The following is a 72089-nucleotide window of genomic DNA, read 5'->3' as shown; positions in this document are numbered from 1 at the left end:
TTTTCCATCCGTATGAGAAAAAGAAGTAACGTAAAAAGAACTTTATTAACCGTGTAATAAAGTTTTGCGTACAACGGGAAAGTAAAAAACCCGAATTACTTGAAGAAGTAATTGAATTGGTATAAGAAAAGTAAAATAGGTGTTTTGCTGGGAAGACTTTGAGGTGTTGAATCCTTTTTTCTTCTTGAAAACTTGTATTTATAGGCCAAACATCTCCACGACTTTGCATGCAAGAGTGTTTGCTGTCTTCTCCTCGAGTTGACAAGTGTCCCATGCCCTCTCCCAATTTGCGTTGATAGCTGATCATGGGTGGTTCTGGACGGTTAAGAGAAGTTAATTGGAAATCATGTGCTAACCCATTATCATTTTCCGTGGGCTTCTCGGATAACGAGCAGTTACATGAAATTCTTTTGCACCAAACACACCCATGTTTCATGCAATTAATTAACTCCTATAAAAGGAGTAGGATCAATTAGCCACTGATCAACCCAATTCCACGTGTTCCAAAACAGAGGTGGGCTTGACTTCCTTCGGCAATAATCCAAGTGGGAAAATTATTCAGTGTATCGCGTTTCAGTTGGGTTTTGATTAATTGAGCCTTGCTTCAATAATGAAATTAATGTGGCCCATTAATTTTTAACCCGAGAAACTCATAAATATTGGTCCAATATAATTAATATCTAATTAAATAGCCCTCCAGCGCTAGCTCAAAATTTGGTATAAAAAACAGGTGTAAATAAGATTCTGGCTCGGTCACTAACCATAGGCACGTGTCGACACACATCAACCACGCACATCCTCACGAAATCACGAGTCCCCACTCCACAGGCGTTACAAACTTACAACCATTGGATGAATTCCACACTTTTAACACACTTTCCATTTCGAGATAAGCAAACACCAGATCGACTTCATCATGTACCCTCCAAATTGGGATTTTCACTTTCCCATTTTTCCTACGGAAAAAAGCCACTTTAAATATTTTCCTTACATGTTGCATCCCATTACAAACTTATTACCCCAGCACTGCAGCTCCGTGTGGAACAAGGTTTTAGTGCATTAAGCCAGTCGTCTATCTCAACAATTAACGATTTGGATTAAAAGAATTTATTTTATAGAAGAATATTTTCTTTCTTGGAATACTTTTTCTTTGATCCGAATCATGAAAAACACTTTTGAACAGTTAAGATTATGTACTAGAACACTGTAGTGCACCCTTGCATTGCATTGTCTCCGATTCCTAACGTTGATGCTCCTGTCTTATCCTCCGTTGAATTTGCCACTTGTATCAATCTTATACTCTTTTCTCCTCTTCTTTTTTCGGGTAGAAAGCACTAGAAATACACAAATATATGCCACTACGTACCTATTGGAAACTTTCAGCGTGTTCGTAATTAGCTTGCGCACACCTTAGACTAATTCTGAAATCCTTTTCCACAACATTTTCACATGCTTAAGTATCGAACTTGAGATCTTAGGAGAAAATTGTAACAACCCGCCCTTCGACTAACTACGTGGCTTAAAAAGTTAACCTCAAGTTATACAGTATCTGGTCGGAATCACTTATAAACAAATTCCACTTTCATTTTCTTTCCGATCGATGTGGGAGTTGGACTAGCACAAAAATAAATTCTTAAGTCTCGGATCAATACCACCTTCCCAACCCCTTGGGTTTCTATGTTGGAAACTTCGTTCTATTGTTATACTATCTATATTCCTTTTTAAGTGTCCTACTTCGTAACTTTAACTTATTAAAAAGATATTATCATTATATCTTTCACATCAACTTTTTCTTTCACTTTTCCTACTTTCCCATAATCATTACATTTTTACTCCCTAACTTTTCAAAATGGAATATACTTTTAGGGACAAAATAGATAATACACTAACTTTACAAAATGGATACTTATTAAGGGACAATCCAAAATGGAATACTGGACTCTAAATAAGAGAAGTAGTATTAATGAGTCACTAAAAACTATTAATGTGAGATAGATGATTTTGAATTTAACGGTTGTAATTAAATATGGAAGTAAAATATTTTGGACTATTATACTCCTATGTGGCAAGGAGTCACTAAAAACTACCATGTGAGATGATTTTGAATAGAACGGTTGTGATTCAATATGGAAGTAAAGAATTTCGAACGCAGATGTGCGGAAGATGCATTGGATCGGAGTCTCATATGCACCGGAACCCTCTTCCATTGAATGATTTTAAAAAAACCACATCTACACGCGGGGACAATTTGTGCACATAATACTGCTCTAATTATGAAATGTGTTGGTAATCGGAGACCAACCAATTCTTTGACTTATGAACCTGATGTAACCAAGATCAGTTGAGTCTTGGGTCCCGTCATGTCCGACAAGGTCTTATTCAGTCACCATCACGATGGAGCCATCGTCCAATGCCTCTAAGGGAAGAACACCCACATGCAGGTGGAGATTGGGATTCGAACTCCTGATCTCTTAATAAGATGCAACTAGCCCCAGTTGGTTGTTCATTAGCTTTCTGTGTCCTAAATTAACAGGAACTAGTACTACTCCCTCCGTCATTTTTTAAGTGTTCTGCTTTGTAATTTCAATTTATTAAATAGACATCATCATTATACATTTCACATCAATTTTTTCCTCCATTTTTCCTATTTACCCATCAACATTACACTTTTACTCACTAACTTTTCAAAATGGAATCTACATTTAGGGACAAAATAGACAATGTACCAACTTTTATCCACTAACTTTACAAAATGAAAACTTATTAAGGGACAACCCAAAATGAGGAAGACTTACCGTGAGAGGGAAAACAGTGTGGTTGGGCCCCTCATAAGAAAAATCAGGGATGACAAAGAAAGACAGTCAGTAAACGAGAAAATCTGCGAGATGGAGATCAGAATCATACAACTTCCCATAGAACTCAGTTGCTTGCCCTACAGGAGGCACAGTCCCCGGAGGATGCAAGTCCTTGAAAAAGTATCGCAGCCAGGAGCCCCAAGATGTCTTACTAGATTTCGGAAGGGCTCGTACGTGTCCCTCTCGATCAAAGCAGGCCCCGTACTTTCCCGCCTCTGTATATGCCCTCCTCAACCGATCCACCAACCTTGCATCTGCCGAAGAAAGGTTCGAGGGGTCGAAAGCTACAGACCCCCTCTTACTCAGTTGCATCAGTACAGCCGTGTCTTGTAAAGTGGGGCCACCATCTCCCTACGAAAACACGAAAGTGTGTGTGTCCTTACTCCACCGAGAAACTATAAGATCGATATTGGCATTGTTCTTCTGAATGTTCAACTCTGCCGAAAGACGGATGGGCTCGAGGGTATGGGAAGCCCTAAGTGTATGCACCGAGTCTGGATTACTCAAAACCGACTCCACCCAGTAACTCCAGTGGACTGGCGCCTGGGAAACAGCCTTGTAGTTGACGAAACAACAAGGGATATCCCCTCTTTCCACTCGAAACCTCAAAATGGAAGAAGGAGGGATCAAATCGTCCTCCTCGTGCGGCACCTCAGGGACTAGAGAGAAAGGTTCCCTCGGGATCTCCGTCTCTAAAACAAAGGCCTCCGCCTTCTGCCAAAACGAGTCGCTCGATCCACCGAGGTACGGCGCCCGGTGCCACTCATCCGCCGAAAGTGTTCGGATGGAAGTCTACATAATGGCCTTGCTCCCCTGTTCTATGTCGTCTCTCACCATCTCAGACCAAGAAGTAGGGTTTGTGAAAATGAGGGAGAAGAGAAAGGGAGTTGTAGTCGGGAAAAGGAGGAAGAAGAAGAAAGTTGGGGGTTTTGGGTGGAGGAGAAAGAAGAGAAAGATTTAATCTTTGAAAAGTGGTGGACTGATGGCTAAGTGTGGATATTTTTATCCCGAGAAGGGTCCCCCAAATCTCAAGAAGAGGATGCTATAAATTAAAAGGGTTTGATGGTTGCAAAGATCTGAATCGTCTCGACTGTTGCACGCGCGCATGACAGCGCGTGAGTCACACGCGCGTGGGGGGCAATTGTAGGAAAGGTCAATAGGTGCGACTGTTGACTGTTTGACTATCCAATGGGCATGCGATACCTGCACTCGTCCTCGCGGGGTTGACGATTTGACCGACGAACCCTAGCTTGCCATGTGGTGCCTCAATCGCGCGACACGTGGCTCCGCGCGTGGGAGCCACGCGCTACCCATAGCTATGTTGCACCCATGTGAAGGTCGAGAGCCCAGATTCCTCCCTTAAAGAGAGAACTACATTTATTCACGTGGATGTTTGGCGCGGTCTCAATCTAATGGAGACAATAACGCGGTTTAACCAAGATGCACAAAGAACTTGCCCAGACTCTTATGTCTGCTCCGGCTTTTAGGTAGAACCCGATGGGCCCCTTGAGGCTTGGCAGAGGTATTGGCGCGACCGAGTAGGTCACGACTCTATCCTACGAGAATGAAAGGGATCTAGTGGCTTGGTGGCTGTAAAAGAAGAAGAGGTTCTCCACAAATATGAGGATACGCTTACCGTCATACTCGCAGTCATCACAAGGGTAGCGACACATCGGCGGTCAGGGTGTACAGAAGGGACACGTGTCATTTTATCAGTGCGTCACTTGGTACCCGCGCATTAGCTCGTGTGGTCTATAAATATGAACGTCTCTTCACTGAATTCCATAGAGATAGAGCTCATTGTGAACATTCCCTAGAGAGAGAGTCGGTGAGCACTGATTTCAAAGGAGGTCTTATTCTTTTTCAGGGGCTCTATTTTCTTTTCTCTTGGGGATCTCTGAGTTTAGGTCTCCACTGCCTACCCTCTCTGTTCACCTCTGCTCTTTTCTTCACCATTCTATATCACTCCTTTCATTTCTTTCCATAGACTATTCTAACCTCTCCAGCACATCTATTCCTAAGGGGTATTTGTCCACTTAGAAATCGAACCTGTTCGGCACCGAAATGGCTCAAGGACTGAGCGGGCGTGCCAAGACTTGTCGCGTCTAACGTAAAGGGTTGAGCGTCCCTGTTCTGACTTCTAGATTTGAGAGGGCGATAGTGCTGCAACCTAAGGGCTGGATTGCAGTGAAGGTTCGTGGTTTTGCCTCTTCGTGCGAGGACTTAATAATTTCCTAACTGTGTAGGAAAGAAAGTAACAACGTAGAATTACTTTACTATATCGTAATAATAAAGTAAAGGATGAAGAGAGATATGAATAACTTTATTATGTTTCGTAATAATAAAGTTGGGGTACAAGAGAGATAAAAACCTGAATTACTTGGTGAAGTAATTGAATGAGGGTGAGAAAATAGAGATAGTTGCTTCGCTGGGAAGGCTTTGGTTTTAAGCGTTGAGCTTGATTGGTGTGGGAACCCTTTTTTCTTCTTGTCTTCTAGTATTTATAGGCCAAGAGTCTTCGATTTTCTGCATGTAAAGGGCTTGTTGTCCTATTCTCATGGCGCCATGTGTCTTTTGCAACTTCCCATTCATGAGATCATGGGATAATGGGTAGTTATTGGAAGTTACAAAAGATCATGGGCAAATAGTGCACAGGTCCAGATCTGGGCCGAGTTTCCCGCCTTCGCCACGAGCTGACATGTGTCCCGCGTAGGCCTCAGATGTTGCCACGTGTCCCAAGTAACTACCCATTAACATATTTAGTGGGATAATGGGCAGTTATTGGAGGTAAATAACAATTACCCATGTGTTTATTTGATCATGGGCAATTATTGGGATAATGGGTCTATTTCTCCTCCTTCTTTTGTGGGCAGCAAAAAACCCCCAGCCATTTGACTCGGTCAAATGGCTTTCACCAGGCAACAACTTCTTTCTTTCTTTCCACTTTTCATGGGCCACTTGGGTAATTGGCCATTTAATTAAATTAAATGGCCTACTAATATATTTAGCCCATATCAACATTTGGGCCAGCCGAATTCTTTTACAAATTGGCCCAAAACCTCCAAACTCGAGCCCAAACCAAATTAAAATTAATTGGGCCCAGACAACATGGGGTTGGCCCATTAATTTTAACCCAATTCATCTCTATTTTTGGCCCAATTTAATTAAAAGATAATTAAATAGCCTTCCAACGCTTGCCCAGGACTGGGTGCCAAAAACGGGTGTAAACAATGCCCCCCCAGGCCTTGATCTTATTTAAGATCTAGGCTTGTAGTTAAGACAGAACACGGTTTTTGGCAAGCCAAACGAGTCCTTGTCCTTGGGTTTGAAAAGAAAACAAAAAGATAATTAGGCTCACTTAACCTTAAAATCCCTTAACGAAATTAAACTTAAAAGATAATTAGGCCATAATTAGGCCTAACAACTTTTTAAGTTCCAAAGTACGTCTCTTAATTGGGTTTGAACTCTCCATTTTGAATCTCAACAATTTCCGAGATAAACAACCCCCCTAGGGAGTCCTGCTAGCAGCAACAATTATCACCATTTTAGGCCTAAGGGACACGTGTCATCACCCCAGGCCTTGCATTGGCTACCATGCAGCTTTCCAAGCCGTCAGGACTCTTTGCGTCAATCAAGAGTCCAACCTTTGATTTGCCTCTTCAATCTTGATCAAAGAGATAGAGAGAAAGGGAAAAAACAACGGCATCAATTGTGCCGCCATCCACAAAGTTCCATTCTTACTTTTCATTCTCCCTCTACATCTTCTCTGCTTCCCCTCCTCTTGCACGAACGAAGTCCAGAAAAAGCCTTAAACCGCCATTCTTTCACTCAAGTCTTCTGATCTGCACCTGAGATGGCGACCCACAAAGCTAATGCTCCTCCTCCAAATCCCAATAGTCTCGCCATCCAAATCCGCAAGATTATTGACGAAGAACACATAGCGATTACCAATGACGTCTTGGTCATTGCAAACGCTGATCGAGTTGGGTTGGGGCCTGCGTTTCAATTAGGGTTTCCTTCCCAACTTGCACCGATGTACCCATTGGCTGAGGAAGTCCTTCCCTTTGAATCTCCGTCCCTTGACTAAAATTGTTTCAGCTCTGATATTCCCAATCGCCTTTGGCACAGACCTGACGCCAAGTACGTAGAGTGGCTTGATCGAATGCTTGAAGCCAAGGGTGATCTGTGGAAGCAAATAGGGATCCGAGACGCCATTCTGCTCAGTCGATCACTTATTGACATGGACAAAAATCTCTTCCTGGCTGTTTCTCAATTCTGGTCAGTTACCACGAACTCATTCCATTTTAGGGTAGGCCTCATGAGCCCCACTCTTCAGGACCTGGCTTTCCTGATAGGCCTCCGTCCCCATGGGACAGAGGCCAATTACTTTTTGTCACAAAAAACTCCTTACTTCGAGTGTAAAGAACCCTTGTCTTTTGCCCCTTTCATTAACCATTATGCCAAGAAGGGACCTGTTGAGGATAGCGAACACGTGGCCTTCCTCCTGTATTGGTTAAATAAGTTTATCTTCTGTGTTTCCGCGAACAGAGTCACCAAGGATTTTATAGACTTGGCCTGTGCCGTAGCTTCTGGGCAGAAGCTGGCACTAGGCCCTTTGGTCTTAGCCCATCTTTACCGTGGTATGAAGGAACTGATAAGCAACAAATTTATCTTTGCCCCTAGACCCCTGTGGGTCATGACCCTATGGTTATGGTCCTATTTTCCTAAACTTGCCCCACCCATGAACAAAAAGTCAGAACACACCTGCTATGGCCTTCATTACACTGATGCTCGTGGCCCTAGATACGCCTTCGGGACCTACTTCAAATTCTTCTACCATAAACTCACTGGGATGGGAAAGAACTGGCTGCCCTTTGTTAGGGACACGGTGCCCTGGTGGCTAAAACAAGAAGCCTCAGATCCGGGTGATGACTTTGATGACCATTTCGAGATCTGGAGCAGCTTTTTGATTTCTAGGGACCTCATGTATGGCATGGCCTATACTCCTACCAATTATAAGTGTGGAGTTGAGTACTATAATGCAGCCCAATTTGCCAGGCAGTTCGGCCTTTTTCAACTCACTCCATTACCTCCATACCAGTCCTTGAATGAGGACTTCACTGACAGGCCAGTGGTTCAACCGAAGGACTTAGAAAGGGTCAGGAACATTCTCCCTAAGCTTAGGAAGGCCTTTGCCCTTCATACCTATACTGAGCGCACTGACAAAGGAGCCAAATTTGATAGCTGGTGGGGAGGTTACACAAGAATGCATTTCGTCAAACCCTACCTGGAGGTCTTGGCCACACTTCTGCTGCAATCTGCTGGAGTTCCTGAGCCTGGCATTACCATGCCCTTGCAACAGATCAGTCTTTCTCCATCCTTGAACATGAAAAGAAAAGGTAAGACCCACACCTTTGCTGTTGCGAATTTCTTAAATTCTATCAATATTTGGGCTAATCTCTTCCTTGTCTCCAGGCCCAGAGAGTATCCCCGATGAGACCCCTGCTGATACTGCCCCACAAAAACCCAAAAGGACTAAAATGCTTGCTCGCAAGCAGGCGCCAGAGGTAAAACTCCTTTAGCATCTCTCTATTCCTTCCGTACATCACTTATGCCTTAAATCTCCTCACATGCCTCTTAGACCACTGTGGCTGGTAGAACAAGGAGTAATGCTAAAACCAGTTCTCCTGAGTCTGACCCTTTGGAGAAGGTTTGTACTCTTCCTGGCTCTGCCCTTGGCCTCATTGAAACATTTTGCTAAATCCCCTTCCTCTTGACAGGCCACCTCCAAGATCAAGGAAGGGCAAGCTGATTCTGCTCCTACCAAGAAGAGGTTGAGGAAGAAAAAACCTACTCCAGCTGACTCTGAAAATACCATGTCTGCCACAAAGGGCAATCCCATTGTAAGGATGTATTGTGACATGTCCTCTTCAGCATTTATGGCCCCTTACTACCATCTAATCCCTCTTGTTTTTAATCCCAAGGAAATTGATGATTACTTTGAAGAAGAGACAGAGATGGAAGACAAAGGGCTAGGTATGCCTCACCAGGAACCTGAACACGAAGCATCCTCTAGGACTCCAGAGAAGCCTAACTCTCCAGCAACCAAACCTATCCCCTCAACTGATCCTCCTGTCGAACCTGAATTTGTCATCGTAACAGAGGAAGAAGAAGAAGAAGATCTAGATACTTTGTTTCAGTCTGCTCAGGACTTGTTGAAGGCAGCCAATTCTGGTACCTCAGGTAGTGGTCTTGGATCAACTTTCCAATCTCAATTTACACCAGATGAAATTGCTGAGGCCAAAACAGCTCTTAGGATGGCCCTTCTACAGAACTTCAAGGCTATTGTCCACCCAGCTCGAGCCTCGAGTATAAAGAAGGCCATGGAAGTGCTGGTGAAGTCCCCAGGCCTTGGGTACGGAGGAGACCTCCCTTCAGTACTTCCAGAAAGAATTTCCTACCATGATTAAGTCCCATGATTCTTCCACCCACGAGCTTAACAAGGTTAATGCCAAGTTGACAGAATTGGATCTGGTTGATATCGAGCTTACCAAATTCAGTTCTGAATGGAATCAGCTGAAGGAAGATATCAAGGTCAATGAAGCAAGCATCACTGCCACCTCCAATGAAATTCAAGATCTCAAAACCCAATTGGCGCAAGCTGAAGGCCGAATGGAAGACTTTCGGAAGGAATCCAAAATCCTGGGCCAACATCATGAAGAACTGAAGGCTGGATCAAAAAGCTAGAAAATGAAGCTGAATCTCCTGGTTGAAGAAGTCCCAGGCCTTCGTGGGCAGCGGGATACACTTGAAGCTCAGCTGCCAACCTAGACACCTCGTGGGCAAACCTCAAAAGCAGTCTTGAAGGCCTTCTGTAGGTCTTGACCTCAAAAACTTTCACTTTTGAACTTTGGTTTGTAATAATTAGTTTATCTGCTTCTTGCCTGGCCTGGAACTTTCCTCTAATTGGCCAAGGCAATGGTTTGGTTTGATGATAGGCGGCCTGAACTTGAGGCCCTTATGAATTTTGCATAGTAGGAATTACGGCCTCTGTTCCGGCCTTTGCCATAAAATCTCACAATGGTTTGTTAGATTGAATTTTCCCAAAGTCTCTCATCTCCCACATAGTAGGATAGTGATGCTTTAGGTACTTTCCATTTGTTAAATGCTTAAACAGACCGCCATTTAGGTCCATAAGAAGATAGACATTACCTCTAAGGACTTGAGCAATCTGGTAAGGTCCTTCCTAGGTCGGAGACCACTTGCCATATCTTGGGTTCTTTTCCCCTAAGGGGAAGACTGCCTTCCAAACCAAGTCACCCTCAGTAAAGCTCTTTTTCCTTACACGTTTGTCATAAGATCTAGTGACTCTTCTTTTCTGAACCAACATATGATCAAGGGCTGCAAGCCTAACCTCGTCCAAGTCCTCAAGCTCCATCAGCATGACCTGAGTATAATCTGCAGGAGTGAGGCCATTTTGATATGCTATTCTTGCTGACTTTACTGCTACCTCCATTGGTAGGACTGGATCATGCCCATATACCAACATATAAGGAGTTATATTGGTGGTTTCCTTCTTTGAGGTTCTATAGGCCCATAAGGCCTCAGAAAAAAATTCATGCCAGGCCCTTGGATTGTCTTCCACCATTTTCTCTATAATGTTAACAAGAGTCCTGTTGGTAGACTTAGCTTGGCCATTTCCTTGTGCGTAATAAGGAGTAGAGTTGGAGATAATAATATGTTGCTGTGCAGCAAAGTTGACTACTTGTTCTCCCATAAATATTGTACCCCTATCTGCAACCAAGTGTTCAGGTAGTCTAAACCTATGGATGATTCTTTCCTTGATCACCTTGATTACCTCTTGTTGATCCACAGACTTTAATGGTACTGCTTCTACCCACTTGGTAAAATAGTCTGTGGCTACCAAGATGTAAGTATGATTTCTTGAAGAGGGCGGATAAATTTTTCCAATTACGTCAAGGGCCCAACCTCTAAATGGCCAAGGTTTGACCACAGCATGATAATCAGCTGCAGGAACATGCTGGATTGGGCATGAGCTTGGCATGGTTAACATCCTTTAGAAAAACAAATACAATCCTCTAAGATGGTTGGCCAATAGTATCCGTACCTTCTGATTAGCCATCTCATCTTTATTCCAGATTGATGGGCGCCACAAATTCCTTCATGGACTTCACTCATGACCCTCGTGGCCTCGGGGTGCCCTAAACACCTTAAAAGTAAATCATCCTCAAAGTTTTCTTGTATAATTCATCACCCATGAGGATATAGCTCATAGCCCTTCTCCTTACCTTCCTAGGGGTTCTGTGATAAGGCCTCTTTAGGAAGGAAATAATAGGTGTACGCCAATCATTTTCTAATTCATCATTTGATTCTTCACCTGTGAAGTCAGAAGTAAATACCTCCAGTCCTAGACCTCTCCTTCTAACAGAAGGTAACAACCTCTTTTGGACTGTGATGATCTTGTGGATTGTTTCTGGAGCTAGCTTCAGACTTGTTGAGGCCTGAGCCAAGCTGTTGGCTTCAGTGTTCATACTCCTTGCAACGTGTTTGACAGTTACATTATCAAAATCTTGAATTAATTGCACTGCTGCCATATAATAAGGAGCCAAGTCCTCACTATAGCATTTGAACGTTCCTGCCAAGTGATTGATTACAAGGTTTGAATCCCCAATAATTTTTACTTCTCTGGCCTCTAAATCTCTAAGGATCTCAAGGCCTATAACAACTGCTTCGTATTCAGCTTGGTTATTTGTACATGGGAAATCAAATTGAAAGGACAATTTAGTCCTCAGGTGTAGACACCCCAATCTGACTTCCCGATCGTTTTACTTTCTTCTTCGGTTTCTTGATTCCCCGATGATGAATCAGGTCGAAACAGTCTCGAGAACTTGGAATGGCTTGAGTTTGGCATGTGAGGAACCCATCCTTAGCCCTTAAAACCTTTAATCAGAACCTGGACCTTGGTCTGAATGTCGCGCGACAATCTAGGACCCTCGCGCGATGGTTCGTCTGCCAGGTGGTGGTCAAAGTCAAAGCTTTGACCATTGACCATCGCGGGGTTGGCTGGACCCTCGCGCGATGGTCTCACTCCATCGTGCGATGGTCAACACCTGTCATTTTCACCCAGATTGCGTGGTGGTCAGGAGGCTGCAGGCCTATGTGACCCCGTTTTCTCGGCTGAACAGCGTTCTGGGGGGGGGGGGGGGGGGGGGGGCTCCCCTTGCACCACCTCACCCCCCATTCTCCCATCACCTTTGCCACCCACTCCTCCACCAAGCATTTGTAACCAGCATTGTTGGCTGGTTACAAGGCCTTGGTTAGCCATCCACTAACCCTCTTCTCCTATAAATACCCTCCCTCATGCTTCCTTGCAAAAGGGTTACCAAGCTCTCTCTAAGAAAGAAGAAGGCAAACTCAAGCACAAGCATCTCACACCATTCACTCCCACATAATCACCCTCTAAATCTCACCATCTCATCATTCAAGCCATCTCCAAGACACTCAAGCAAAGGTATAATATCTTTCTGCTCACTGTTCGAACCCCTGAGGGGGGCTGGCAGGGTCAAGGCTGGTAATCGATACCAGTTCTGGCCCTAAAGCTGGCAGGGTTTCAAGAGCCATCACCTGGAAAACCCTCGCACGATGGTCCCATACACTCGCGCGACAATTCTGTCTGCGTGAGATTGGACCACGTGGGGAAGGGGTCCTGGTCTTTGAGTTTCTTTTTGTGTTTTTAGTCATTCCTTAAGTCTTTCAAAAAGTACTAGCTCACTGTTTTGCATGTTGAAAATCATTCTTTAGCTTAGTTAAAGCTCCTTTTGGTTTGGAATGCTCTTGGGATCCCCCTGAACATGTCTCAGAGCCCTAAGTATGCAAAGCAATTCCTGGAAGTCCAGTCTGAACAATCGCGCGGCTGTCTCAATCTGTCGCGCGATGGTTCTCTCTCTTTCAGGGACTGCCCTTGCATGAGCAACCTGGCCTTGGCCTCTGTTTAGACACCCCCACTGTTTAGGGGTTGCATTTTCATAATATTTCCATCTGTTGGCTGTAATATTGTTTACTTTCAAGTACCCATAAACTGTTTGGTTTGCACCTGGGTGAGCACTGGTCCTTCCAGAGCCCAGAAGGGGGTGAAATTCAAACTATTGGTAAAGCGTCAATACTCGCGCGAGTATATGGTTATGTCGCGCGATGGTTCGCTTGCATGCGGATGAACTCACGCATGCAAGCTGGCTGTTCGTTTGTGCCAAAATCATACACAGCGCTGTTTTGATATATGATCAACGTTTTGAACTTCATTCCATTTATTACTTGTCATCTCACTAACCCATGCCATATCTTATCACATCCTGCAAACATGTTACAGTTTTAATCCCCTTAAACTGTTCCCCCGCCCTAAATGGCTAAAAATTGATTAATAAAACAGAATCGCAAACAAATATCTTTCGCAAATGCCTAAGTAGAGACCGATCTCCGGATTGGGCGAGAGGGGTGCCATAAAACCCTTCCCCTCTCGTAACCTGACTCCCGAACCCAGATATGGTTATGACGGATCAGTTCCTTAACTTTTTCAAATCAAACAGCGCGGCAAGTGCTTCGAAATACGGTTCCTTGGGTGTCGGACCTTCAAAACCCGAGTGGCGACTCTGTATTTCGCGAGCGCTTGCTTCCCCGCTCGCGCTCCCTCGACCCGGGCCCCCTTGCCTCGTGTCTCGGAATCCGGAAATTCCGAAAACGGGCACGCATGCCCACAGTGGCGACTCTGCTGGGGAGCTTACCAATATTGGTCTATGTTTAGATTTCAATACACTTGAAGAACGATTCCACAAAAGTTTGTCAAAACGGTGAGCTTCGCGCTGCCGAAGGTTGGAATGGCGATTTAACGGGACCTCGTGTCCGGCCAATCCAATCTGGGACTTTTCCGATCATTCTCTCGTGTAGTTTCTTCTAAGCATTGATTAAATAAAGTGAGCCAAATTTGAAAAGGGTGTTTGCGAATTCGCGATTCTATTTTTATTAATCAACTTCTTTAGCATCTCCATTTGCATCGATGTGGGATAAGCCCCGTTGGATCGTTTTGGCAATCCGGCACGGTTTACCGGAGCCCGGGGACCCCGAATGACCAACAACCTTCGACGATGATGAGTCATTCTACCGTTCGATTGTTGCTCTGCGATTACGCGGGCAGTGGGAGGTATATCTTGGCTCTAGTCCGAGGAACCCGTTACAAGCCAAAACCAGCCTATGCATATACAAAGCACTAGAACTCTCCAAACTAGGACAGGTACCTGCAGGGTAAGATCTACTTGCATCTAACCCCCATATATTGTCTACGTGTTACTGCTTTCCCTATTGCATGCACTGTACATACATACCGTTTTGCGTAGGGGCATGTTTAGGGCGGCTTCTAGGTTGTCTCTCTTTCGAGTCTATCTTATGTTTATTAGGACGCTACTAGGTCCGATGAAGAGTCATGCATCTTCGCGGTGCATGTTGCTAGATTTTCAAAAGTCCTAGGATCAACAAGACTTTGGGAAATCAAAACTTTCTAAGTCCTTGGCCATATCCCGATTGAAGTCTCAAACAGAAAACAAGGAACGACGAAGAGAATGCCGTGATACTCACACCCCCCTGGTTATCGTGCACAGCACGTACACCGCTCAGGCTATGGCACTGTGCTGCCTACGTCGCCCCGGTTAAGGTGTCACGTCATTCACCCCGAGTTATTCCAAGTTCAAAGTTGAAACTTCAAGAACGGAAAAGTCAGAGGCTTAGGCTATTTTTGACATCTCTTAGTATTATTCGATTCAAACGAGGACACGCTCTCAAAAAGAAATCCGAGGATTTTGGCAGTGTCCGAACATCATGAGACAGACTCGTCTGTAGTCTTAGAGTCTAAGGGCGACACAGACGACGATGGCTGCTTTATCACTTTGAAGTCTTTTGCTTAGAGTAAGGTTGCTGCAGGGCCCTTATCGAACCTTTTCTTACAGCAAAGCAAGGCAAAGTAGGATTCTGAACCATTGCGCCGCCAAGGAAAGTATCGAGGCAGAAAGCCAAACCCACTTGGGAACGTCTGCATCAGAATTCCGTTCAAAGGCTAGTCAGGTTGCAAGCTCAGTCAGTCACAACGGAAGACTCTCCGTGTTCCCTTTTGGCCGCTTTACGATCAGGATCACCGTCAATTCTCCAGGAAATTGAATCTCCGGCGTCACCAACCTCCCCATCCTCGTCAAGCTCATCCGGGACCCCCATTATGGCAGATCATCCGCAACCACTGAGTCTCGAAACCATGCTCATGAACATCCAGAACAGCATCACCACCATGCAGCAAAGGGGTGCTCAGACCGATGCAAATCTCACTAGGCTCAATGACCTTATCAACACTCGTCTTCCGCCAGCTGCAGAAGTGGGAGGTGAGGTCGATGAGGACGACCATGCGGAACCGGTCTTTGTTGAAGACCCTAACCATGCGGGGCGGATCATAGTTCAGCCCAACCCGAGAGAGGCTCACCCGGAGGCTGCGAATCTGAATCTCGCTGTGGCAAGACCCGTTCTGGATCCTAACATGACTGCTCTCATGGCAAAGATCGTCAAGCTGGAGGAATCTGTGTCCAAGTCTGAAAAGATCAGCGCCGGGGGAATTGATTTAGATCGCCTTTGCTTGTATCCTAATGCTAAGCTCCCCGACAAGTTCAAAATGCCCGATCTCGCCAAGTTTGATGGGAATGGCGACCCGAAGACTCATCTCTATGGCTACCATGCCGCCATGAAACTCTTGGCTGTTGAACCCGAGGCCATGTCCCAGCTGTTCCCTCAGACTCTCTCAGGACCCGCATTTCACTGGTTTTTGTCGCTCGACATCGCTAAAAGGAGGACGTGGGAGGATATCGGTGCTGCGTTTATTTCGCAGTATAGTTACAACTCCCAACTCAAAATGACAACCCGAGAGCTTGAGTCCACGAAAATGGAAGCTAAGGAATCCTTTGCGGATTTTGTCAAAAGATGGAGGACGAAGGCTGCTCAGATGACCGATCGCCCGAGTGAGAGAGATCAGCTCCGAATCATCTCTCGCAATCTTCAGCCTGATTATGCTAGGCATTTAGTTCTCGTCCAAGCTTCCTCCAACTTCGATACTTTCTTCGAATCTGGGTTGGCCATTGAGGATGCGCTACAAAGCGGGATCCTGTCAAGAGGGGAGTCTTCTAATCCTTCGAAACCAAAGCCTCGGGTCTACTCAGGAAACACCAATGCGTTGTTTGGCAGTGGGACATCTTCCAACACGGCAACTAGCGGCGCTAATGCTTCCTCTTCCAATACAACCAATCGCGTCGCTGAGATTAACCAGGTGCAAACCCCACAAAATAACCGGCCCCGCGGTCAGTCCCGCAGTTTCTCTGCGTTTGAAGCTCCACTGTCATCTGTCATGGAAAAGTTAATCCAGTCAGGGCATCCGAAACCCCTTGACCCGACTCCTCTGCCTAAGAACCCTTCACCCAACTTCAAAGCTAACCTTTATTGTGCCTACCACCAAGGGGTTGGACATCTTACGGACTTCTGTTTCCGCCTCCGACATGCGATCCAGGATCTCATAGATGAAGGAACTCTCCATGCTCCACCTCCACCAACCCAAAAACCAAACATCCTTTCCAACTCCCTGCCAAAGCACAATGCTGCTCCCCGCATCAACCAAATATCCATCAGCTCCACTCATATCAACCCTAGCTCCACTATATTCAACCCCACTGACCATATAACCTCAACAAACCAACCCAGGCCGGTCGTGCCTATCCCTTCTCAGCCCGAAGCCGAGATTTCCTACATCCATCTTGAAGAAGGACAGTCGTCCAATCCCGATGTGCCTCTCGCACGCCTGCAAAATGGAACGTTCGTGTTCAATGCCTCCATCAGCGAACTGTTTCACCAGTCCATTCCTTCCGTGCAGCTCAACTCTGCTTCTTCCTTAGACAGCCCGTATTTTGATGTGACGGATCCAAACTCCTCTCCAAATTTGATAAGCCGCTTTAGGTCTGCTATCCCTTTTCTACCGGAACGGCAGGTTGATATGCAAGCAGTAGGATGGGCTATAGCCGATAATGATGATTATGCAGCCCCCATAATCAATGAGTGGACGGAGCTAGAGATGGACGGTTTCCCCCAGAACCCCGAATATGTCCCATTTAACCATGCTTGGTATGACGCCTGGATGGCTAATTATGAGGCAGGCATGCTGGACCCTTTGGATGGATTCTCTTTGAACATGCTTTTTCAACAGCCTGAGCCCGTTCTGCCTGAGGAGGAGTACTATTGGGATCCCGAGCCCGCGTGGCAGTTTCCATTAGAATTCGACCTTAATCCTCCGCAAGGGTATGCTCTGCCCGATCACGAGATTCAATTCATAGAAGAGGGTCTCGTTCAGGAGGAAACTCGCGTCTTGGGGGAATGCTTTCTCCCTTCTACGCTTGACAGGCTAGTTGGCTCTGTAACTAACACTGGGTACGATCCTACATTCTATATCATTAGCGAGGAACTCTCGCGCCCCGCACCGCCTTATCCGACCGAGGAGGATCACAGCATTATGGTTACGGGCCTTGTTCCGCCAGTAGATCTCTAGGATGTTGATGATGTGGTAAATATCCAAGTTGGGTCCGAGGTTTGGACTGTCAACCACTCTCTTGCCGATGGGGGACTCTGGGATGTCACGTTTATTGCTAACACGAAACTTGTTGAGGAGGCTGTAGTTGTTGAGGATCCAGATTTCTGGGAGTCGCTGCTATGGAATGATTTAGCTGAAGACCTCGATCTAAGTATGGAAGTACCCGTGGTTCCACCGGCAGTTGACAAAGGGAAACGCAAATTGGGGGAAGTCCCTGCTAATCTTTGGGATGACCGTCAAGACCTTCAAACGGTACCCTCTTTAGAGAACGTTCACAACGTTACGAGGAGTGGACGAATTTTTCAGCCTTCCAATCTTCAGGCTGGGAGCTCGTCCAATTCTTCTAACAAAAGGAACGAACCTTCTGCATTCTCAAGGTCTGCACCGTTTGAGGCACCTCCTAGCTCCCCGAATGATGACATGATTCAGAGGTAGCTGGAGCAGATTCCTGCTGCTATATCACTTTGGGGACTAATCTGTTCCTCCCGCGAGCATCGTCAAAAATTTTGCCATACTCTTTCTCGCCTTGAAATCCAACCCGATGTCACGCCTGAAGCCATGATATCCATAATTCTCCCGCCTACTTCGAAGCACACCGTGGTCTTCACTGACAAGGACCTACCGATCGAAGGGGTTGATCACAATCGCCCTTTGCACATCACTGTCAAGTGTAAGGGACTCTGGATTCCAACTGTTTTGATCGACAACGGATTGGCGATCAATGTTTGCCCGTTGAGGGTGGCTTACCGCTTGGGACTAGCCAAGAAAGACTTTGCACCTTCCAATCTGGCTGTTAAGGCATACGACAGCACTCGTCGCGTGGTCGAAGGCACGCTCGTGCTCAAACTTGACGCTGAAGGATTTGAGATGGATGTTGAGTTCCATGTGGTCGACATCCCCGCCACCTTTAATCTTCTGCTGGGAAGGCCGTGGCTTCACCGATCTGACATCATGGCTGTACCGTCTACTCTTCACCAAAAGGTTATGTTGGGACTGCCTACTGGAACTTTGACTATTTGCGGGGACTCGGGCATTCGCCCGCTTAAGGAAGATGGCACGCCTGTTTTGGGGATTGCACACGGCGAGGAAGACGTTGATCTCGGGGGTTTCTCTTTCGACACTTCTGGTTCGATTTTGACTATCAACGTGGATGGGGACTTCATCATAAGCTCTGTCGCCTTGGACATCATGAGGAGGATGTCCTATTTACCTGGTCTTGGCCTTGGGATTCACCAACAAGGGATCCCTGAGTTCCCTGCCTTTCCTTCCTGTGAGGGCCGCTTTGGTTTGGGGTACTCTTCCCCTACCAAGGATGCCAAAAGAAGGAAATGCACGGGAAAACCTCGATCTCTCTATGGTGAACCCGACAGCTACTTTGTGCGCGAAGTGGGGAATGACGTCTACACCGGACAGCCTGAGCCTTTTATCGATTCAGTCACTGGGGATTTGCTGCCTGGGTTTGAGGTTTTCGCTGATGACACTTGGTCCTCTAGTGATGAAGAGCCAGCAAGGGCGGAGTTCAAAAGGAAGCTTAGCCAACCTAAGCTAAAGACTGATTGGCTGATGTCTTTTGATCAAGGGAGCTTGGAGCAGCTATTTTATGAGTTCTCCCAGGTGGGTTTGGCCAAGGAAGCTGAAGAGGCCGAGGTGTTCATGCTCGGTTCCGACGACCTCGAGGACCCTCTCTCCCTCATCACAGAAGCAAAGGGTAGCCTTAAAAATTGCATTTTCAAACCACGCCTTACTTGCATTGATGATGTATCAGAGTCTGACACTGAGTCTGTTGAGTCCTTTGAGTCTAAGTCTAGCTCTGAGTCGGAGTTTGTGCCTCTTGGCCCTCCACGTCATGGCTTTTACTTTGAGTTTGATTCCCTTGTACTTGGCGACCCTGCAGGGTCTTATAAAATGAAGGAATCCTCTTCTGACTACTTGAATGATCTTTATATAAACTGTGTCGACCCCGACGATGAAGGGATAGATTTCGATGGGGACATTCCCAAGGAAATCCGTGCCCTCATCGAGAGGGAAGACGAAAGGCATGCTCAACCGTTAAAAGAAGAAATAGTCTTAATAAACTTGAAAGACGAGAATGATCCCCGAATGGTTCAAGTGGGCTCCACTTTATCTCCAGAGGAACATCACGATTTCAAAGAGCTGCTCTCAGAATTCAGTGACATCTTCTCGTGGTCTCATCAAGACATGCCCGGCATCGACCCAGAAATTGTGGAGCATCGAATCCCCTTACTACCAAATGCCAAACCTGTGAAGCAGAAGTTGAGGCGGATGAGGCCAGATTGGGTGCAGAGGATCAAGGAAGAGGTCACTAAGCAGATCGATGCCGGTTTTCTCATGGTTTCTCAATACCCTACGTGGGTTGCCAACATTGTTCCAGTTCCTAAAAAGAATGGGCAAATTCGAGTGTGTGTGGACTTCAGGGATTTGAACAAGGCTAGCCCCAAGGACGATTTTCCCCTGCCTCATATCGATGTACTGGTTGATAATACGGCGGGCCATGCCCTGCTTTCGTTCATGGATGGTTTCTCCGGATATAACCAGATTCTTATGGCGCCAGAAGACCGTGAGAAGACGACTTTCATCACTGAATGGGGGACTTATTGTTACTTGGTCATGCCGTTTGGTTTGAAAAATGCTGGTCCCACCTACCAGAGAGCCGCTCGACCATTCTGCACGACATGATGCACAAAGAAGTTGAGGTCTACGTGGACGACATGATTGCTAAGTCAAAAACTCGGGAAGGGCATGTTCCTGTATTGAGGAAGTTTTTCGAGAGGCTCCGAAAGTTCCGCATGCGTCTCAATCCACAGAAATGCACCTTTGGGGTCACAGCAGGTAAGATGCTCGGTTTCATGATCACTTCGCGTGGGATTGAGGTCGATCCATCCAAGATCAAAGCGGTGCTTGAAATGAAGCCACTAGAGACTGAAAAGGGAGTGCGGAGCTTTTTGGGGAAGGTTCAGTTCATCAGCAGATTCATCGCCAAGTTAACTTTGACTTGCGAGCCGATGTTTCGTCTACTCAAGAAGGACACCCCGTTCGTATGGTCGGACAGATGTCAGGCTGCCTTCATGTCCATTCAGAACTATTTGCAAAACCCGCCTGTCTTGATGCCACCGGTGCCTGGAAAGCCCTTGATTCTATACTTATCTGTGAGTTCTACATCCATGGGGTGCTTGCTAGCTCAAGAGGGTGACTAGGGAGTTGAGAAGGCCGTTTATTACTTAAGTAAGAAAATGGTTGGGTCTGAAGAGCGCTACACCGCCTTGGAAAAAACATGTTGGGCTTTGGTTTGGGCTTCCAAGAAGTTGAGACACTACATGCTGGCTTACCCAGTGAAATTGATTTCTCGAATGGATCCGCTCAAGTATCTGTTTGAGAAACCGGCTCTCACTGGTAAGTTAGCACGCTGGTTGCTCCTTCTGGCAGAATTCGACCTCGAATACGTCACGAGGAAGTCGGTAAAGGGGCGAGCCATCGCTGAGTTTTTGGCTGATCACCCTGTGGATGGACCGGAAGATGCAGATTTCGTGTTCCCAGATGAGGAGGTGCTAACAGTTGTCGAGGACGTCTGGACTCTGTACTTCGATGGGGCGGCCAATCAGAAAGGATTTGGGATCGGGGTCTTGCTAATCGCTCCTGATGGTTCTCATATTCCGCTTGCATTCAAACTTAACTTCGATGTTACAAACAACCAAGCTGAATATGAGGCCTGTATCGTGGGTATGGAGGCTGCACTCACGCTCGGCGTTGAACGACTCGAAGTCATCGGGGATTCCAATCTCGTTGTATCTCAAGCCAATGGGGACTGGAAGGTGCGTGAAGAGGGGTTGAAACCTTATCATCAAGATTTGGAGGGGCTAATTCCTCGCTTTAACAAAGTAACTTTCACCCACATCACCCGTTTGAAGAACCAGTTTGCCGATGCCCTCGCGACTTTGGCTTCCATGGTCGAACTACCCTTCGGAGTCAAACTCCGCCCAGTCTTAATTGAACAACGGGACCGCCCCGCTTATCAATATGTCAACGCCATTGAGGATGTCAATGATGGCCTACCCTGGTACCATGACATATGGAATTTCGTCGAGAATGGCACGTATCCGGCTGAGGCCTCCAAGAAGGATCAGACTGCGTTGCGAAGAATAGCCGCCCAGTACATCATTTGTGGGGGAAAGTTATATAGGAGGTCTCATTGCGGAATGCACAAGCTCTGTGTCAACGGGGCCGAGGCTGTCAGAATCATGGAGGAGATCCACGAGGGGGTCTGTGGCCCTCACATGAGCAGCGTCATGCTGGCTAGGAAAATCTTGCGCCAAGGCTATTTCTGGTCTACCATGGAATCTCAGTGTGTAGATTATGTGCGGCGATGTCACAAATCCCAAATTCACGCTAATCTAATGCATATTCCACCCTCTAACCTATTTGGCATGGCTTTGCCTTGGCCTTTCTCTGCATGGGGTATCGACGTCATCGGCATGGTTAGACCGTCCGCATCAAATGGTCATAGGTTCATCCTCGTGGCCATAGATTATTTTACCAAATGGGTGGAGGCCGAATCTTATAAAAGCCTAACGGCAGTTCAAGTCGCTCACTTCATCAGGAAAAACATCATCTACCGATATGGGGTTCCGCAAGCGTTCGTATCAGACAATGGGAGTCATTTCAAAGGCAGGGTCCTGGAGCTCTTCGAAGAATTCAAGATCCAAGTCCATCACTCAACGATCTATCATCCCCAAACAAATGGTGCGGTTGAAGCGGCAAACAAAAATGTCGAGACAATCATCAAGAAGTCTGCAGAGTCCGCCAGGGACTGGCACGAGCAACTGCCTTTAGCTCTTTGGGGTTAACGAACGTCGATTCGAACATCAACGGGGGCAACCCCCTATTCCTTGGTCTACGGGATGGAAGCAGTTCTCCCTATAGAGCTTGAGGTGCCATCTTTGAGGATTATGGTAGAATCGGAACTCTCGGAATCTGAATGGCTCAGTGGGAGATTCGTTGAACTCATGCTTTTTGATGAAAGGAGGCTTCGAGCCCTGTATCATGTTCTGGGGTATCAGCAGAGAATTGCCCGGGCGTTCAACAAAAAAGTGAAGTCTAGAGACTTGGTCGAAGGGGACATGGTTACGAAAGAGATTCGCGCACCAGTTTTTGACCCCCGCGGCAAATTTCGACCCAAGCGTTCCGGACCTTACATCATCAAGACCATCCTTTCTGGGGGAGCGGCTCAGCTCATTGATCTTGATGGCAACGAATTCAGCTTTCTGGTTAACCTGGATCAACTCAAATGATACTATCCCTGAGAGAAGCTCGTTGAGCCGAAAACCACAAGGGTGGGCGGTTCCAAGCAAAAATTAGAGCAAGCCTGCTAGACCGAAAACCTGAGAAGGCGGTTTAGGCAAAAATAAATAGGCATCAATCAAAGCTCGCTAGGCTGAAAACCCGAAGTGGCAGCACTAGGCAAAATTTAGAGCGCAAAAGGAGAGTTAAAATACTCGAGTGAACCTTGGCCTGAACTACGTGCTGACCTGATTCCCTGAAAGGGGATACGTAGGCAATCTCTCTGTGAGATTCGGTCACAATCCTTCAACTTGATCCACGGTTTCCCATTACCAGGAATCGACCCGATACTTGGGGGACACGGCGGTTCAACACTTGGATCAAAAGGGGGCAACTCTCGAACTTTCATGTTTATTCAAATTATAACTTCTATTACACAGGCTGAGCAGTCTTAAAAAGATTAAAGCATAAAGACAGAATAAAGTGCTCGAGGCCTTAACAGGCTCACGGTTTATTCTAGATCATCAGGATTCGTCAGAAGTCAATTGTTGTTTTGCCTGCTTGCGATTTCCCTTCTTAGCCATGTTTGATATCGGTGCGTAAGTTCCGTGCTAAAGTCTGGGTCTGCTCCTCCGAGTCGCCGCAGGCCCCAGTCGTGCTTATACCCTCTCAGATTCTGGGCAGTGAAAGCGGGGACTTGGAAATCTTCGGTCCCAGCTCGGTGGAGTCCTTGGCTCATTCCTAGTTGACGAAGGATGCGTCCGGGGATGTAGAATGTGAAAGCGGTCAGCCCAGCTATCACCACTCTCTCAAATCCTGCAGAACTCAGGGCCATGTCTGGAATGTTTAAAGCTTCATGCCGCCATGTGATCTCGTTCGGTAGCATTTCTCTCATAAATGCGCACCATTGATTCACAGACATTTCTGGATAGATCATACCCTGCTAGTGCATTCGGCCGGGCAGATGAGGCCAATTTGCTTCCGGTGCTGTGAGCAATCCCAATTTGTCAGATAACCAGAGCTGCATGAGTGGAAAAACAAGTGAGAAGTCACATAAAGCTTGAGAGAAAAGACAAGTAAGGAGCTTCGATATAGCCTTAGCTGAGAGATGAGGTAAAAACAGAACGTGTGAAAGCCGGAAAAAGGAGAGCTGAGTGAGAACTAAGCTAACCTGCAGTAGTAGTGGACTACCGCCGAACACGTCTGTTTGGCCTGAAGAAACCAAATCCAAACCTATGAGTGTCTCTGCCAGAACCAGTGGTACCACGTTTCTCCGGGCACCCATTTGAGCGGCGACGCTCACCAGCATGGGGTTGACTTGCCCATTTGGAGATACCAGTAAATAAGCAGCCAGCACGCCAATTGCCAGGGCAAATCGACGTCGAGCCTGCGCGGCTATGTTCTCTACGTCCCCTTCTGGCCCATACCACTCCATTAGGCGCATGATATTGATTTGCCCCCCAGTTAGCAAACTTTCGGCCGCTCCTCTTGTAATATCAAGACTTGACTGTAACAGCTTTGGCATGCTCTTCCTATAAGGCGGCATGACAATCACGCTCGAGGCAACTCATTGGAGGTATGCTTGGAATTCCTCCACGGTTGGGCACAGCTCGTTAATCCCAAACCTGAATACGTGAACCTCTGGGTCCCAGAATTGTAGGGCTGCCCTCAGAAACTCTGGGCGGACCCTCACATTGCGAAGAAAACGGAATGCGGCCAGCCCGTGAAACCGGAATGACAGCCAATCTCCAGCAACAAAGGCCGTGAGCCAAGGGCTAATCAAGGCCGGAAGATTATTTGCCATTCCGCTTCCTCGTGGGACTTTCAAACTGTGGGAGAAATGCCTTTCATCTGCAGAATATTGGCCTCTTTATAGGCAGAATGCATAGAGTGTCGTCCCTTCCCAGTACAAACATCCATGCCATATGGCGTTTTCTTCTTCAAAGTGAGGGCATCTCTGCACTGCCCGCCCCCACCCCCCCCCCCCCTATCTGAAGTACTCTGAGCAGTTAAAGGTTGATGACGAGGCTTGGACGTCCAAAAATCTGAGATGGTCAAATAAAGGTGGCTTGGCACGGCCCAACCATCGCGCGATGGTCTCAGTCCATCGCGCGAGAGAGCACCATCCACTCCATCGCGCGACATTCTCACTCCCTCGCGCGATGGTTCAGCCTGCATTTTGACAGGTTTCACCAGTTACTGTCCAATTTTGGTCGCATCCTATTCCAAGGGTACTTTTGCAACTTTTGTGGTTCCGGCAAGTCAATGTGAGCATATGCAACCATATCCAAGCATCGGATTCGAGATATCACGTTTAACGAGGTTTTTGAACCCTCGGTGGCTTGTTTCGAGGCCAAATGTGTGTTTCGGAAGGTCGAAACTCGTTCCGGAAGGTCGTGTCCTTTTCTCTCAGGCTGTACAGGTCATGGTGACCTGTTGTGACTGTACGGAGGTGTCGGTTTCAGTCCGGGACATAATAGAGTCTTGTTTTCCCATCTCGTGTCCCTTTTGTGTCCTTCGTAAGGATTTTGGGCAATTTTGCATTTCGGGAGGTATTCCTCGAGTCCGTCGGCTCTCTTGAGTCATTTTGTGTATTCATGACCTCATGAAGGTGTTCTTTTATCCAAGTTAGAATATTCTGGGTTTTGGCTTTTGAAGGTCCAATATTTCGTGTCCTCGTATCCTAACCGTATCCTGGGGTACATTTTCGTTTTTCTCCGAGTCAATCATGTGTGTGCGTGTGTGCGTGTTTGTGAACAGTCTCGGTACATTATCAATGCAAGCATGGTATTAGTGGCAAGCGTTTATTTACTCTAAGATCATTGCAAGAGTAAAATGAACTGAAAATGCAAATTTTATAGCTAATCCATATCTATCCGTATCGAAACAAGGAATACTACTGTGCATGCAGCGCTTCGGCCGGTCAAAAGTCATCATGTCAGCTCGGGCACACTCGTCCATCAAATCAAAAAGGCGCACAGGCCCCAAAAACATGTATCATGTATCGACTAAGGCACTCCGGCCTTCCATCTATTTACGCGGGCACGTAGGCCCGAAAGCAAAAATCAAAGATGCGGAGAGACAAGTGAGGCTTCTTAGTAGCCCTCAGTCCTCTCCGAACCAGTCACCATCCCTGTCGTCGTCGTCGTCGTCGTCTCCTCCTCTAGGATCCTGTCTAAAACCAGGGTCATCGGCTGAGTCGTCTGAACCACTGCTGTCAGGCGCCTCCTCGTCTTCCTCTTCTTCTTCTCCCTCCTCTTCCTCTTCTTCCTCGGAATCCTCGGGCAGGATCAGCCGCTTCTTGCGGACCGGCTCATCTTGCGAGGGCCTCTGGCGTATCTTCAATTGATACCTCTCCTCTGCGCGTGCCACGGCCTCTCGGGTCGCCTCCTCACTCGCGACGGGTGGCTGTACGCCCCGTGTCTGTGGTCTAGTAATAGGTGGAGGAGCGGGAGTCCTGCTTGCTAGCTTCTTCTGTGGAGGCTCTCTCGCGCTCTTCCTCCTAGGAGCCGCCTGTCCCTGTGCCTGCATTGTAAAAAATTTTGCACATTTAGTATACATTCGATATGTTGTATGTTTGCAAGCAGGTACAATCTATTTCAAAGTTGACGGCAATTAAAGTACACTATGTATCGAGCAAAGCATGCATATGTCAAGTATCGAATGCAGGAATGTATCGTTTCTCTGAAGGGTATATACCTGAGATCTCTGAGCTGCCGGTGATGGATAGCGCAAGTCCAAAGGCAGGCCACTTGCCGCCCGCCTTATCACGTTCTCCAGTGCAAGCATGCGCCGAACGGCCTCGTTCGCCCACTCATTGGGCACCTGCAAGAATAACTTGAGCATAAGTAATGGAGCAACATCTCAAAGCTTTGTTGGAAGTACAATAATGAAGGATGCAATGCCTTACCGACACAGTGACGGGCGCTGGCTCAACTCTGGCAGGAACTAGGTGTAGCTCGGCCGGATTGCCCTGAGAATCCACCACGGCTATACGCCATGTCAACTCTGGTGGCCCACCTCTCACAGGTCCACTCGGACCCCGCCTCGTGCGACTCTCGCCACTACTCTGCCTCGCAGCGACGGCCCTCCTCTCCTCAGCAGCTCCCCGGGCCTGACTCCGGACCTCCCTGAACTCTCGTACTCTCAACGGCCCCGCCAAGCGCTCTCTCTGGTAAACTGCGTAGTCCATGCCGGGACGCAGATAGCGTGTCAAGTCAGTGTCGGGCCGTGTGAAGATCTCTAGCTCGGCCAACGTGTACTCCCCTGTGTGTGAGGCCCGCGGTGGAAGCGGTCCGGGCACCTGGAACCCTGCGTGGCCAAGCGACTGGCATGTCACTCGGTCACCCAAGTACCACTGCCAACCAAAAGCTGACTCCAGCAGCACTTTGCTCGCCGTCACGGCCCTGCTCCTGGCCAAGTACTCAGGCTCTGACTCTGCCACTTTCCAAGGATCCCACTCTACCTGCGCGAGCAAGCGATGCAAACGTCGGTCAGCGACAGCATTAAAGCAATATAGGGGACGCATATTTATATTTGATGAAGTCGTGTCATACCTGTGAGGGTCGGAGCTCGTCTAGGTATACCCTGAAGCCGTTCAGGTCGCCTCGCCCTCTTTTCTCTCCCATATTCTTTTTGCTCCAGATATGAGCACGTGGGAGGATCCCCAAGTCCAGGCTCTTTGTCACTGGACGGCACATGTTCAGAACTTCATAGGCCCAGAGCTGCACAGTTATCAAGGTTCAAATCATTAGTACAATGCAGGAATATATTTAAGCAGTTTATGTATTCAAACAGATAAGTACATAATGGAAAATGTGCTTTACTCAATTTTGATCATACCTCCCAAATCCGCCAGTAGCCAGCAGTGCTCATCTCAGTCCTCGACGAGTCCCCCATGAAGCCATAGGCCGCGCCAAGCGCAGCTCCTCCCCAGTTAAAACGTGAGGCCGTCCTCAGATCCCTCAGTGCAGGCAGGTACGAGAGGTGGACCCTGCTTCGCCTGTTCGGATACAGGGTGGCACCAAAAAGGTACAGCAAGTAAGCCCGGGCCATCTGCTCCGCCTCTTGCTCCGTCGCCACCTCCTTTGCAAGGTACCGGGTAAACTGCCCATATCTCGCCATCCCCTCCTCAACCTTGGGCACCTCTCCCAAGAACCACTCCAGGGCTGCCTCGTCCTCCTGAATGCCCGAGTCAAACGGGATAGGGTCACCTCCAACCCTCAAACCATTAAGCGCCGCGAAGTCAGTAGGCGTCACTGTCATCTCCCCGAGCGGTAGGTGGAAAGTGTTGGTGGTATCTCTCCATCTCTCTGCAAGCGCAACCAAGACCGTGTGGTCATTTCTGGCCCGAGTCAAGGTCTGTATGAACTCCTCAAAGCCTGCCATATCCACCAATTGCCTCAGCCTCTCCGGCAAACCCTGGTACAACGCCAAGGAGCTACAGGCGCCCCCGAAACCCCGGATGTCCCTCTGTCTCGCTCTATCCTGCATTAGACACGGAAACAAGCAACAGGAAATATATCAGCATGTGAGGCTTTCATTTTCAAGTTCTAGGTAATCAATACAACTTGGCAGTAGATGGTTGGTTCAAGTTATTATGTCTCATGCATGGCATTCGACGTGAAACTATAGTGTCACTATTCGTACCTACTTCAAAGGATCATCCTATGTTTCTCGGTACGTAAGCAGCATGCATTGTATTAAAATGGCAATCACAAAAGTAAATGAGGGATTATCAGAAATTTACCTCAGCCCAGCTGCTCGAAATGTGGGTGTCGGGGTCTCTCAGGACAAGCTCGGGGTCGTACTCCGCTTGCCGTGGCCTGTATGCTGCAAAACCTGACGGTACAAACAGGTGTGGAACTGGTGGTCTGTATCCCACTGCTGAAAATGGAGCGCGAGTCAAGCCCTCCGCCTCTGACACTGCTGTCACTTTGGGTCCCTGCCCCCTCGCTCCAACCCGCTCCTCGGCCTCCGCATCTCTCAAAACCTCCTCCTCGGCGGCCCTCGCCCTTTCGGCCCTCGCCGTAGCCTCTGAAGCGGCTATCTCCCGCTCTCGCTCCTCTCGAGCCTCCAGCACGGCAGCCCCAATCATGGGATCCTCTTCCAGAAGCCGGGCTAATCTCTCGTCACTCAGGAACTCCGCAAGATCCTGTCTCGTGATCGGCCTGTGGCCCGATGACGTGGCCCCCGGCCGAAACAGTACCTCCTCCTCAGGAACCTCCGTGGCTTCCTCCTCCTCGGCCGCTACGCCCTTGCCCTTCGCCGGGTCCCTCGGTGGGGTCTCGCTCGGCCCAGCGCCATCACCACCAACGCAATCACCACCGGCGCCACTTCCGCCAGTATCTCTACCAAAACCACCACCAATCACCACCGAGCCTTCTATTGCCATGCTCGGATCCAACGGCTGAACAATAAGACCCACGGCCCCGACCTCCTCCATCGCGCGACGGTCTGACTGCGTCGCGCGATGATCGGCTTCGCTACCAGCTTCCAGCATGCGGCCCTGTTCGCCATCACCGCCGCCCGCTACCTCTGCACTGGGGTCTACAACAACCCCCATTGCCGGCCGATCCTCTGTTTCGACCACCATTGGTCTTCCCTCATCCTCCGGACGATCAACTACTTCCCCGCTACCCCGAGTAACGCCGTGATCAGCCATGGATGATGATACGCACGTGGGTTTTGCTTGGTTTTTAGACGAAATCAAGGGTTTGGAGAGGAAGAGTTTGAGAGAGAATAGTGTTGGAGGGAGTTCGAAACTGCTGTGAGCGGTTTTCGAACGTCCCCGTCGATTGTATGGGAGAAAGCAGGTCCGGGCCGGGTCTGGGCTCTTAACAGACCCAGGCCTGAACAGAGAACCCTCGCGCGATGGTATGACTATGTCGCGCGATGGTTTGGTTGGGCCTCCCGGCCCAATCCAACTTCTGGACAAGCCCGATCCTGCTTATCCGATCGTTCAAGGCACGGGTTTTCGCCTAGGCCCCACAACGATTTTGAGGATTATCATAAGTCAATGTCTTTTAAAACCCGAAACCCATTTATATATCCCCAGCAGTGGTCCGCCCGCACCAAAATCAAGCGACGATCCATCCGTCCAATTTCAATCAGCGACGATCTATCCGTCCAATTTCAATCCGCGACGATCTATCCGTCCAATTTCAATCGGCGACGATCTATCCGTCCAATTTCAATCGGCGACGATCTATCCGTCCAATTTCAATCAGCGACGATCCATCCGTCCAATTTTAATCCGCGACGATCGATCCGTCCAATTTCAATCAGCGACGATCTATCCGTCCAATTTCAATCCGCGACGATCCATCCGTCCAATTTCAATCGGTGACGATCCATCCGTCCAATTTTGTATCAGCAGTCAATCTGCTCCCCAATCCATTGGTGCACGGTATTTGTATATATACTTGCTAGCACTTTTTGTTTAAATCGGCTATTGGGTGGATTGGATGGGTGTCTAGAAATCTTTGACGTTACCCGTACCAGCCAATGGTGCTCCGCGTGCCGTCAAAGAGGGACTACTGTAGACACCCCAATCTGACTTCCCGATCGTTTTACTTTCTTCTTCGGTTTCTTGATTCCCCGATGATGAATCAGGTCGAAACAGTCTCGAGAACTTGGAATGGCTTGAGTTTGGCATGTGAGGAACCCATCCTTAGCCCTTAAAACCTTTAATCAGAACCTGGACCTTGGTCTGAATGTCGCGCGACAATCTAGGACCCTCGCGCGATGGTTCGTCTGCCAGGTGGTGGTCAAAGTCAAAGCTTTGACCATTGACCATCGCGGGGTTGGCTGGACCCTCGCGCGATGGTCTCACTCCATCGCGCGATGGTCAACACCTGTCATTTTCACCCAGATTGCGTGGTGGTCAGGAGGCTGCAGGCCTATGTGACCCCGTTTTCTCGGCTGAACAGCGTTCTGGGGGGGGGGGGGGGGTGGGGCTCCCCCTGCACCACCTCACCCCCCATTCTCCCATCACCTTTGCCACCCACTCCTCCACCAAGCATTTGTAACCAGCATTGTTGGCTGGTTACAAGGCCTTGGTTAGCCATCCACTAACCCTCTTCTCCTATAAATACCCTCCCTCATGCTTCCTTGCAAAAGGGTTACCAAGCTCTCTCTAAGAAAGAAGAAGGCAAACTCAAGCACAAGCATCTCACACCATTCACTCCCACATAATCACCCTCTAAATCTCACCATCTCATCATTCAAGCCATCTCCAAGACACTCAAGCAAAGGTATAATATCTTTCTGCTCACTGTTCGAACCCCTGAGGGGGGCTGGCAGGGTCAAGGCTGGTAATCGATACCAGCTCTGGCCCTAAAGCTGGCAGGGTTTCAAGAGCCATCACCTGGAAAACCCTCGCGCGATGGTCCCATACACTCGCGCGACAATTCTGTCTGCGTGAGATTGGACCACGTGGGGAAGGGGTCCTGGTCTTTGAGTTTCTTTTTGTGTTTTTAGTCATTCCTTAAGTCTTTCAAAAAGTACTAGCTCACTGTTTTGCATGTTGAAAATCATTCTTTAGCTTAGTTAAAGCTCCTTTTGGTTTGGAATGCTCTTGGGATCCCCCTGAACGTGTCTCAGGGCCCTAAGTATGCAAAGCAATTCCTGGAAGTCCAGTCTGAACAATCGCGCGGCTGTCTCAGTCTATCGCGCAATGGTTCTCTGTCTTTCAGGGATTGCCCTTGCATGAGCAACCTGGCCTTGGCCTTTGTTTAGACACCCCCACTGTTTAGGGGTTGCATTTTCATAATATTTCCATCTGTTGGCTGTAATATTGTTTACTTTCAAGTACCCATAAACTGCTTGGTTTGCACCTGGGTGAGCACTGGTCCTTCCAGAGCCCAGAAGGGGGTGAAATTCAAACTATTGGTAAAGCGTCAATACTCGCGCGAGTATATGGTTATGTCGCGCGATGGTTCGCTTGCATGCGGATGAACTCACGCATGCAAGCTGGCTGTTCGTTTGTGCCAAAATCATACACAGCGCTGTTTTGATATATGATCAACGTTTTGAACTTCATTCCATTTATTACTTGTCATCTCACTAACCCATGCCATATCTTATCACATCCTGCAAACATGTTACAGTTTTAATCCCCTTAAACTGTTCCCCCGCCCTAAATGGCTAAAAATTGATTAATAAAACAGAATCGCAAACAAATATCTTTCGCAAATGCCTAAGTAGAGACCGATCTCCGGATTGGGCGAGAGGGGTGCCATAAAACCCTTCCCCTCTCGTAACCTGACTCCCGAACCCAGATATGGTTATGACGGATCAGTTCCTTAACTTTTTCAAATCAAACAGCGCGGCAAGTGCTTCGAAATACGGTTCCTTGGGTGTCGGACCTTCAAAACCCGAGTGGCGACTCTGTATTTCGCGAGCGCTTGCTTCCCCGCTCGCGCTCCCTCGACCCGGGCCCCCTTGCCTCGTGTCTCGGAATCCGAAAATTCCGAAAACGGGCACGCATGCCCACATCAGGCCTTGAGGAGAAATAATAATTACTCTACAGCCTGAGACCTGCTGAGTCCTTGATCCGTCAAAGAGCAGTGTCCAAGGAGTAAGTGATATCTCAAGGGCGTTCAGACTTATCTCAGACTCGTCGCCGATATCCACGCATGGATGATCAGCAAGAAAATCTGCTAAGGCCTGGCCCTTTACAGCCTTTTGAGGAACGTATTGAAAACTAAACTCCATTAGAGCCAAAGACCATTTGCCGATTCGGCCCCTCATGATTGGTCGAGAAAGCAATTATTTAATTAGGTCTGTTTTACTCATAATGTAAACCAAAACAGGAAGCATGTAATGCCTCAATTTTATTGCTGAAAAGTACAAGGCAAGACAAATCTTTTCAATAGGAGTGTACCTTCTTTCACAAGGAGTCAACAACCTACTCAAGTAATAAACCACCTGTTCTTTTCCTTGAGTGTTATCTTGAGCCAAGAGGCCTCCAATAGAGCTTTCAGCTGCTGAGATGTAGAGCTTCAACGGCCTGTTCTTGATGGGAGGCATAAGGACTGAAGCCGTTGCTAAATAGCCTTTGATTTCATCAAAGGCCTTTTGATGGTTTGCCTCCCAAACAAAAGCGTCATGGTCCTTCAACTTCAAGAGTGGAGAAAAGACTTGAACCCTTCCAGCTAGGTTTGAGATAAACCTTCTCAAGAAGTTGAACGAACCCAAGAGCTTCTCCAACTCCTTCTTGGTGGTAGGAGGCTTCGCTTCCATGATTGCTTTGGCCTTATTCTTGTCAACTTCAATCCCTCTGTTGTGGACCAAGAATCCAAGGAACTTGCCTGCGGAGACGCCGAAGGCACATTTCAAGGGGTTTACTTTCAAATCAAACTGTTGCATTCTCAAGAATGACTTCCTCAAGTGTTCCAAATGTTCATCATAGGACTGAGACTTGACCACGATATCATCAATCTAGATCTCCATGAAATGGCTAATGAAATCATGAAATATGGCGTTCATTGCTCGCTGGAATGAAGCACCAGCATTCTTTAGGCCGAAGGGCATTACGACCCACTCAAAGGTTCCTCGGGCTCCAGGACACCTAAAAGCGGTCTTAGCCGTATCGGCCTCGTCGATAAAGATCTGATTGTAGCCAGAATGCTCGTCCATGAAGGACAAGACCTTGTGACCAGAAGCTCCATCTACCAACTGATCTACGACTGGCATTGGATACTCGTCCTTTGGGGAGGCCAAGTTCAAGTTTCTGAAGTCTATACACACTCTGACCTTGCCGTTCTTAAGGACTGGCACAATATTAGAGAGCCAAGTAACATACCTGGCTGTGCGTATGAATCCAGCATTGAAAAGGCGTTCAATTTCATCTTTGACCTGTAAGTAAACCTCATTGGACATCCTCCTTGGCGGTTGTTTGAAAGGTCTGAATTCTGGTTGTATAGGCAATTTGTGTTCCACTAGGTCTCTGGACAGACCTGGCAGCTCTCCGTAAGTCCAAGCAAAACAGGACTTGAATTCCCTTAAGAGCTGGATGAACTTTTCCTTCAAGTCCTCTGGCAGAAGTTGACTAATATATACAGGTTTGGGATTCTCTGAATCTCCCAAATTAACTTCTTCTAAAGGATCTTGCACGTCAGCCTTTAAATCATCCAACTTGGCTGGGGCTGCTTCGAGGTCTTCCAGGCGGATTTCATCAAGATCTTCAACCAGGTTTTCGTCTTCGTTGATTACTTCGGCCGCACAGGCCGAAAAATCTTCCTCAGACTCTTGACTTCCCATTAGCCTCTTCTCTAGTAAATAGGCTTCAAACTTTGACAATGTGGTCCGAAGAGCCACATGTTTCTCTGCTTCTGAAGGGCTTACTGACATTGAGAAGGGTGTTTGGATGAAGCTATAATCGGCCTGCTTGACTCCGTAATCATCGGACCGATTAATTCTTGAAAAAGTGCCTTCACTTCTTCAGCTGACTTGTTGTTATGAATGGGGGCTATTCTGTGGCGGCCATACTTGTCAAGGCCTGCCACCTTCATTGGACCAACCCCCTCATCATATAGGTGGGCCTCACCATGGTTAGTAGAGGCCTTGAATGGTCTACGGTCAGCCCATATTACCTCCACGTCGTCTTGATTCCAAAAAATAAGACATTGGTGAAGGTTTGAGGGGACCGCTAGACAGGAATGAATCCAATCTTTCCCCAGTAGAACATTGAAGGAAGAGTGTGAATTGACAACAAAGAAAGGTGTCGTTAAGGTCTTGGACCCTATCGTTAAGTTCATGATCAAAATACCTTGGCATGCTGTCTCCTTCCCAGTGAAGTCAGTCAAGGTGGCGTTGCATGAAACCAGGTCTTGATCAGTCTTCCCGAGCCTCTGCATCATGGCCTTAGGAATGAGATTGGATGCTGAACCATTGTCTACAAGGATACGGTTCACTGGAATCCCATTAAGGCAACCAGCAATGTACAAAGGCTTGATGTGTTTGTTCATCGTAGGACTCGGCCTCTCAAAGATCACACTAGCCGCACGATCTTCATTCTTCTCTTCAGTCTCGTCCTTCAGCACGATCACTGAAGGCCCATTCAGTCCTACAGAGAAGGACTCATTTAAAATCTCCGCTGTCTGCCCCATCTCTACAACATCTCCCTCCATGGCTGTTGGAGTGTTGTCCTTGGCTTCCAGATCTGCTGGTAAGAACACGACCATGTTGCATTGCATGTTATGACCCAGTCCAGGCACAAACACCTTAACCTGTGGGTTCAACTTCGACTTGTTCCCCGAGTCTGGCCTCCTTGGTTCAAGGGCTGTCTTCTGGAGCAAAGAGATTTGTCTTGGTGGAGGCTGAATCCTAGCCTCCTTAAGAGTTCTTTCTAGGAGAGGTTGTTTCTTGGGTATCGTTGCCTGCTTTGGAGGTGGTTTGGTTACAGCCTCTTTGTACGTCTTCTTGAACGGGATTTGCTTCTGGGGTAAAGTCCTTGGAGGAGGCTCAAAGATAACCTCTTCCATAGTCCTTTCCAAAGGCTTGTATACTCTTTTAGCCTTAGGTTTTTCGACCATAGGCTCTTCCACTAGGATCTCCATCTTCGTCTTCCCTTTTGGATCATCTCCATTCATGAGGTCATCTTCATTCATGGGATTGTCAAGTAGGTTTACTTCTTCCTCAGCCCTTCTTGCTGCCTGCCTAAATCGTTGGCGGCGCCTCTTCTGAGATCTGGACAAAGGTGGAGGTTCAGAGGGAAACTTTGGATGTTCAACCCTATGCCACTCATCTGGAGGAGTGACTGGAGGTTTCACAGTCCTTGATTTATCCCTGGAAGGAGTAGATATCCTCAAGTTGACGAGCTCATCTTCAATTTCAACTAACCCTGGCTGAATTCGGTTGAACACAGATTCGCGTACAACCCTTCTCCCTTTAGACCTGCGTGGCTCCTTAGGACTTGGCTTAGCCCTTCCCACAATAATGCTTTTTAGGACTGGCTTGCTAGGACTGGCATGACGTCCACACTCTGTACACACCATGGAACAAGTTGGTTTCTCTGCTTTCTTCACTCCCGAAGGTCTGGACCACCAAGAGTTCAGTTTTTCGAACCTTCTAACCCGCTCAGTCCTGACATCACCCTCATCATAATAAGGATCCCAATACCTGCATGGGCTGGATTTATAGACTGCTCTGGAAGGGGCTCCCAAACTTATCCTCTGCCTAGGAACAGTCCTAGGCATGTCCCTCATGTTGACGGAGACCATATTTGTACTCAGCCCTGAAGGAAAGAGATTGCCATCCACCCCCATGGGCTGCTTGTCTTTCTCCGGGAATTTGAACTCTCCCCGCTCAATTTTGTCCTGGATATCATTTCTAAATACTATGCAGTTATTAGTAGTATGACTCCAAGAATTGTGATACTTACAATACTCTTTGCCCTTCAGTTCTTCCGGAGTTGGAATCTTGTGACCAAAGGGTAGTTTGAGTAGCTTGTCGGCCAGGAGTTGATCAAAGATAGCTTCAGCCCTACCCACGTCGAGTGTATAGGTCCTGGTTGACTTATTGAAAGTGCTCTGGGCTGGCTGCTTTGTGGGCTCCATCTTGACAAAAGCCTTGCAAACGTATGGCTTTTTGTTGATGATTTCAGCCACTGCCACGTCTGGGTCTGCCTCTGCTTCCACTGCAGTAACCTCGTAATTAGGGTCGCGGTAATACGTCCCTTTGGATGCCGTCTTCCTATCCTGCTCTTCCGCCAAGAACTTCTCATAATGAGAAGCCTTAGAAGATAATTCGAACAGGTCTCTGAACTCCGTTCCATAAAACTTCTTCTTCATTTCAAAGCCCAGGCGGTTTAGTGCTATATGCACGTATTCGGCTTCAGGAAGGACTATCTTGCATTTGAATCGAGCAGTTTTGAAACGTAAGAGGTAGGACTCCACAGACTCTAGATGGGTTTGACGATAGCATGACAGGTCCGCCAACGTGACTTCTGGTTCTACCCTGTAGAACTGCTGGTGGAACATCTCCTCCAACTGTGCCCAGGTTTGCACCGAGTTAGGTGGCAAGTTGATGTACCTTGTGAAGGTTGTCCCAGTAAGAGAATTGGGAAAAAGCCTCAACTTCAGTGCATCAATGGTTCCAGCTTCTCCACATTGAACTTGAAACCTGGCAATGTGCTCCACCGTTGACTGCATGCTCTCACCATTGAAAGTCTGAAATTCTGGGACTCTATAACCCTTTGGGAAAGGTGTATTGTCCACCTCCTCGGTATGAGGCTTCCTATACATTGGCCTTCCCAAAGGTCTGAAACCAGGTCCTAACTGCTCCTGGAGCAGGTTCAAGACTTGATCCCTTCCCATGACTAGGTCTGGCTCAGGAGGCGGCTGTGGGTACGCCTCTTGTGCCTGCTGGTTCTAGGCTGGACTTGCCCCCCGAGTATCAGAGCTTTGAGGAGTATGTGCTCCTTTGTCCTTTCCAGAGCCCTGGCCTCCTTGCAAAGGCCTTCTGTCTGTCTTGTCAGACTTGTCAAGCTTGTTCTGGTCCTCGACCAAAGTAAACCTTTGATTGTGATTTGGAGGCGTCGAAGCTCCTCCAATCACGACTCCCTTCTCTTTTTGCCCCCCGAGTGCAGGACTATTAGACGAAGTGGCATGGTAAAATGTCTGAGGAGGGGGAGGAACCCTCAATAAGCCAGCTTGGTCTTGACCGTTGCCAAAGACACCAAACTGTGGAAAGCCCTGCTGCTGAGGAGCGAGCGGTAGCCTCTCTGTAAGCATAGCAACCATTTTGTTAACTGCTATGGTCAGAGGTTCTAAGGACTGAGTGAACGATTGCGAGATTGACTGCGTAACGTTGTGGGAGATCTCACGTCCTGCCATGAACATATAATTTTTGACGCTGTCGGTAGCGTCGCTAAGATCTTGGGCGCTGATCTGAGGACCAGCTTCCTCGAGTAATGGCACGTCGACTGCCACTCCCTCAGGACTTTGTGGTGGATCCGGGATGGGTGGATCCGGTTGTTGCTGCGGCTTCCTAACCATGATAAAACCCTTAGACGATTAGGGTCCCACTGGGCATGCCAAAAAGATGTTCGGCTCCGAAATGGCTCAAGGACTGAGCAGGCGTGCCAAGACTTGTCGAGTCTAACGTAAAGGGCTGAGCGTCCATGTTCTGACTTCTAGATCTGAGAGGGCGATAGTGCTGCAACCTAAGGGCTGGATTGCAGTGAAGGTTCGTGGTTTTGCCTCTTCGTGCGAGGACTTAATAATTTCCTAACCGTGTAGGAAAGAAAGTAACAACGTAGAATTACTTTACTATATCGTAATAATAAAGTAAGGGATGAAGAGAGATATGAATAACTTTATTATGTTTCGTAATAATAAAGTTGGGGTACAAGAGAGATAGAAGCCCGAATTACTTGGTGAAGTAATTGAGTGAGGGTGAGAAAATAGAGATAGTTGCTTCGCTGGGAAGGCTTTGGTTTTAAGCGTTGAGCTTGATTGGTGTGGAAACCCTTTTTTCTTCTCGTCTTCTAGTATTTATAGGCCAAGGGTCTTCGATTTTCTGCATGTAAAGGGCTTGTTGTCCTATTCTCATGGCGCCATGTGTCTTTTGCAACTTCCCCTTCATGAGATCATGGGGTAATGGGTAGTTATTGGAAATTACAAAAGATCATGGGCAAATAGTGCACTGGTCCAGATCTGGGCCGAGTTTCCCGCCTTCGCCACGAGCTGACATGTGTCCCGCGTAGGCCTCAGATGTTGCCACATGTCCCAAGTAACTACCCATTAACATATTTAGTGGGATCATGGGTAGTTATTGAAGGTAAATAACAATTACCCATGTGTTTATTTGATCATGGGCAATTAATGGGATAATGGGCCTATTTCTCCTCCTTCTTTTGTGGGTAGCAAAAAACCCCCAGCCAGCCATTTGACTCGGTCAAATGGCTTTCACCAGGCAACAACTTCTTTCTTTCTTTCCACTTTTCATGGGCCACTTGGGTAATGGATCATTTAATTAAATTAAAGAGCCTACTAACATATTTAGCCCATATCAACATTTGAGCCAGCCGAATTCTTTTACAAATTGGCCCAAAACCTCTAAACTCGAGCCCGAACCAAATTAAAATTAATTGGGCCTAGACAACATGGGTTTGGCCCATTAATTTTAACCCAATTCATCTCTATTTTTTGGCCCAATTTAATTAAAAGATAATTAAATAGCCTTCCAACGCTTGCCCAGGACTGGGTGCCAAAAACGGGTGTAAACAGGATCTATTCTACACCTTTAAAACAAAATTTATTTTGGAGCCGTACGATACACATGGGTCCTCATGTCGATACACATGAGTGCTCATCTATCGAACGGCTAGGGAAAGAGTACTTTTGTCCAGAGTTGTATTATAAATTACTCCCTCCGTTCCAAAATGGATGACAATTTTTGAAACTCGTGTTATTTTTTATCGCTTATATCTTTCAATCTATAATAATTTTCATGAGTTTGAAAACTTTGTATAATAGAACTAATCAAGAACTATCAAACAAGATCCATATTGCATATATTTTGAGATCCATATTGACAGATATAAGTAATTGAAATTGACACAGATATCAAAAATTGACATCCAATTTGGGACGGAGGGAGTAGTAAATTACAGTACTATATATGTTCATAGACTTACTGTTATGAATTACATACATAAACAGCTTGAAATGGGTATATATGTATTCGTTGAACAGAGCACTAAAATTACAAACGCACACAGTACACAAGCAAGTGCTCTTAAAGCCAACGCATGACGTGAAGAAATTGCATGAAACATGCACTCACTGGAAGTAAACCCTAACACGTGTCCCAAGTCACAACACAGAGTTGACTCCCAATTAAATAAATACGGAGTACATTTTCTGTCAACTTGTACATACATTCTCAACGCTTGGACAACCTCTAATTGGGATCAGGTAGGTTGCAGTAGGAGAACTTTTTTTCATGAATGTTCGTTCGGACGTGAATGGCATGCTTGTAAACATGGAAAACTATTCAATGCTTATGGTTACCGTCACGTGGTACTTCAAATTCTTTCTAAGTCATATATTTGTACGATTTCTACCACAAAGTGTGTGGAGTTCACACATGATATGTCTGGTAGAGAAGACATTTTAAGTTTGAAATTTGACAACCTTTTAATTTGGGTCAGGCTCCAAGAGAGAAATCACTTGTGAATTCTCTAGTCTTGACGTGAATGACATGTCTTTGACCGAGAATGAGAGTAGTTAGATATGTGTAAGTAGACTCGGATAACCTTGATCGTCGAAAAAAAAAAAAAAAAACTTCGCTAGCTGCTTGATTATCAAATACGAAATCTGACGTAAACCCATTAATCTAGGACCGTACCACTGTAGCCGGACGTGAATCATGCTGCCATATAACTCCCTATATATACCTTATCATTCCCCTACACACATTCCAAACACAGATACCACTCCCTCATCATAATTATAAAAGCTGAGAGAGAGAGAGAGAGAGAGAGAGAGAGAGAGAGAGAGAGAGAGAGAGAGGATGAGTCCAATGGTGGCAGAGAGATCATCATCAGCACCTTCTTCTCGTGGAGGAATTATGGATCCTATGAGAGCTATGAGAGCGGTGATGATGGCGGTGGTGATAGTGGTGGTTTCGGGGTGGGTCTTCATGTGGGTCATGGCTCCGACTCGTGTGTATGGCCAGATTTGGTTGCCTAAGATTCGAGCCGACACCATTTCAACCTTCTTTGGAACACAAGGTTACATTTCGCTCATTGAATTTGTCCGTCTTCATGAATCTGTTGTTTAAATTGATAGCGAGAGCTCATATCATTCTTCGCAAAAGTAACTTGCTTAATTAACTCGAAGTAGTACTTAAACACTTGTTTCTAGTGGATCGAATAACAAAATTTTGTAAACCTACCTACCTTGATGAGTTATTACTTTATTTGAAAAAAACAAGGACAAAAAGGATAATTTAGTTCATTAAAAAATCAAATGAACTAACATTTCAGAACATGTAAAAATCTAAAAATGAGCAAATAAATCGGGACGGAGGAAATATTAAATTGTCATTATCGTATGTGCTGAATTTATATATGATAAACTAATAAATTATCTTCGACAAAAAAAAAAACTAATAAATTATCATTATTCTATTCATGTGGGTTTTTATTCATGTCATTAACTACCATCACCTTACTTTTACCTCAACATCCTCAATGAATATACAAATTAATTAAATATCTCTATGTAACAGGTGCAACAATTTTGCTATACACATTCCCCATGCTGTTCATTGCTGTCTTGGGCAGTCTATATCTCCACTTGGGCAAAAATAACATTTCCGCCATTGCAGAAAGGTACGTACGTAAGACCATCGATCATACAGTTAGGCCCAATTTGGCTTCAAAAGTTAAATAGTAATTTTTTTTTTGTTTTTATTTAAATTTTTTTCGTATTTGATAATTTTGCATCAAATTTTTGTAACTTATTGATTCGTCTTGACGAGAGGGATCAGAAAAGTAAAAAATTATGATCGAAACTCATAATTTTTTCCAAAAAAACAGGAATAAGTAAAAAAAAAAGTTGCCTTATTGACTTGTTTTTGTCTTTATTCAAAAAATTATGAGTTTCAATCAATTTTTTATTTTTTTGATTTTTCTCGTCTAGACGAATCAATAAGTTACAAAAGTTTGATGCAAAACAAACAAATACAAAAAAAATTTAAATAAAGCCAAAAAAATAAGTTACCCTATTTTTCAATCCAAACCCACCCTTAATTGTTGGCCTTATTTAGATGATTTATTTGTTTTTAAATCCTTCGTTACGAAAACGTAAATGGAGTTGGAGAGATTCCTCAAGTGGGTATTTTCATTTATAAACATCTGTTTCTGTTTGTATTTGAAACAATTAAACAGCAAGGGAAACAAACATAAACTGGCCGGAATATGGCGGCGGCCGTTGATTGTCAAAGGGCTGGGGATTGTGTCTCGGATAGAGCTAGCCTTCTTTGCCATGTTCATTGCACTGTTGGTTTGGTCTTTCTCCACTTACCTGCGGATCAGTTTCGCCAAGATCACCCCTCTCTCAGCCGCGGCAAATGGCGAACAAGTGTACGACATTATTTTCTACTCTTTTTTTTTTTTTTTTACAAAATGAAGAAGATTATATTAATAACAGCCCAACGATTCATTAACATAGCAACAATAATTTTACAACTACATGCAAAACACTTATACACACACTGCACACATCCAGTGTATGTGGGGCCCACCCCTTTGTGAATGTGTGTGTGTGGTTGTAGTATTATTGAACATAGCAGAGTTCATTACAAATATTTTGCACAAAACCAAACTATTTATCTTAATATAAGATGAGAAGACACAATGATCTATATCTGTCACTCAAACCTAGACATTGAGCCTGACCCAAGTAGCGACACTCACAATCTTTAGTGGGGTTAGGCCTGGTCCTGAGATTTTCGAGACCTTAGGCGAGATTAGAAATTGGGGCCTCTCATTTTTTTTCTATATATATTAGTTCAATTTGATAAACAAAAGTGCCCCATGGCTCAGTAGCATAGCTTGTGTGAAGATGTTTCTCCACCCTTAGAATGCGAGTTCAAGTCTTGATGGCAGCAGATTGAAGGTAGTTTTTTTGTACAACTTGAACAATTGTTCACCAAAAAATCAAAAGAGCAAGGATCGAATCTTGACCTTGCAGTTAAAGAGCATAGAACTTGCCACCATGCTACCTTGGCCCATTTGTAAAATGTTTCACATATATAATATATTCCAAGTTTTTGTGGCCCTATAATTGGGGCAAAAATAGGAGGTCCAAGGCGGTCGCCTAGTGAGCCTATGCCCAGGCCCGGCTAGCCTTGAACGGAGTTTATTTTCAACTTTCACCTAGACATTAATTGCAATTCTTATCTTCCTTTTTCTTTTTTTTTTGGTAAGCATTGCAAATCTTATTTTATCCCAATACTACTTCTAGATCTAAGATCACCTGAAGTTGCGTTATCTATGGTCACTTGGATTTCACGTGATAAATAGCGAACATGCAAATTTAAATGTGCACATAAACTTCATGCGTATGTAATGCGGACCAGGGCCCTACTGTGCACAACAGGCTGTTGTGTGTCTCTCGGAGCTCAAAAACATGACCTGAAATCGTTTATTGTTTAGAGTTAGATGCGAACAATAGCCTTGTAAAAAATCAAGTCAATTGAACATTGGCAATCGAGTTAAGCAATTTCGCTGTGCATTTTTTAAAGTGTATTTGTTGTTCATGTACTAAAAAAAAAAGGAACGTGATTTGTTTACTGAATTTTCAATATCCGATTGACTTGAATTTTGAGAGATTATTGCTCGCATCTAGTTCTAAACAATACTGAACAGTACGTTCCTATTATATTTTCAAGCTCGAGACAAGACCTGAATAGTAGCTGTGCCCCAATCCGTGCGCCCTTGGTTCCACTTATGCACCTTTGCTTTTCATCTTTTTTTACCAACCAATCTATCAAATCATGGAGCCATGTTTCAAGTTTTGCTTTGACTGCTAGCTACTATATGCGCGTTTTGAAAACAAATTGATTTTTTAATGGCCCGAAATTGCAGGAACATCATTTTGCCCCCTTTTATGAGTTGAATCTAGGCCTGTCAATGGACCGGATTCGATCCGGATCCGATCCGAAAAATCCGATCCGGATCCGGATCCGAATCCGATAACATCGATCCGATAATCCGATAATCCGGATCCGGTAATTCAATACGGATCCGGGTCGGATCGGATTAAATCCGTTATCAATCCGAATCCGAACTTTATTTTTTTTTTTAAATTTTAATTTTTTTTAAAAAAATAGTAAAGTTTTTATTTTGAAAAAAAAAATGTTTAAGAAGTTGTATTTTTATTTTTATTTTTTATTTTAATTTTTTTAATTTTTTTTTCTGAAAATAATTTTTTTTTGAAAAAAAAATTGTATTTTTTTGAAAAAAATATTTTTTTTTGGCTAAAATTTTTGAAGTAAAAAAAGTTTCCGGATTGGATTCGGATTTTCGGATCGGATCCGGATTTTTCGGATTCGGATCCGGATTCTCACTATCGGATTTGAGTCTTATCAGATCCGGATCGGATTGTGTCTTATCGGATTCGGATCCGGATCCGGATCTGTCGGATCCGGATCCGGATCTGTCGGATCCGGATCGGATCCGGCCCATTGACAGGCCTAGTTGAATCTAATGCAGACTATACCATAGCTTAAGAGATAAATTACTCTCCGTTACGTTTACGTAGTTATATGTCACTTAATGCTAAATTCTACTATCACTTTTAAGCCGTCTTTGTTTGTATAGTATATATATAGAATAACACGCAGTTTTAGAGCGTAAAAGCATGCAGACGGTTACTAGAATCACCTCCCTCACAGGGGAAGTTTTCAAAGTTTTCTCCCTATTAATCTCCTATTCAATACTATTTCATTTCCTTTTTCACTTCTATTCGAGGGGCTTGAAGATCGGCATTTGACTTCACCCGATCACAGCATTTGACTTTCCTTAGTGAATATCTCCCACTAATCGCTATTATAAAATGAAAGTGTTTCTCATTCATCATTCATGTTCGTTGAATATTAGTTAATGATGCATGCTGTTGAAAAGTTGGAAAGTCATCTTGGGTGCAAAACTTGACAGTAAACTTAGGACTCATCAAATGATCGTCACATCATCCATGTCAATTGGTCTGTATAAATAAGTCAAATGAGTTTAATTCAATAGTTCAGAATTGAGATTGTACCAAAATGACACTAATCTGATGCTGTTCTTATGGACTTAATTTAAACATGAAAATTTTGTCCTTATTTGAATTTTTTTCGCATTTGTTAGTTTTGCACCAAATTTTTGTGAGTTAGACGAATTGGAATAGTAAAAAAACTTTACTTTTACCCAAGTATTTTGAAAAATAACCATTTTTAGTGCAAAAAAGTCACTTTTTGCTCTAAAAAGTGGTTATTTCTCAAAATATTTGGGTAAAAGTAAATAAATTTTACTTTTCCGATTCCATTCGTCAAGACGAATCAATAGCCGTTAAAATTTTGGTGCAAAATTAATAAATGCAAAAAAAATTCAAATAAGAACAAAATTTTCAAATTTAAGTTAAATTCAAACATCGCTACTTTTCAGTTTCTTGAGACTGTAACAAGTCAAAAATGACTTCGGCAAAGTCATTGACACAAATGCTGGAAGTCGCTCTTATATTTAGTCCTTATACGACCATTGTAATGGTATGGTGGTGGTGGGTTTTTTTTTTAATGGTATGGTGGTGGTTGTTTTGGCAGGTGGGAATCAAAGTTGGACAGTGCAGCTCTAAGGCTAGGCCTTGTGGGGAACATATGCCTGGCCTTTCTTTTTTTTCCGGTGACTCGCTGCTCGTCGGTGCTTCCACTGTTTGGGCTCACGTCGGAGGCTAGCGTGAAGTACCATATATGGATTGGTCACATTGCCATGACCCTCTTCACGGCCCACGGTGTTTGCTATGTTATCTATTGGGTTGTCACGCATCAAATATCACAGGTATCTATCTTCTAACTGACTTGCTTAATTTCATCCAACTTGTAAGCTTCACTACTAATGGTTTGGGTATAGTATTATATGTTCATTTCAATGCTGTCTGGATTCAATGCCTGTCTAACCTCATTCCCTAAATTTATGTTACTCAATAAAAACTATTCTCGTCTTTTCAAATAACTATTATCACTATTAATTACTCCACTCGCATCGTACGTAGACTTAGTAGTTTTTGATCATATGAATGTAATTATCTAGTAGATCGGGAGTACCAGGTAGTTGTGCATGTGATTAATTGGCTCCGTTATGTGTTTGAATGACCGAAAAAAGATTAATACCGGAAATTTGATGGGACAATATTTGGGTAGAGTAAATAGTAACGTTGTGTTCTAGTACTACCTCACATGATGCAAGTGATCGATAATTTTTCTTTGTAATTTTTTCTCCTACTTGACTGTATTTTTAAATTGAGGTTAAAGAAGAAACCCTGGTGGCAGTTTTCTTTAAAATCGAGAAATATAGTTGGAGTTTGGCTCCACAGTGTAATTTGTAGGGGGCCCCATAAGTTGGTGTTTGTAGTTTGTGACATTTGTATGGCAAAGTTCTCACTCTAATAAGATCACACTTTAATTCCATCCATCTAGTATTTTGGAAGTGAATTGGGTTTGGGCCTAATATTCCACGTGGCCCACAAGATAAAAGATAGTCAACGAGACCTAGTAGAATCTTCAAGAGATGATTCGAGCATGACCCAAAAAAAATAAAAAATAAAGAGATGATTAGAGCACTTTGTGGCCCACTGGAGCCATAGTCCACTGGTAGTGTCTTCCAAAGTGAGAGTACAGCTAATAATCGACCAACAAAAAGGGAAGGGAAAATTTCTAAATAACCCTGACTTTCTCACCCAAATCACACAAAAATACCTGACTTTTACAAACTGTCACATGAAAAACTCATCAAATTTTCCTATGCCGTCACCCGCTGTCTAAAAACTAACATAATGGGTGACATCGACTACATGTGGTGGTTTGTTTAATTTTCCAGGAAACCCACATAACCCAACCCTTTGTTTTTCAAAAATAAGCAATTCAACCTAATTTCAAACACTTTTTACATTAAGGGTCGATGATGATGGAGGGATGAGTTTTTTGGTGGTTTTGGTTTTGGATGAGTTGAATTGGTAAATTGTTTCATAATCGTCGTTAACTTTTATGAAACTCGAGCTCGGCTCGGCTTGACGCAAGCTCACCCTTACTGACCTGAGCCTCGAGCTGCTATTCAATGGCCAAGGTTCATTTGCAATCTAAGTAGAACTCCATATTTGTTCCACCAAAACGCACTTATGCTTTGAGAACTGCCACAGATAGATTCAATTGGTAGAACTCAAGTCACTCCACTACATTAAAACCACCTAATCCATCTCTTCAATGGTTGTGTTCATTTGCAATCCTAAGTAGAACTCCATATTTGTTCCCCCAAAACGCACTTATGCTTTGAGAACTGCCACAAATAGATTCAATTAGTAGAACTCAAGTCACTCCACTAGATTAAAACCACCTAATCCATCTTTCTACCATGTGTGGAATGAAATCAGATGGTGAAATGGGACAAAACAGGGGTGGCAAATGTGGCTGGAGAAATAGCTCTGTTAGCAGGACTAGCCATGTGGGTGACTACATTCCCCAGGATCAGAAGAAAGATGTTCGAGCTTTTCTTCTACACCCACCACCTCTACATTGTCTTCATAATCTTCTTCGTCTTCCACGTCGGAATTGCCTACTCCTGCATGATGCTCCCCGGTTTCTACCTCTTCCTTGTCGACCGTTTCCTCCGGTTCCTCCAGTCCCGGCGAGGCGTTCGGCTTGTTTCTGCCCGAGTTCTGCCGTGTGAAGCTGTGGAGCTCAGCTTTTCCAAAAGCAGAGGTAAAAACTATAGTAACTGATCACATCCGTATCCGTCCCAAATTCTTTTATCCTTTTTAGTTAGTCATCATGCTAACATTTGTGTTTATTACTATCAGGATTGAGTTATACTCCAACAAGCATCATGTTTATGAATGTCCCCGGCATTTCCAAGATGCAGTGGCATCCTTTTACTATTAGTTCAAGCAGTAATTTGGAGCCTGAGAAGCTGAGTGTGATCATTAAGAGTGAAGGGAGTTGGTCTAAAAAGCTGTACCAGATGCTTTCATCACCAAATTCTTCACTTGATCACCTTGATGTCTCCATTGAAGGGCCTTATGGACCCGTTTCAACTGATTTCCTAAGGTATACATGCTATAAAAAAGCAATTTATATTTTAAGAACACATAAATCAACCACGGAACTGTGTACCAAATATATATATATATATATATATATTTGGACGGTTCAAGGGACACCCAAAAAAACACCCCAAATCTCAATCTCATAGTTCCCGATCAAATTTTTATGATCCGAATCGTTCAATGTGTGCAGAATGTGATTTTAAGGGTGATTGCAAGAAATTAGCAAAAAAAATGACCGGAAAAGACTTGATTTGAGCAGTTTTTATTTGAACCGTTCAATAAAAAACTGTTCGGATCAAGCCCTTCGCGGTCATTTTTTTTTTCCGATTTTTTTGACGAGTACCCTTAAAATCACGTTCTAATCACATTGAGCAGCTTGGATCATAAAAATTTGATCGGAAACTATGAGGTGTTTTTTTAGGTGTCCCCGGAACCGCCCCGTATATGTATATGTATGTTTGTATGTATGTATATGGAGATCGAGACACTTCTTGCGAGTAGCCTCACCAACATATCTCATAAAATTCTACTATCTATCAAATTCTACTATCTATCTATTAAGTTATTTTTCTATAGTCAATTATGTGGTTGGTTTCTGTGTCCATAGAAATAGTTACATATTACTATGTCTTTTTAAGCTTTATATGCCTTATCATATTTGCTTTGGTGGTAGTATGGGTAATATTAAGTCAATAATACTTAGTAAACATAAACCAACCAAATCACAGTGCAACAGACACTCGCAAGAGATTCTATCTACGTCTACATGAGTATTGTGAGTAATTTTATGAGGTCGATGACTTCATTCGTAAGGGTGCTTAACATAGATTTTGCACATATCAAATTCCATGCAAAATGATGTGGCTTCTTCTGTTTCCCTTCATTTCCGGTCAAAACAGCTTGCAAAAGTGTCATTGTCACATCATTTTATATCCTTTCGTCTCTATACCAATGTTGCTTGTATATGATTTTTCCTTGGTTGGATTAACTAGGAATGTTGTTAATTGCAGGCATGAAACAATAGTGATGGTGAGTGGAGGGAGTGGCATATCCCCATTCATCTCAATCATAAGAGACCTCACCTTCTTGACTGAAACATTGAAATGCAAGACTCCACAAATTCTCCTCATTGCTGTATTCAAGAACTCCTCAGACCTCACCCTGCTAGACCTCCTCCTCCCCATTTCTGGCGCTCCCAATGGATTCTCCAACCTAAATCTCCAAATCCAAGCCTACGTCACAAGAGAGAAAGAACCCATAACAGATAACCGAAAAACGCATCCAACAACTGTTTGGTTCAAGCCCAAATCCTCAAATGCACCAATTTCCCCTATCCTTGGCCCAAACTCTTGGCTCTGGCTTGGTGCAATCATATCCTTGTCATTCGTCATGTTCCTTCTATTCCTGGGTATTTTGACTAGATATTATATATACCCGATCGATCATAACACGAATCGTATCTACTCCTACTCCCGCAAAGCTGCATTGAGTATGTTGTTCATTTGCATATGCATAGCTACCACAGCTAGTGCAGCTTTCTATTGGAACAAGAAAAAGGGTAGTATGGAGATTAACCAGATTAAGAACATGGAAGGGGCTTCCCCGTCGGCATCGCCCGGCTCTTGGATTTATAATGCTGATAGGGAATTGGAAAGCCTCCCTCAACAGTCAGTTGTTCAATCTACCAATTTGCATTATGGCGAAAGGCCTGATCTAAAGAGTAAGTCAAATCCTTGGTTGCAGTTGTTTGGTTACTGTTTACGAAAATAAATAAAACCCATGATTTTTTATTTTTATTTTTGGTTCACATAACTCAAAAATTACAAACACAAAAATGTCCACAACGCCTAGTAAGATTCTGTCTCACAAAACCGTCCTCCTGTCCTAATACGCTCTAATAGTATGATATGCTGGAAATCTAGAAATAAATGGACCTTGAGCACGATTACGCAGTTTTGAGAGAGAGAGAGAGAGAGAGAGAGAGATTACAAGCACAGAAATCTGTTATGTCCAGATTGTATCTTGTCGTTCTTAGTGGGCTAGGAGTCCGACAGCATGAATACGGTGTCGTTGTCATGCTGTACTTCGTACACTTTTCACTCAGCCTAACTCGTAGTATTAATGAGTTTGCCAATGTGATTACTATACAATAATTTCTTTGCAGGGATTTTGTTGGAGAGGAAGGAATCGAGCATCGGAGTCCTCGTTTGTGGCCCGAAAAAGATGAGGCATGAGGTTGCAAGCATATGTGCATCTGGTCTGGCCGAGAACCTGCATTTTGAATCCATCAGCTTCAGTTGGTAATCTTCTCAGAAATGCAAAAGACTGGTGTGCCTGCCGCCTATTTCAGACGGTGAAATACATTGTTCGGATGGACCATGTCAATGTTTGCTTGCTCTGTTTTGCAATGTTGCTTGCCTTTTCTTCTTCTTCTTCAAGTCCAAGTTTGAAATGTAATTATGCAAATGTAGTAGGGGGAGAGACACAAATCTCTTCTTCTTCTTCTTCAAGTCCAAGTTTGAAATGTAAATGTAGTAGGGGGGGAGACACAAATCTCTTCTTCTTCTTCTTCAAGTCCAAGTTTGAAATGTAAATGTAGTAGGGGGAGAGACACAAATCTCTTCCTTTGTTTGAAGATGGAACATAAATAACTGATTTCAGTTGAAATTTTCAGAACAAATTAGGGGGTGTTTGGGTGTCTAAATTTTACATTATGCCTGTTTAGGAGATGATTAGAAGGCATTATGTGAGAGAAAAAATGATTTTAACACCACCTTTTATCATTAACACTCTGTCATTATTCACGTGAAAGTATCAAATTGTTTTTCATAGCTCAAGAGGTAAAGGGTACTTTAGTAATTTCACAATGAATAAAAGGCGAATGTGAAATTAATTTCTATATACATATGCATTTTGACAAATGAAACACAGATTACAGAATTCGAAAATCACCACCAAATGAGCTTTTTGAATTCTAGTTATACTTTTACTTACCAAATCCTTATGCGAAATTTATTATGCATATATCATGTAACGGTCCGAATTTTTGAGTAATAATTTTTATTTGCAAATATAATTTTTGTATGTTAGTTATATGAAAAATTATTTATGTAGTCACACCAATTTTATTTCCGTAATCGATCGTGTACGCGCTTATCCGACTAGTGATTTTTCTAGTGTGCGTGTGTTACTCCGGACCAAACCAAACATCTCTCCCATTTCATTTTTTTCGGCAGAAAGGGAAACCAATTCCCCCTTTTCCTCCCTAAATTCCTCATATTTTGACACCTCATGTTTGTCCAAGAGTTAATATCCCTTGCACAAATCTAAAACCCTTTTTAATATCCTTTCTTCCTTTTATATTTTTGTTCTCAACTCATACACATTTCGGCAGAGAGAGAGAGAGGGAGAGAAATCTCAGCCGGCCACCACTCCTCCATTCTCCAACCCCAGCCGTGTACCTCCCTCACCACCCCGAGCATCACCACCGTGGTCCATCTCTTCACCACCGGAATCCCACCACTGCCGTACATTCCCATCACCACCGTACATTGTCATCTCCATTAACTGGGTCACCACCAACCGAGCTCCACCGCCGCTCCGACCCGCCACTGAACCTCTCCGTAGATCATCTCGCCGGATGAGAGGTAGTCCGAACTCACCTCCCTAAATATATATTATGTTCCGTATTGATTGTTTCGCGTTTCGGTATGAAAATAATCGAATCCGATGTCGCCAGTCGAGTCCGGCCGTACCTCTGTTTCGTAGTTCCATTTTGTGCAGCCACTGAGATTTGAAAATCTGTTTAGAAGAATTACAGTTTAGTCCTTGGTATATAGTTAGTTTGTAAATCCACCCTAGCATACGAAGAAATGATATTTTTAGCCCCAAAGTTAACAAGTTCCGGTTCGATCCTAGTTTTGTCCCAGGTACAAATTTTATTAATACCGTCAACACTCCGAAATGATATAGAATAGACGCAGATTTTTGGTTCTGAAAAAGGAAAAGAAAAATAAGAGGAATGACTTTAATATTCTTCTTTTATTAATTTTATCGCATGATTAGTATACCGAATGATTAATTTTATCGCATGATTAGTGTACCGAATAATTAATTTTGTTGCATGATAAGTTTATGGCACGATTAAATGTACAATAATCATTCTGCTTTTTGTTGAAATCTAAATCTCCTTGGCATTGTTAGATGAATTTTATGTGTAAAAAGACAAATGATTTTCATTCTGTGAATTATAATGTTTAATTGTTGTTCACTATGTTTCACGAGAACTTAGAATGGACATTAGGTTCATTGGGGTTTGGTGTACGTAGGTAGAAGATCACATAGACGATTTTTAAGTTAAAAGAAATCGAAAGATAGGAGATGATGTGATTGGCGGTTAGCCAGAGGAATGATGTTTAATGGGATTCTTGGAGGTTATCCAGTGAATCCGGGTCTGTTGGAGGTTATCCACAGAGTCCAGTTTGAGAGAAGAGAAATGAAGCCAGGGTATGACAGTTGATGGTCGATTTGAAACCTTAGGATATGGCATTGCGTGATCACTCTTTTTGAATAGGAGATAAAAGAGTGATATGTATTATAGTACCAGGTTATGGTCTATATACTCCCAAGGTTACGGTTAGTTCCTTGTGGGCCCAGTGGTTACGGTTAGTTCCTTGGGGAATTCATCTTTGCGAGGCGGGTGATGATGACTCCGACTAAGTAAATAACTTAGGTTGTTTCATCTTGGCTCCCGGTTAGGGCAAGCAAGGGGGAGCAGTATCACGAGTGGCCATAGTCCTAGTGGTTAGCATGGGAGGATGTTTATCAAAGGTTGAGATCCTAGATTTCACTAAGTTAAAGGCTAGTAATTAAAATTGATCGCTTGCTACTTTAATTGTTCTTACTTTAACAGTATTGTACATGTCTTTGTTTGTAAGTTATGGGTTTCGGGTGGGTTTTGGCTACTGAGCGTCATAGCTCACGGTACTATGTTGCCCGGGTAACTCGAACACTAGGTACCGAAGACAGAACAGAAGTGTCATACGATCCAATTGGAGTCAACGCTACTAACGAGGGAGCTGAAGAACCTTGGTTTCCGTATGCGTAGTCACTCTGATTAATTTAAGTCAACATTATTTTGGAAGCTTCAAAGTTTATTTGGGGAATTGTAATATTTGGTCAAATTCGGCTACTTTAACTTAATTCGATATGGCTGTAATATGATGATATGTGCTTTTGAAATTGCTTCGTTTGCTCCGATATAAGAGATAACGCCCCAAGCGTAGGGCCTAATACGTCAGTTGAAGCATGATAATCCGGAAATCCGGGATCGTACCCAAGGGAATAATTAATACGGCTTTGCTGGATTTGTAGATGCAAGCAAGGGCTTTCGGCTTTTAGACAGCCAACTGGGTTTTACGTGCGTAGTGGAAATGAAAAGGGACTAAATTGAAAAACTAATAAACTAAGATAAAAGACAGGTTAGGTCTAGGAATTGCTAACACTCATGACTCAAGTTAAAACTGCATTTCTTACCCAAATCTGCAATTCAGGATACACAATTAAGGTTCCCGAATCGGAAAATAGAATGGTTCGATCACCAAGTTAGCTCTAGAATTTATTTAGCAAATGCCTCGTGCGTCAGAGCTCCAAGTATCATGTGTGGTAGGTAGGCGATGCTCCTACCTACACATGATCAAGGAGATTAACACCTTAGCGATTTGACAAATAAACCCGAACCTCACATCAATGATCGAAACCAAAGGTTTAAACTTTATGGTGAAAAAAAACGCAATTCTACTTGAGCCATGAGGTGCTAATCACCCCATGACCTAACCTTGGAAAACTACTCACCCATATTTAGAGAGATAAGAGCAAGTAAAAATCTACTTAACATAATGAAATAACAAGACTTGAAATAAACTAGAGATTAAGATAGATCGAGAGTAAAACAATAACTTTAATTAAAGCGACAATATCAAAAACTAACAAATAAAGGCAGAAATTAAAATATTCAAAGCTGAAAATGAAGAACACTCAAGAACAATGCGAAGAGATTCAAAATCTATTCTAGATCTAAAAATTGTACTACTCAATTCTATCTACTTTTTTGTACAAAATGATGTCACAAGCTTTTATACTCCGGGGATCCACACGCAGAATATACCGCGAGATGCTCTGAAGATTCGCCCCTAAGGCCCTCGGCATCGATGGAGAAGGGTATAGACTGTTTTGCTAAAGGCCTCGGCATCGATGGACTATTAAACTTTACATTGATGCCGAGTGGCTTAGCACTTGCCTTCTACGAACCTCGGCATCGATGGATCATTTCCCTTTACATCGATGCCGAGCCCAATAGCTCCAGCACTTGGCCTGTTCCTATGCCTTTCCTTGCCTTGGCACTTCTAGCCGTCGGGTCACTTCTGCCTTGCCTTGCCTTGGCTAGGTAACTTCTGCCTGAGCTGTTTTGCTTTGCCTTGGCTGGGTCATGCCTTAGCCTTAAAAAATTCCTTTATTTGGCAATTTACCTACAAAACAGAACTAGAACACTCTACAAGCAAACATCGTTAACAATAACTAATTAGTACTTGAATTAAACTAAAACTAAACACTAATACATTACATTCCCGGGTGCTTATCACACCCCCCCCCCCCCCAACTTAAGGTTTGCTAGTCCATAGCGAACAAAATGCAGAAAATTAGAAAACTAGCAACTATGCAATCCTTTCGAATTCACAACTTAGAACATGCTCAATTCTGTAACCTAGCAAGAGTTCAACAATTCGACTCTTTATTTCATTTCTACAACTCACATTTTCAGCATCCAACTAAACAAGCTAAGTATCAAGCAAGTTAAAGGACAAGCTAAAAGGGTTTGTGTCCTCGAACAATAGGAGGATACGGGACACAAAACTTGCGAATTCAAACTAAACCATATCCACCGAATAAGTGCTTGACAAACAGGCAACAACGAACAAGAAATACCATGCCTTAAACAACGAAGCACTTTATTCAACAGAATTAACAACTAACAGATGAAAGTTGGATAACGAAAGGAAAGCATGTCATTAACTAGTTATGCAACTATCAGATAGTCAATCAAAATGGAATCTATGCGCACAAAAGATCAACTAAGGCCTTTTCCAGCTTGTAATAACCTTGGTTACAAAGAACGGATTAGCAAAAATGGGCGACGGTCTATTTCTAGCTTGGTTAACTACCCGAGTGACCGCCGCCAACATGTGAAATGAACCAAGTCAAGGCCAAACCGGCCAAACCAATAAACCAACTACTAATAATGTGCAAAGCTATGCTACGAAATGAAAATGTAACAAAATAAAAGGATAGGATAGTTGGCATGTCAACCAACCAAGACCCCGACCAAGTAAGGGAAATTTCTAAAACCACCGACTTTGCATCAGATCATCACCATATCATCCAATCATCAAGTCATCCCATCAATCAACCAACTCCTCTCTTTCGTACCCTGCAAAGTCATCACTCACTTCCCCCTCATCAACCGGCTCGGGGACATACTTCACCCCGTGCTGCTGCTTCAGAATTGATGTCTGCCAGGCTATCTCTCTCCTTTGTGCTTCTTGTTCCCTCATCATCTTTCTTCTTTCAGCCTTCTCCTTTCTTTGAGAGTTAATTATTGACACCCCTTGACAGAACAGCTTCTTGATCCAAGACCCCTGTTTCTCCTTTCTTGATGGCATCGTAGTCAAATAATCCCCTTTTCTCACCTGTTTACCCTTAGCAGTGTGAATCTGGGATGAGCTCTTCACATCAAATGTATCATTTATAGGCCCCGGGGAGAGTTCCTCCAATGTCTCATAAGCTGCCCCCTAACTCCTTTCTCTTTACGCAAACTAGTAATCATACAAGGGAAGGGCATGTTGGCAGTAATCAGAGTATTGGCCCTAAAATCACGCAGCTGAGTAAAGATGAACATAGCCCAATCTACTATCAAATCATTAGCCGTGAATGCAAACAAAATTTCTCCACTTTTCCTTGTTGGTCTACTCTCTGAGCCTCGGGGGTAAAGATTATAATGAATCACTTTGTTCAGGAATCTAAAGCTTGCTTTGAAATTTCCGGGCACATGAGGTAATGAAGCCAAAGCGGGGTCACTATACAGAGTCTCATTCACAACCTGCAAATCAATCAATTCGTCCTTCCTAGGGTAGTTCACAGATTCAGGAGGGGGCCTTTGAATTTTCAGATATGCAGCAATATCATTTGGAGTAATCACAATATCAATGCCTCATACTCTCAAAATAATTCTAATAGCCGGGTCACTTTCCCAATCACCCTCAGGAATAATCATGAACTTATAAAATTCAATAACAGCATTCTTATTATATCCAATTAACTGCTCAGTCCAAAAATTCAAATATTTCCTCATGATGTATTATCGAAGCCTCGTGTGATCATTGGGCAAAGCCGTAGCATCCACTTGCCGCTCGTTTTTGAACTTTCTGCCCGTAAAATTGTCCTCCCAAACCCTCCTCTTATCCGCTGCAATCTGACGCGGAGTCCGTCTCCTCCTCTTACTCCTAGATCCCGAAGCCTCCGCGGGTTGATTTTCTTCCTCATTCTTAGCCATAAAGTCATCCTCCTGTTCGATTTCTGATTGAGATGGAGGCGCACGGTGCGTGGTTTGCTTGATTCTCGGCATTTTGGGTTGAAAAGGCTAGGGTTTTTTTTGGGTATTTTTGGATTTTTTAGGGTTTTTTTGTAGAGTTTTGATTTTTGGTGGGAAATACGGAATGTAGGGTAGAATATGGTGGGGAATGGGTATGTATAGGAAAATAGGGTGAAAGCAAGGATTTTCGTGGGGAAAAATAGAAATTTTCGGATTAAAAGTGAGGAGATGGGTTTACCTTATTTTTTGGCTTGGAAACTTGAAATCAATGGGGAAATCTTGAGTATTGTTGAAGGAGATGAAGAATTTGGAAGTTTTCTGTGGAAATATGGAGGATTTAGTGGGTTAATTGGAAGTTTAGGTTAGGGTTTTGGAGTTCAATGGAGAGTTAGGGAGAGAGGGCAATCGGCTGGAGAAGATGAAATTGGGTTTTGGTCGAATTGCCACTAGACTGCCCGACTGATCTGCAGCTGAAAACACCTCGGCATCGATGTAAAGAGAAACAATCCATTGATGCCGAATGCCTTAATGCTGCCTGAAAACCCCTCGGCAGCGATGTAAACTCCTGCGTCCCATCGATGCCGATGCCGTTACTGCCTAGGGGGATAACCACTTCGGCATCGATGTAAAGAGAAACATCCCATCGATGCCGAATGCCTTAACTCAAAAATTCTGCCTTTCTTCAATTTGGTCCCCAGAACTTCCAACAACTGATCCAAAACCCAAAAAGACCTTTGCACATTGAAAACCACACCAACAATCCTCCAAAAAACCGATCGCCTAGGTTAAAGCAAAGAATGGGAAAATAACAGGATGCAAAATAGGACTAGGTGACACATATGTGGTATGATCATGTAAAGAATGCCTTGTATCCTTTCTTAAGTGCGCTTTGGATTCCAAAATGATTGAAAATCGACATTTAAACACAATTAGAGATGGACATACGATTATTCTCCTAACTACAAGCATTTTTATTGGAAGGGTGGGGATATGGACAAAGCTTGCTCAAAAACTTAACTCAACACTTAAACCATTCAGTTTTCAACTAAGCATGCAAGTTAAAAAGCACAAAATTCTTAGGATTGCTACGAATTCTTGCTAACGAACAACGATTGAGCATGCAACAAGTCATGAACAAAACTAAAAACTATGACAAAAGGAAGAAATTGCAAGTAAAAAGCTTTATTTATTTTTGAAAAATTTCAATTTTCTCAATTTTTTTGGTTTTTCAATTTCTATTGTTTTTTTGAATTTTTCAAATTTTCTACAAAATGAAACAAATAGCATAAACAAATAGCACATAAGCTAACCCCTCCTCCCAACTTAAAGCAATGCTATGCCCTTATAGCATTAGGAACAAGAGCGAAGAAAGGAAGAGTGCGCGAATGTACCGTCCAAGGGGAATGTCAACTCCTAAATACCTCGACCAAGTTGGAGGATTTTATGTCAATGTTTTGCTCCGGCCAGATTAGATGCTTCCAGGGTTTACTGCTTCGGTTCTACCAACTCGGAACCACAGCTAGCCACACAGGGCCATATCCAAAGCTTTATCGGACTAACAACCGCGGCGCTTAGCTGCACCCATGCTTAGGGCTCCTGAACGCCTCACTCACTCCGGCTTTAGACCCAAACTACCAAGGCTGGTGTGGTAGCAAATAAACCCTGCAGAAGACTTAAGAGGACGGCTTTTCACAAAACAAATGACATTAGAACCACCGGCCTGTGTTATCCGGCTTCCAAACAAAACAAAAAGTAAAAGGATAAAAGGGAAAGGAAAACACGAAGAAAACACACAAAACAAATAGAAACATGCAAAACAGAATGAAATGCAATGCACCACCCGATCATCACGCGATCATACGAGTCATACTTTTCTTCCCATTCCTTACCATTGGGGTAAGAAATGGGTGGCTATACTAGACTGTTGAAAATTTGTTATGCTAGCGCCCATAATAAAATTTATCGCTTGACCTCGCCAAACAACTAAGTTCAGCGTCCCCTAGGATCAAAACAAAGCAAGATGTAATACAACCTAGCGTGCACTCTAGGCAATATCAACCCTCACTCACAGACCTAAGTTGCCTCCGATTAGGGGCAATCGCGGAGAGCATGGATTATTTACGATAAACTATTACCAAGAAGAACTAATGAAAGCCCTTTTTACACTAACATGTTGGTGAAATCTTTTGCATGTGATGTATCTCCAAGATTTTATTTGATGCAAACATAGAACAAAGTAAACAAAACACAACAAAACAAAGCATGCATAACTAAACTAAAATAGAACAAAGCAAGAAAGAAAGAATAAATATGTACAGTATATACAAATTTAATTTCAGAACTCGGAGCGTCAAAGTCACAGTTAGACTCCGCCAAACAATGAAGTCCAGCATCCCCTAAGATCGTAACCAGGCAAGCAAACAAGATAGAGCCAAGTGCGTGAGCACGGGAGTATCAAGGCCAAACCTAAGGATCTATACCTCCCCCGTTGGGGCTAATTTGGAAAACGTGAGTGGTTTACTGTGAATTACTCCTATCAGAAAAGCTAATTAAAGCCCTTTGTCACTGATATCAAATGATTTGCCCTTCGAACCGGAGCTGGGCACACGATCCTTCTTTTAGTAGCGGCGTACGAAGCTACATATACCCAAGTCAATGGTAGGTACCCCCTACCCGGGGGCCGGGTCCGACAAACAGTTAAGTTCAGCGGTTACGCTTTCGCTCCCCGTGCAGTTTTAAGTACCAAACTAATCAATCGTGTAAACTGGATCGATTAACTCCTCATCCGGCTCTCCAACCTCAAAAGTACCAAGAAACAGTTTAAGCTTTTGGCCATTAACTTTAAAAGATTTACCATTTAACGGATTCACAACATCAACAGCACCATGAGGATAAACATGTTCAACAACGTAAGGGCCCGCCCAACGAGAACGTAATTTGTCAGGAAACAAATGAAGCTTAGAGTTGTATAGGAGTACCTTTTGTCCAACCTCAAACTCTTTCCGGTGAATTCGTTTGTCGTGAAAAGCCTTGACTTTTGCTTTGTAAATGGAAGTGTTGTCATAAGCATCTCTCCGAATTTCTTCAAGCTCGTTGAGTTGGAGCTTTCTGTGTGTTCTGGCTGCCGGTAAACGATAATTTAGTGTCTTGATTGCCCAATATGCTTTGAGCTCGAGCTCTACCAGAAGATGGCATGCTTTTCTAAAAACCAAACGATACGGCGAAGCTCCCAAGATGGTCTTGTATGCTGTGCGATAAGCCCAAAGTGCATCGGTCAAACGAAGACTCCAATCTTTCCGGTTCGGATTCACCGTTTTCTCCAAAATGTGCTTGATTTCCCTATTCGCCAACTCAGCTTGCCCATTTGTCTGAGGATGATAAGCAGTGGAGACCTTGTGGTTGATACCGTACTTCTTCATCAAGGCCCCAAAAACGCGATTGCAAAAATGAGTTCCTTGGTCGTTTATGATTGCTCTTGGCATCCCAAAACGTGAAAGAATGTTGTCTTTGAGAAACTCCACCACTACCTTGGCATCATTGGTACGTGTTGCGATGGCTTCTACCCATTTTGAAACATAATCAACCGCCAATAAAATGTATAAGTTGCCGAAAGAAACGGGGAAAGGTCCCATGAAGTCTATGCCCCAGCAATCAAAGATCTCAACCACCATAATGTTAGTCAATGGCATTTCGTCCCTCCGTGACACACTCCCAAGCTTTTGACAACGTTCACAAGCGACACAGAAGTGATGAGCATCCTTGTGCAAGGTTGGCCAATAAAATCCACATTGTAGCACCTTGGCAGAAGTCTTCTTAGAAGAGAAATGGCCTCCACAAGCTTCTGAGTGGCAAAACTCAAGAATTCTTCGTTGATCTGAATCTGGAACACGACGGCGCACTATTTGATCTTGGCAATACTTGAAAAGATAAGGGTCATCATAAGAGAACATTCGTACTTCATGAAGGAACCGACGACGTTCTTGAGGAGACCAATGTGGTGGTAAGAGTCCCGTAGCCAAATAATTCACTATATCTGCAAACCATGGGGTACTCGAAACAGCAAACAATTGTTCATCCGAAAACATGTCAACAATAGGTAAATTCGGAGTAGGATCCTTAAACTGTAACCTTGATAAATGATCGGCTACCACATTTTCGACACCCTTTTTGTCCTTGATAGTCAAATTGAACTCTTGGAGAAGTAGAATCCATCGTATCAAACGAGCTTTGGCATCTTGCTTGGTAAGTAGGTACTTGAGAGCAGAATGGTCCGTATACACAACAATAGGGGTGCCACCAATGAGATAAGACCAGAATTTATCAAGAGCAAACACTACCGCAAGTAACTCTTTCTCCGTGGTAGTGTAATTTACTTGAGCATCGTTCAAAGTCTTGCTTGCATAATGGATAAAACATACAGATGCTTGTCCTTCCTTTGTCCTAAGACAGCACCTACAGCATAGTCACTTGCATCACACATAAGCTCGAACGGAAGGCTCCAATCTGGTGGTTGCACAATAGGAGGAGAAGTGAGACTAGCCTTTTACTTTACAAATGCTTGCTCACACGCGGGGGTCTATTCAAACGGAACGTCTTTGACAAGAAGATGGCACAGGGGTCTAGAGATAGCACTAAAATCTTTGATGAACCGACGATAGAATCCGGCATGCCCGAGAAATGAACGAATATCCTTCACGCATTTAGGAGTCGAGAGATTGGAAATAAGATCGATCTTGGCCTTATCCACTACGATACCATCCGACGATATAATATGCCCCAAGACAATCCCTTGAGTGACCATGAAGTGACACTTTTCCCAATTCAGAACCAAATTTTTCTCTTCACACCTCGTTAAAACTTTCTCCAAATTGGCCAAGCATGAATCGAATGAATCGCCAAAAACAGAGAAATCATCCATGAAAACCTCTACTATCTTCTCAACCATATTACTAAAAATCCCCATCATGCATCGTGAAAAAGTCCCCGGAGCATTGCACAACCCGAAAGGCATACGACGATAAGCGAACATTCCGAAGGGGCAAGTGAATGTAGTTTTCTCTTGATCCTCTAAAGCAACTTCAATTTGATTGTAACCGGAATAACCATCTAAGAAACAATAGAATGCATGGCCGGCTATCCTTTCCAAAATCTGATCGATAAATGGTAAAGGAAAGTGATCATTTCTGGTACTTGCGTTGAGCTTCCGATAATCAATACAAACTCTCCATCCAGTCTGAACACTAGTAGGCACGAGCTCATTCTCCTCATTTCTCACAATTGTAACTCCGGATTTCTTTGGTACAACTTGAATTGGGCTCACCCATTTACTATCGGCGATAGGATAGATGATCCCAACATCCAAGAGCTTCAAAACTTCAGCACGAACTACATCCTTCATAATCGAGTTCAAACGACGTTGAGGTTGACGGGACGGCTTGGCGTTATCTTCCAAAGCAATATGGTGAGAGCAAAGAGTAGCATCAATCCCTTTGATATCAGCAATGGTCCACCCAATAGCCTTCATGTGCCTTCTTAATGAATTGATTAACTTCATCTCTTGGAAATTCCCAAGAGAGGAAGAAATAACCACAGGATAAGTCTCGTTGTCTCCAAGGAAAATGTACTTCAAAGTATCAGGTAGGGGTTTCAACTCCAATTTCGGTGGTTCAACACTAGATGGGAGAACCTTCTTCTCATTTGGTGGTAGCTCCTTAAACTCTTCAAACTTTAGAGTCCAAGAATTTATAGCGCAAGCTTCATCTTTTTCATCAAGCAATGAACTCAAATAACTCACTTCAGAAGACTCGAGAAATTCGACCTCTTCGGCTGTAAGAGCAACTTCCAAAGGATCACTAAAAAGCAACTCATCCACGTGTTCTTCTACAAGAGTATCGATAAGACTTACTTCATTCACGTACTTGTCATCTCCCATTTGACTACCCACATTAAAAATGTTGACCTCCATCTTCATGTTACCGAAGGTCATATTAAGAAGTCCGTTTCGACAGTTGATGATTGCATCCGCCGTGGCTAGAAAAGGTCTTCCAAGAATCACTGGAGTAGAAGCAGCAGAAGAGTCAGTCGGATTTGTATCGAGAATCACAAAATCCACCGGATAGACAAACTGATCAACTTGGACTAGAACATCTTCCACTACTCCCTTTGGTACACGAACACTTCGATCGGCTAATTGGAGTGTGACACGAGTAGGCTTCATCTCCCCCAAACCAAGTTCTTGATAAACAGAGTATGGAAGTAGATTAACGCTAGCACCAAGATCGAGTAAGGCTTGTTCGATACGCTTCCCTCCAATTGTGACAGCGATAGTAGGGCTCCTCGGATCCTTGTACTTAAGCGCGATATTCGTTTGAATGATAGAACTCACTTGTTCAGTAAGGAATATCTTCTTTTGAACATTAAGCTTGCGCTTCCGAGTGCATAGATCTTTAAGAAACTTGGCATATGACGGAATCTGCTTAATTGCATCCATAAGAGGAATGTTAATCTTCACTTGATTGAATAACTCATGCAACTCCGCATTTAAATTTGGTTTCACCAATGCCCTCAAACGGTTGGGAAATGGTGCCAGTGTTGGAATAACTTGAGGGTCCGGTACACTTTCCTTGTCTTTGCCTTTATCCTTTCCTTCTTCTTCAAGAGTCTCCTTGCTTGTTTCCTTGAAAGATTTCCCAAGGATTGGAATTGAACGTTCGATAGGAGAAGGTAAAAAGGTAGGTTCCGGAGGCATCACCACTTGATTATCCACCGTCTTGCCACTTCGAAGAGAAATAATAGCCTTTGCTTGCTCGGGGAAAGTCACCGAAGAGCTAGCAAAGTGAAGACCTTGAGAAGATGGATTAGAATTCGGTTGCGGATTAGGTTGAGGTTGAGTAGGAAACTTCCCTTTCTCTTGTTGTAACAAACCTACTGTAGTTGTCAACTTGCCCAACTGATTTCTAATATCATTCATCATTTGAGTTTGTTGCTCATTGATAGCAGTTTGACCTTGCAAAAGAGCACTGAATTGATCTTCCCAAGAATGCTTTGGTGGTTGTTGGTGAAACTGGGTAGGTTGTTGTTGAAATTGGTTTGCATGTGGAAATGGAGCAGAAGGAGCAAAACCAGGCGGACCTTGAGCTTGAGGGAAACGGAAAGCATTCTGAGGTTGCTTCCAAGGTAATTGAGGAGCGGGGGGTGGAACTTGAGAAGAATTCCCTTCATTAGATTGATTCCAACGGAAAGCTGGATGTTTCCTTGTCCCCGGATTATAAGATTGAGAATAAAGGTCAAAACGTTGCACTGCATGTACCTCTTCTGGAGCAATCCCATTAATCACATTCTTAAGAGCAGGAATATTGGGGCACGCTTCGGTATAATGGCCCACAATCTCACAAATAACACAAACTTCCTCCACTTGACGCACTACTTTCACTTCTTGAGATTGAGCACTCTTTAATTCCAACTTGTCAAGTTTTCGAGCAATCTCCTCCAATCGAGTTTCAAAAGCTGTATGTTCCGCAATAGAGAATTTTCCTGAACCTGTAGGACCTTGATTGAACATCGCTCTATCTCCTGGATCTGCAAACTGCCAAGACTGGGTCTTCTCAGCTAGTGACTCATAGTAATCCCAAGCATCCTCCGGTGTCTTTCCCATAAAATCACCTCCGCCCATAGTATCCAGAAGCTGTTTACTCTCTTGAGAACACCCTATGTAGAAATAGTTGACTCTGAGATACAACGGAAGGTTGTGATGAGGAACCGACATAAGCAAGTCTTTGTACCGCTCACAATACTTGTGGTAAGTCTCTCCATCCCTTTGCTTGAAATATTGAATCTGATCGATAAGTAACTTTGTCCTGCTTGCTGGAAAGAATTTAGTGGTGAAAGCATCCTAAACTTCTCCCCAGTTACGCAAAGATTGTGGCTTCAAAGAATTGAACCATTGTTTCGCCTTGTCTTTGAGAGTGAATGGGAACAACTTCAGGCGGGCTTGATCAAGTTGCCTCGGAACTGTAACGAAAGAATGTAGAATATTTTCGAACTCCCGGATATGCAAATAAGGATCCTCCAATTCTCGCCCCCGAAATTCTAGAATTATCCTAAGATACTCGGCTTTGAATTCAAATGTATTCCCAACGGTTGGAGTCGGAATAACGATAGGAGATACTTGAGGAGCCCGTTCTGGATTCAGATAATCACGTAGAGTACGAACTGGAACTTATTCGGCCATTGGGCCTTTGCGATTGCGATTTAATTTGCGAGGCGGAGAGTGGGCAGGATACGCCCTGGCAATGCTATGGATTCTTGGTGGTGAAGAAGAATGATGAAGCCGATTGGAAATTGGGCTTCGATAAACAGGCATACACAAGCAAATACTACTAACTACCAACAAACTACCAGACAGGAGGGGCTATGCCGCTACCTCAACTCAGCAAACAGAATATGCGAGGGGTTATGCCACCACCTCGGCTAAGCAATGCAATCAAATTTAAACTAACTAACTAAATTAATTAACTACACTATCTAAGAACAAACTCGATATTTAGCTTGGCTTCGTTACACCTCAAGTTTAGTATAACCAAGTTAGAGGTATCCACCAAATTAAATACGAACTACTAACACATAAACTACTAAACTACTACTAAACGAAAGCGGGATACTTACAGTGGTTTGTCGAACCTCCAAGAAAGCCATAATAAGAAATCCCCGGCAACGGCGCCAAAAATGCTTCGTTTGCTCTGATATAAGAGATAACGCCTCAAGCGTAGGGCCTAATACATCAGTTGAAGCATGATAATCCGGAAATCCGGGATTGTACCCAAGGGAATAATTAATACGGTTTTGCTGAATTTGTAGATGCAAGCAAGGGCTTTCGGCTTTTAGACAGCCAACTGGGTTTTACGTGCGTAGTGGAAATGAAAAGGGGCTAAATTGAAAAACTAATAAACTAAGATAAAAGACAGGTTAGGTCTAGGAATTACTAACACTCACGAGTCAAGTTAAAACTGCATTTCTTACCCAAATATGCAATTCAGGATACACAATTAAGATTCCCGAATCGGAAAATAGAATGGTTCGATCACCAAGTTAGCTCTAGAATTTATTTAGCAAATGCCTCGTGCGTCAGAGCTCCAAGTATCATGTGTGTTAGGTAGGCGATGCTCCTACCTACACATGATCAAAGAGATTAACACCTTAGCGATTTGACAAATAAACCCGAACCCCACATCAATAATCGAAACCAAAGGTTTAAACTTTATGGTAAAAAAAATGCAATTCTACTTGAGCCATGAGGTGCTAATCACCCCATGACCTAACCTTGGAAAACTACTCACCCATATCTAAAGAGATAAGTGCAAGCAAAAATTTACTTAACATAATGAAATAACAAGACTTGAAATAAACTAGAGATTAAGATAGATCGGAAGTAAAGCAACAACTTTAATTAAAGTGACAATATAACAACTTTAATTAAAGCGACAATATCAAAAATTAACAAATAAAGACAGAAATTAAAATATTTAAAGCTGAAAATGAAGAACACTCAAGAACAATGCAAAGAGATTCAAAATCTATTCTAGATCTAAAAATTGTACTACTCAATTCTATCTACTTTTTTGTACAAAATGATGTCACAAGCTTTTATACTCCGTGGATCCACGCGCAGAATATACTGCGAGATGCTCTGAAGATTCGCCCCTAAGGCCCTTGGCATCGATGGATAAGGGTATAGACTGTTTTGCTAAAGGCCTCGGCATCGATGGACTATCAAACTTTACATCGATGCCGAGTGGCTTAGCACTTGCCTTTTACGAACCTCAGCATCGATGGATCATTTCCCTTTACATCGATGCCGAGCCCAATAGCTCCAACACTTGGCCTGTTCCTCTGCCTTGCCTTGCCTTGGCACTTCTAGCCGCGGGTCACTTTTGCCTTGCCTTGCCTTGGCTGGGTAACTTCTACCTGAGCTGTTTTGCTTTGCCTTGGCTCTGCCTTGGCTGGGTCATGCCTTAGCCTTAAAAATTTCTTTATTTGGCAATTTACCTACAAAACAGAACTAGAACACTCTACAAGCAAACATCGTTAACAATAACTAATTAGTACTTGAATTAAACTAAAACTAAACACTAGCGCACCCTACATTACATTCCCGGGTGCTTATAAGAAATAGTGATGTATTAAATCTATGAATTTTAATTGGAAAAATTGTCTTTTAAATATTTTTATTAATGTTCCGAAATTCGGGGCGTTACATATCATCAAAACGAGAAACTTATTCACAGTTTTGCGTAATCTAAGCCGTCTATTTTGACAATCAATTGTTCGAATTTAAAAAAAAACTCTTCTAGGGAATAATTTTTTAAAATTCGGACTATCCAAAATATTTTTGGACACGCGCGATTGAGCGTTGTAAAGTATATTCACGGCTCGGCCATGAAAAAGTTTTTCTCATCATCAAAACTCTAGCAAAATTTTCATTGTCAACTGTAATATACAACAATCAATTCTAAAATACTTACCCCAAAAAAAAAAAAAACAATCAATTCAAAATCTTTAAAAAATGATACTCCCTCCGTCCCTTTTTAAATGTCCCGCTTCGTAACTCCAACTTATTAAGAAAATATCATCATTATACTTTTCACATCAATTTTTGCTTCCATTTTTCCTATTTACCTTTATGGAGACATCATCATTACGCTTTTACTTACTAACTTTTCAAAATGAAATCTACTTTTAGGGACAAAATAGAAAATGTACCAACTTTTACCCACTAACTTTACAAAATAAACATTTATTAAGGGACAGCCCAAAATAGAATACTGAACTTAAAAAAAAAAGAACAGAAGGAGTACATTATATTTCCCAGACCCAAGGATTTATTAGTTACTGGACTTCTAGACAATCTATTTCCTATTGCGTTGGAGAATGTTATGGTGGGAAAAATTATTTCCTGCTCATCCAAGGACCATTACCACCACACACTTACGAGGAGATCCAAAGTTAAATGTATGGACTCCACATCAATGTAGTGGTAGAAGCTCTTGGATTACCACGTGGTGGTGCTGTAAAAGCACTGAATAATCACTCCTATTGCGGTGGTGTCAAGAAATCGAATGGATGGGCCGGAAATGGTAGGGGTACCAAAAATGTACAATGGCATGTAGGATCCACTTTTGAGTCTCCCACGAATAATCTGAACCATAATTTTAAAATAATCTCGAATAGTCCTTGCAAAAAACTAGCTCAATTGGATATGCGTAAATTGTTGATCCAATCTTCAAACTTTTCATACATAATTTAGGATCTTAAATTCTATACGGAAAATTTGAAGATTAGAGTACATACATCCATATTCAATTGTGCTGATTTTTTCCAGAATCACCTGTAAAATTATTTTAAAAATAACAAAAAGTTTGAAACATTCACGCAAAATCCAAAAATAAGTCCCTCATGCCGTTATACATTTTTAGTACCCAAAATTCGGTAACCGTAGTCGGACTCCTCAAAAACCAGCTAGAATGGAGTTGGCAACTGGACTGGAGTAGTAGGGGATACATCACGGGCCCTGATTGACTTCACTTGCTACCCAATTTCCAAAAGGTTATGGCCCAGTCTTCCGCGGCCCATATTTGCCCACGTTATGGCCCAGTTATCATCTGTCTTTATTTAGAGGAATTTTTAGGCTGGCCCCGTTTTCTAGGTCTGACAAAAATATTTTTTCTTTATGTCATTTCTCTTGACTTTTCATGTATTTTTATTATTTTGCTAATTCTTCTTAACTTTTTGTCTACGTGTCCATTTTTAGTAAAATTTATATTTTTAGAATCAATTTCTTACCCATATTATTTCGGACAAAAATACCCATGACTCTGTGAACTAGACTGCCAATTTTCATAGTTAGTTCTATGAGAACTATGTAAAATGGCTATGTAAACCGGAAAATACACAGTTCAAATAGCATCACCACATAGTAAAATACATAGTTCTCATAGAAAGATACCAGTTCTTATAGACAATCATCATGGACAATAACAGTTCTTATAGAAAAAAACACAATTTTCATAGAAAAAACAGAGTTCTCATAGACAGTTATCATGTGAAATAGCTATGTGAACTAGAAAATACACGGTTCAAATAGCTTCACCACACATTAAAATACACAGTTTTCATAGAAAATATATGATTCTCATAAAAAAAATACACAGTTTTTATAGACAATCATCATGGACAATAACAGTTCTCATAGGACAAAAAAAAACACAGTTCTCATAAAAAATATACAGTTCTTATATAAAATACACAGTTCTCATAAGGAATTCTCACAGAAAATACACAATTCTCATAGAAAATACACAGTTCTCATAGACAGTTCCCATAGACAATCATCATGGACAATAACAGTTCTCATTGAAAAAAACACAGTTCTTATAGAGAGTTCTTATGTGAAATGACCATGTGAACTGGAAAATACACCGTTCAAATAGTCTCACCACACATTAAAATACACAGTTCTCATAGAAAATATATAATTCTCATAAAAAAATACATAGTTCTCATAGACAATCATCATAGACAATAACAACTTTCATAGAAAAAATACAGCTCTCATAGAAAATATACAATTCTTATATAAAATACACAATTCTCACAGGGAGTTTTCATAGAAAATACACAATTCTCATAAACAATCATCATGGACAATAACAATTCTCATAGAAAAAAACACAATTTTCATAGAAAAAACACAGTTCTCATATACAGTTTTCATGTGAAATGGCTATGTGAACTGAAAAATACAACGTTTAAATAGTCTCACCACATACTAAAATACACAGTTCTCATAGACAATCATCATGGACAATAACACTTCTCATAGAAAAAAATACAATTTTCATAGAGAAAACACAGTTCTCATAAAAAAATATACAGTTTTTATATAAAATACACAGTTCTTATAAGGAGTTTTCACAGAAAATACACAATTTTCATAGAAAATACACAATTCTCATAAATAGTTTCCATAGAAAAATACACTACAGTAACGTTCTCATGAAAAATACACACACAGTTCGGAAACAACAACAGCCATCACTGCGCAAAGAAAGTTGGAACAATCACAAGATGACTAACAAAATCAATCTAATTTATTCTTTAATCCAAAGAATGAATTTCACAGTTTTAATATAAATTTTAAAAAAATAGAAAATCAGAAAGGATATGAAGGACGAGGATGTTGGATGGGCGATCGAAGGCGATGACTTGCGCATCGAATTCGTCGCAGAGAGTTGTTTTGATTGAGAGGATGCATCCCACCGCAAATTCCTCGCCTACGCCAGCGGCTTCGCTACTATTCATATCCACATCGTCACCTCGGAGCTGTGACGGTGCCTCCTACTCTGGTAATGGTAGCCGTGTTGGTGTTGACGGTGCCGTCATCGTTTATTAGATTGTCAGTCCTCCGCCTTGAAGTCCACTGCGAACGTTTGTGTTCGCCACTCTCTCTCTCTCTCTACAGGGTGGGTTCAAAGGACCAGAATAATGAGAGTGTGAGGGTGAGGGGCACAAAAGTCAGTACGCAATATATCCGAGCCTTCCAACTTCGGTAAAATATTTCAGGGTTGGGTTCAAACCAAACCTAAAAAACAAGGGTGGCATTTAATTTTGTAATTCATTTATGAAAAACCTCTCCAATTTGGATCAGATTTTAACTAGTATATGTCTTTGAAGGATATATATAAATTCAAAATGTAGGCTCCGTTTATTTTGATGTAAAATATTTGGTGCATCTGGACCGTTCAAAAGTATTTTGGATGGCTAGATAATTTTGGAAAATTTCTCTCCGGTCCTATTTTTTGCTTGGGGTTTTGTGCGGACCCTCTTTTATTGAGTTATCCCATTCACCCCCTTTTCTAAAAATGCTTTCCCTATTTTGCCCTTTTGTAAAATTCTTGGGGGTGTAAATTCTTGGACTATGAATTCTGGGAGGTGTAAATTTGGCCTCAATACACAATTCACACCCTTTTGCACAGTTCACACCTTTAAATTCAGAATTCACACATCTGCATAAATCACACCCCCAAATTACACAATTCACACCCCCAAATCAACAATTCACACCTCCTTAATTCACTGGTCGACAACATATTATTTAAATGGTAAACTAAAACCCTAATTAAAATCAGTTGACGACAATGAACAGCTCTTTCGTGTCATTGCAGAATCAAACATCAAACTAAATTAAGAAGAAAAGGATACATTGATCAACATATATACACATGGAATATGTTATTGTGTAATGGATCAAGAAATAGATATAACTATTTGAGGAGGCTATCGGCAATTCGATAGTAATGGCGGAAGAGAAATCGATTGTCGACATCGACCCTTCGAGCGACGACGTTTAAGTAGATCGACGTTGGTGTGGAGAGCTTCGGTGGGTTTATCGCCATTACTATAGAATCTCCGGTGGGTTAAGTTTAGAAAACTCCACGGTTCTTCTGTTTTTTTTTTTTAATTTAAAAAAAAATCTTTCGGGATATCTTTATGTATATATATATGTCAACATAGCATGGGACGGGGGGTTTGACACAGGTTGGGGAGGATGGGTGGTGGACAAAGGAGGTGGTGGCATTGGCGGTGGATCGAGATGAGAATGTGGAGCTAGAGGAGCCAAAGGCCGAGTAATCGTTGGGGAGTGGGAGGTCGGGCAGAAGGCCGAGAACAAGAAAGAAAAGAAAAAAGCTAAGGAGTGGAAGGCCGGAGGAGGGTGGGGGTATATTGGGTAGATTACTTAAAGAACGCTGCTACTCACACATCATATATACACAGATTGTGTGCATAGTTCTAGTGTGGGGCCCACTACGGATTCCACACAAATAATTCGAGCCGTTTATTAATTTTACTACATTTTTTCAAGGGTCCTCACAAAAAATCAGCTAATTCCGATACTTATAGGTGCTCGTTTTTATTCAGATTTCAGGACAAATGAAAAGTTAGATTGTTGGATCGAGTACTTATAGGTATCGAATTAAGCTGATTTTTTTTGGAGGAGCCATTGAATTTTTTTTTTATATTTAATGAACGGCTCAGATCATTTGTGCATGACTTGTAGTAGGCCCCATACAATGATTTGTGCACGATCTGTGTGTCAAAAGTCTGTGTCAACCAACTTATTGTTACTTAAAACGGGGCCTGGACGAGTATGATTAGACACGGGCTAGGCCTGAACGGATAGACAGTGACAAAATGGGATCGGCCTTGGAAGAACCCCATTTAAAGAGGGTATTTTTTATTATTTTTTTGAAACATCTCTTTAAATTTGAGCCGTCCAAAATACTTTTAGAATGCTCGGATGCACCAAATGGACCGAACTAGTTAGTAGCAAATTGATCGGATCCGCCTCCGTTGTGTAATGTGAAAAAGCCCCGAGTAAAGTTAGAGCATCCGCATTAGGCTCTTTAGATTTTGGACCAAATTAAATATTAAAAAGTCACTTTATTGTTTTAGCTACTTACTTTTAAAATGTCTACTGCATCAAGGTCTCTATATTAAACTCTCCCATTAAAAATATTTGTGTTTGGTTTACAATTTTGATATTTATTTTTGAGAAAAAAAAATTCTATAGGTTTGCGTATTTTTTCGTCTTTAGTAAAAAATTTAACATTTTAATAAGCTCTTTTACGTTTTGAATAGAGATACGCTATGTATATCCAAAAATAAAAAAATAAGTAAAAAATTTGACAAAAAATCACTAAAGAGGAAAAAACGCGGATGACGAAACAGTAAAATTTTTTGAAGAG

At 43.5% G+C, this 72089-nt stretch overlaps 2 protein-coding genes across 2 annotated transcripts; one reads left to right on the top strand and one right to left on the bottom strand.

Annotated features, from left to right (window-relative positions):
- Positions 1-10101: 10101 nt before the first annotated feature.
- Positions 10102-11407, bottom strand: LOC131330449 (uncharacterized). Its single transcript, XM_058364032.1, has 2 exons — positions 11165-11407; positions 10102-10896 (listed from the first exon to the last, which is right to left on the bottom strand). Exons 1-2 carry the CDS (start codon positions 11405-11407, stop codon positions 10102-10104), a joined length of 1038 nt encoding a protein of 345 aa, XP_058220015.1.
- A 28918-nt stretch (positions 11408-40325) lies between these two features.
- Positions 40326-50317, top strand: LOC131298047 (ferric reduction oxidase 2-like). Its single transcript, XM_058323325.1, has 8 exons — positions 40326-40570; positions 41071-41173; positions 41732-41926; positions 45148-45382; positions 46971-47298; positions 47397-47643; positions 48653-49362; positions 49807-50317. Exons 1-8 carry the CDS (start codon positions 40351-40353, stop codon positions 49944-49946), a joined length of 2178 nt encoding a protein of 725 aa, XP_058179308.1. The 5' UTR covers positions 40326-40350; the 3' UTR covers positions 49947-50317.
- Positions 50318-72089: the final 21772 nt, after the last annotated feature.

The sequence above is a fragment of the Rhododendron vialii genome, chromosome 1a, assembly GCF_030253575.1.
Source record: "Rhododendron vialii isolate Sample 1 chromosome 1a, ASM3025357v1".
Lineage (NCBI taxonomy): Eukaryota > Viridiplantae > Streptophyta > Magnoliopsida > Ericales > Ericaceae > Rhododendron > Rhododendron vialii.
The sequence above is the reverse complement of the archived record's forward strand: the minus strand, read 5'-3'. Positions and strand labels throughout refer to the sequence as shown.

Bases quoted from the DNA above. Each gene is read 5' to 3' on its own strand.
- LOC131330449 (XM_058364032.1), bottom strand. From the start codon at position 11,407: ATGAACACTGAAGCCAACAGCTTGGCTCAGGCCTCAACAAGTCTGAAG. The intron at 10,897-11,164 runs GTAAGGAGAAGG...TGCCCAATCCAG, and splicing joins ATCACAGAACCCCTAGGAAG to CATGTTCCTGCAGCTGATTA.
- LOC131298047 (XM_058323325.1), top strand. From the start codon at position 40,351: ATGAGTCCAATGGTGGCAGAGAGATCATCATCAGCACCTTCTTCTCGT. The intron at 45,383-46,970 runs GTATCTATCTTC...GAATGAAATCAG, and splicing joins TCACGCATCAAATATCACAG to ATGGTGAAATGGGACAAAAC. The intron at 49,363-49,806 runs GTAAGTCAAATC...ATTTCTTTGCAG, and splicing joins CGAAAGGCCTGATCTAAAGA to GGATTTTGTTGGAGAGGAAG.